At 46.3% G+C, this 52,965-nt stretch overlaps 2 protein-coding genes and 1 long non-coding RNA gene across 4 annotated transcripts; 1 reads left to right on the plus strand and 2 right to left on the minus strand.

The window, feature by feature from the left end:
* Window positions 1-756: 756 nt before the first annotated feature.
* Window positions 757-10,405, minus strand: Nefh (neurofilament heavy chain). The gene is made up of 4 exons (XM_046427296.2): window positions 9,517-10,405; window positions 7,461-7,660; window positions 6,259-6,383; window positions 757-3,227 (listed from the first exon to the last, which is right to left on the minus strand). Exons 1-4 carry the CDS (start codon window positions 10,388-10,390, stop codon window positions 1,364-1,366), a joined length of 3,063 nt encoding a protein of 1,020 aa, XP_046283252.1. The 5' UTR covers window positions 10,391-10,405; the 3' UTR covers window positions 757-1,363.
* On the plus strand, window positions 9,667-18,652 carry LOC131423513 (uncharacterized). Of its 2 annotated transcripts, XR_009225204.1 has the most exons (6): window positions 9,667-10,400; window positions 11,418-11,521; window positions 13,749-13,852; window positions 14,680-14,721; window positions 15,865-15,994; window positions 18,465-18,652. It is a non-coding gene; the product is annotated as an uncharacterized LOC131423513 (long non-coding RNA). The 2 variants fall into 2 exon arrangements; XR_009225203.1 differs by lacking the exons at window positions 9,667-10,400; window positions 11,418-11,521 and adding an exon at window positions 11,535-12,552.
* Window positions 18,653-33,617: 14,965 nt separating this feature from the next.
* LOC124081112 (trifunctional enzyme subunit beta, mitochondrial) lies at window positions 33,618-35,596 on the minus strand. The gene has a single exon (XM_046427268.2). The coding sequence runs from the start codon at window positions 35,561-35,563 to the stop codon at window positions 34,136-34,138; it is 1,428 nt and encodes a 475-aa protein (XP_046283224.1). The 5' UTR covers window positions 35,564-35,596; the 3' UTR covers window positions 33,618-34,135.
* Between the last annotated feature and the right edge of the window lie 17,369 nt (window positions 35,597-52,965).

The following is a 52,965-nucleotide window of genomic DNA, read 5'->3' on the forward strand; positions in this document are numbered from 1 at the left end:
GATAAATTATTCCTAAAGAAGTGGTCACTGTAGTTTGCACTACATACCTACATATAGCCCCGCATGGTAAGGTTCCTCCCACCTAGTATGCAGAGCCTATAAACAGTCCAGTCTTCCTAGACCCACATTGGTATGTACTGGAATCAACTGGGAGTTGGTAAATAGGCACTTTCCCAGGCTTTCCTCTCAAATTGTGATTCAACAGCCTAGGATGGAGTCAAAGCATCTCCAAGTTTACAGAGTTCCCAGGTGATGCTGCTAAAGATGGTCTATGGACTATGCTCAGAAACCATGTCCCAGGCCAGGTGTAGTGGCGCACACCTATAATCCCAGCGGCTCAGGAGGCTGAGGCAGGAGGATTGCGAATTCAAAGCCATCCTCAGCAAAAGCAAGGCACTAAGCAACTCAGTGAGACCCTGTCTCTAAATAAATACAAAATAGGGCTGAGGCTGTCGCTCAGTGGTAGAGTGCCCCTGAATTCAATCCCCAGTACCCACCCCCCACACACACAAAAAACATTCCCCAGGCTAGTCCACAAATCATAAAAATAAAGCACCCAGCATATATATGTGGTATGTGGTTTGTGCCTAGGAAATAGCCCCAGAGAGGGCAGTGCAAATCACCCCAGAGTCACAAGAGAATTCTGATGCTCATTCAGTCCCCATGCAGAGTTAAGTGTGCACCTGGACCTCCCATGTCCTGCCCTGAGCCTTCCCAGGTGAACAAAATAAATAACAACAATCACATTTTCATTTTAGAAGCACTTGGTTTTATTGCACAGAAGCAATTGAAAGTGGACTCCAGTGGAAAGTGCGCCCTGTTGTGATTCAGTGGCCAGTGCCCAGCCTCATGGGCTCCCGCTCTTGCAGAATAAGAGAATGCTGGGCAAGGGCTTGACCACTCCTTTGGAAAACAGAAGGCATTCGGGAATAGGTTAAGACATCTCAAGCATAATGTGTTTCTAACTGCTCATTCATTATTGCGGTCATCTGTCAGTACATACAGGAAGTAAATGCACTTATTTGGAGAGGAGGGGGGCAGTTTTTGTAGTCAAGTGTTTACGTGTAGCATTCGGCATATTATCACATTCGGCTACATAAGCTATCATAACATAGTTGTCCATCGCCTGGAGAGGGTTTGGGACATGGGGTAGGGAGGGGGTCAGGAACTGGGAGTGCCCTCTCTTGCTACCATATTGTTAACAGAAAATCCTGTTTGGTGAAGGAAGGCCCGACATCAAAGCATGTTTTTTTTCTTATAGAACAAAAAGGGAGGAAAAAAATGAAAATTCATTAGACTGACCCTTGAGTTCTGGGACCCTCCTGAGTTTCTTTGGCTGCTCTGGGGTTCCTTTCTTACTGCCTTACTTTTCCCCCTTGGTGGCCTTGTCCTCTGTGGCCTTCTCTGCAGGCTTGCTGTCTTTTTGGTCCGTGCTAGAGGATTTTTCAGCCTTTTCCATCTTGGGTTTGCTGGGTGTGGGGGCCTCCTTGCTGGGCTCCTTGGAGACACCCTTGTCGTCCTCCTTGGCCTTGGCCTCCGTTTTGGGTTTCTCCTCTGGCTTCTTGGCCTCTGCAGCCTTCTCCTCCTTGGTGTCTTTCTTTTCGGGTACTGCTGCTGCCTCTTCTTTCTTTGGCTTTTCTGGTTCCTTCTCTGCTGGTTTGCTGGGTTCGGCTTCCTTCTTGGGTACCTCAGTCTTGTCTTTGGGTTTAGCTTCTTCCTTCACCTCCGCCTTGGCAGGAGCCTCCTTCTCCGGGGTCGCTGCTTTCTTCTTATCCTCTGTCTCTTCCTTCTTGGCCTCAACTTTGGATTCTTTGGGCTTCTCGACAGCAGCTTCCTTCTTGGCCTCCACCTCGGGCTTTGGAGCCTCCTTCTTGAGAGCCTCGCCTTTCTTGCTGTCCTTCTCCTCAGTTTTGGGTGTGGCTGGAGCCTTCTCTTCTGCCTTCTTTGGGGACTCTTTGGGTTTCTCCTCCTCCTTCACGGGTGATTTCACCTCTTCTTTCTTTGGGACCTCCTTCTCAGGGGATTTGACCTTCTCTGGGGATTTGGCCTCCTCCTTGACAGGGCTTTTGGCCTTGTCAGGGGATCTGGTGTCTGGAGGGGACCGTGCTTCCTCCTTCACTGGAGTCTTGGCTTCTGGAGACTTTACATCTAGAGTCTTGGCCTTCTCTGGGGACTTTGCTTCTTCCTTCACTGGGGACTTGGCTTTCTCTGGGGACTTTGCTTCTTCCTTCACTGGGGACTTGGCTTTCTCTGGGGACTTTGCTTCTTCCTTCACTGGGGACTTGGCTTCTTCCTTCACTGGGGACTTGGCTTCTTCCTTTGCTGGGGACTTGGCTTTCTCTGGGGACTTCACCTCCTCCTTCACTGGTGACTTGGCTTTCTCTGGGGACTTTGCTTCTTCTTTCACTGGGGACTTGGCCTTTTCAGGGGATTTTACCTCAACTGGAGACTTGGCCTCTTCCTTCACTGGCGACTTGGCCTTCTCAGGGGACTTTGTTTCTTCCTTCACTGGGGACTTGGCTTTCTCTGGGGACTTCACTTCTTCCTTCACTGGGGACTTGGCCTTCTCAGGAGACTTGACCTCAGCTGGTGATTTTGCCTCTTCTTTTACTGGGGACTTGGCCTCAGCTGGTGACTTTGCTTCTTCCTTCACCGGGGACTTGGCCTTCTCAGGAGACTTGACCTCAGCTGGTGATTTTGCTTCACCTTTCACGGGGGACTTGGCCTTCTCTGGAGACTTGGCCTCGATTGGTGACTTAGCCTCTTCCTTGGCTGGGGACTTGGCCTCAGCTGGTGACTTGGCCTCGTCTTTCACTGGGGACTTTTCCTCAGCTGGTGACTTGGCTTCTTCCTTCACAGGGGACTTGGTTTCCTTTTCTGGGGATGCAGCCTCTTCTGCTGAGGGAGACTCTGCTTCTTCTTTTCCCTCTTCTGCTTCTTCTTTTCCCTCTTCTGCTTCTTCCTCTTCTCCCTCTTTTTCTTCCTTGCCTTCCTCCTCTTTGGCCTCTTTCTCCTCTTCTTCCGTCACTTCTTCAGTTACTTGGATCTCTTCTGTCTGTTCCTCCACAATCACAGTTTCCTTCTCTGACTTTTCTACCACCTTGATCTTCTCTTCACTTTTGACTTTTATGTGAGTGGATATGGAGGGAATTTTCGGGAGTGCCTCTGGAAGAGAGAAAGGACTTGGGCCAAAGCCAATCCGACACTCTTCACCTTCCAGAAGTTTTCTGCAAAATGGATAGTGGAACATATTACTCTATTAACTCAGAGCAGATTTGTTGGTTTGGGGTCTTCCTAGGGTATCCTGAAGCTCCATGGCATCCAATGACATGAACTTTGGTGAGGGAAGGAACATGAATGAATGATAGTTTTTTTGAGGGGGGTGGGGGCACGGTAATAAGGATTGAGTCTGTGGCTGCTTTACCACTCAGCTACATCTACATTTCAGCTTTATTTTGAGACAAGGTCTCACTAAGTTATCCACACTGACTTTGAATTTGAAATCCTCCTGCCTCAGCCTTCCAAGTTGCTGGGCTTATCAGTGTGTGCCACTGTGCTTGACATTTTTATTCCTTTTTATTAGTAGTTAGTTTATTTATTTAGGTGCTAGGGATCAAACCCAGAGCCTTGCACATACTTAGCATGCACTCTACCCCTGAGTGACACCTCCAGAAATAAACACTTTGGAGAATGGAGAAAGTCATTCAGCACATCATCCAAGTGACCTCTAGACCTATACTCCTATGGGGTTGTTCTTACTTAATGCAGTGGACACTGCAATTTGTGAAATTAAACAACTCCCCTTTCCACACCTGAAGAATGGTCCATAATAGAGAGCTCCTACATAAACAAAAGTGGTAAAACTGGTGGATCTCAGCAACAGAATACTTGCCTAGTCCTGGGTTTGATCACCAGTACTGCAAAAATAATGATGATAATAATAATAATAAATAAAGGACAGAGAGAGAAAGAGAGAGCAGGAAGCAAGCAATTCCACATTGATAAATTTAGTTTAAGAGGTCTTACAATATTGTCATTTGAATTTTTCCTGTCACTCTTTATCATTATCCTTTAGGTTTTAGAAAGAGGGTATTAGAAACAGTTCCTCCTGTTGGCTTTGCTACTAACTAGATAGTGACGTTGGCCAAGTCATTCAAGCTCTTAAGGGTTCAATTTCATTATTGATAAAAAGAAGATCATTTGGGCTGGGGCTGGGGCTGGGGCTCAGCAGTAGCGCACTTGCCTGGCATGAATGAGGCACTGGGTTCGATTCTCAGCACCATGTATAAATAAATAAAATAAAGGTCTATCAACAACTAAAAAATATATAATTAACCAAAAAAAAAAAAAAAGGATCATAAGAGTTCCTACTTCAGAGGGTTGTTTCAGTCAAACAGTGAATAAAAAGGATTTAGCAGAGTGCTTGCCTTACAGTGAATGTAGGGGTAACCCCTACAGACTGGTGCTTCCCAATTTTTAAAAAACATGTATTTATTTTAGTTGTAAATGGACCTTTATTTTATTTATTTATATGGTGCTGAGACTTGAACCCAGGGCCTTGCACATGCTAGGCAAGCGCTCTACCACTGAGTCACAACCCTAGCCCCTGGTACTTCCCAAAGTTAACAGCACACAAATCACCTAGGAGCCAAATGCAAATCCTGATCCAGTAGCCAAGGACAAGGCCTAAGTCTAACTAGGTACTAGACAACATTGATTCTGCTAATTCATGAACCACACTTTGAATAGCAAGATTAGAGATTAGAGCCAGGGGTTGTGGCACATGTCTGTAATCCCAGCTACTGGAGAGGCTGAAGCAGGAGGATCACAAGTTTGAGGCCAAACCTGGGCAACTTAGCAAGACCCTGTTTCAAAATAAAAAAGGGTTGGGGGTGTAGCTTAGTGGTAATGTAACTTTAGATTCAATCCCTAGCATGGAGGGCGAATTATAGACTAAATAAGGTCAACAGGTGGGGGTTGAGGGGATATAGCTCAGTCCGAAGAGTGCTTGCCTCACATGCACAAGGCCCTAGGTCAATCCCCAGCACCTCAGGGGAAAAAAAAGTAAAGTCAACAGATGGAAAATCAAAAGTCATCAGTCTGCAACTAGGAAAGGTCCTCATGGGGGTCAGCCCTGTTCCTCAGACCTGCTAAACCAGAAGGGCTCATCCAGGGGGATTGGCTTTCTCAGAGCCACCCTTACTAAGTAAGGGTGATTACCACGTACATGTATTACTTCGATTAGTTTAATAGGATTAGCTCACCCAACAACCCGTGATATGGATCCTGTTATTATCATCTCCATTTTACTTCCCCAAGAAATGAACGCTTAGAAACCAAAGGAACTCTAAAGGAACTAGGTGTAGTTGCATGTGCCTACAATCCCAGAGACTCAGGAGGCTGAGACAGGAGGGTTGTAAATTCAAAGCCAGACTTAGTATTAATGAGGCTCTAAGTAACTTAGTGAGACCCTGTCTCAAAATAAAAAATTTTAAAAGGCTGGGGGTGTGGTTCAGTGGTAAAGTACCCTGGATTCAATTTGTAGTACCAAAAAGAGAAAAAGAAAGAAAGAAATTCTAAAGGATAGAGTTGTAAAAGCCTCTGACAATTTAAGTATCTATTTCTCTCCAGAGCAGGCCTCTGGCTGACAGGATTTGAAGAAAAGAAGAGTTTTAACTCCTTAAGTCACTGTCGGGATTTCTGCCTTTGCCAGACATGGTGGCACACACCTGTAATCACAGCGGCGGGAGGCTGAGGCAGGAAAATCTCAAATTCATAGCCAACCACAGCAACTTAAAGAGGCCTTAAGCAACTCAGAGAGACCTTTAGATAAAATATATAAAAAAGGACTGGAGATGTGGCTCAGTAGTTAAGCGCCCCTGGACTCAATCCCCAGTACCACAAAAAAAAAAAAAAGATTTCTGCCTCTCAGAGGGGTAGACTGGTGGTACTAGGGGTTACTAGGGTTACTAGGGGCTAAGGAAAGGAGAGAACAGGGGATGAAGTTTGAGTTCAAGATGATAAAAAACAGTTTTGGAGATGGATAGTGATAGGGTTATACAACAGTGCAAATGTACTTAATACAACTGATATTTAAGATGGTTAATTGGCAAATATTATGTCATTCATATTATCAAAATTTTTAAAAAATGGCTTCTGTCTTTAAACAGCCATGTTGCCTAAATAGAACTTGAAACCCAAGGTTTCACCTAAAACACAAGGGCTCTCTGCCATTCAGCAGCTCCTGGCCCAACTCACCTATAAGCAGCAATCTCAATATCCAGAGCCATCTTGACATTCAGCAGGTCCTGGTATTCTCGGAGCTGGGCTGCCATCTCCCACTTGGTGTTCCTCAGCTCAGTGTCCAGCTGCTGAATGGCTTCCTGAGGATGACAGATCATATGTGTCACTCTCTAGTTAATGCCTATCCCTTATCACCAGGATATCTGGGGCTGGCTGTGTAAGCCCAAGCTGCCCTTCCCAGTAAGGCTCAAGTGGGACCAAACCCCATCCTATCAAAGCTTCAGGGTCCTCATTTGTGGACATGGAAAAATCTGAAGCAAAAATCTCAGCTTGAGGAAAGGTCTAGAATGAAATGTCTCAGATGCTAGCCTGGTCATGAGATGATGTGTGAATTTTCACAGATCTCTTAAAATTAGAAAATGCTCAGTGGGGGGGCTGGGGTCATGGCTCAGCAGTAGAGTGCTCGTCTCTCATGTGTGAGGCCCTGGGTTCGATCCTCAGTACCACAAAAAGATAAATAAAATAAAAATATTGTGTCCATCTACAACTAAAAATATATATATTTAAAAAAAAAAAAGCAAATGCTCAGTGGAACCAGAGCCTTATCTGCATTTTCTCCTTACTGCTTCCCCAGTGCCCCAAAGAGCCTGCCTGCCACATCATCAAGGCTTGAAAACATCTGTTCTTGATGATCTAATGACAGGGACAATACACAAAAGCATATTAAATACAAGATAAAACTTGTCATCTCACCCTAGGCCCACTGCAGCCACAGCTTAAAGAGAACTATTATCACTTTTTATTTTCTCTTATTTGTTTCTCTGCTTCCTAAAACTCTATGATCACTATATATTACTTATATGCTGTTTTTTGAAAGTTATCTTTAATTGGAGGAATCTGCCAAGGCCCTCCCCAGGCTACACACAGGTTACTATTAAATGGATGTCCTACTGAGCACTTCAAAGTCTGTCTCTCTTTTTAACCTTCAAAGTTCTGTAAAGCAAGTGTTAGTTTTTGTTTTTCTTTCTTTACCTTGTCACTGCGGAGAAGAAATTTAAGTTCAGACAGGCCGAAAACTCTCCTGGGTCACACAGCTACAAAGTCCTGGTATGTCTAACTCCAAGAACCATGGTCTTAACCACTGCATCCTGCTCAGGGAAGGGGAGTGACTTGTACAGGTCACTCAACCAGGAGAGGCAGTTTGTCCCTATGTCTACCTGGTAGGATGCAATGTCAGCCTGATGACGGTCCTCTAGCTCAGAGCGCTGCCTCTCCAGGGAATCCTTGGTGCTTTTCAGAGCCTCCAACTCTGTGGTCCTGGCCTGCAGCTGACGCCGGTACTCAGTTATCTCCTCCTGGGCTGAGCGCATGGCATCTGTATTCACTTTAGCTGCCTCTGACAGTCGGTCCAGCCTCACTAGGTAGAGAAGGAAGCAGGGCACAGGGTTAGACACACCTAGATTTGGGTTCCAATGCCTAGATCTGGAAGGTGACACACATGGGTTGGGGAGTCAGTGGGTGCCAGGCACCATGGTGGATGCTTACCTCACTCTATGCTATGAGAAAGGCAAGTGATCCAGCCTAAAGCCACCTAGCTAGTAAGTGGCAGAGTAGGATTCAAATCTAGTGATTATATCTGGTTCCAAAGACTAGACTCAGTCTCCCTCAACCTAGAAATTTATATCAACCTTCAGGGGACAGGAAGCTCTCATTTCTGGTCCCAGTACCAGGTCCAGCTCCCCAGCAAGGGGCTGGCACTGCTGGAGACTCAGATGTGAAATTTTGCCCATGAGGTTTAACTGAGCTGAATGCTGGAGGCTTGTGGCTGAACTTGTTAATGAGCCTGTGACCTTTGAAGGCATGAGAGTTCTGAGCAATCAAGTCATCATGCAGTCATGGTACCTTCCTTACAGACTTCTGCGCAGAGTCCAAGATCACTGCAAGTCCAAGGTCCTGGGTGTCAGCCCTTCTGTTCCGTCCTCAACTTGGCTGCGCATTGCATAGCACAGGAACCTCCCAGTTGATGGCAGCCACACCCTGGCCCCTGCCACCCACAGGCTCCTAGTTCTCAGAAGACCTTGAGGGGGCCAGTGGAGGCCTTTAGATTGGTTTACATCCCCTGAGAATGAACATCCTGAATCCCCACATAATAGCACTGAGAGCCTGAGTCTTGGTGGAGAGAAGCCAGCTGTCTGGACCACAAGCCCTGGGATGGTTTGCCTGAGTGAAGGGCAAATTCAAGAGAACAGAATTCCCCTCTGGGAGTGGCCTTGCTGCAGAGATGGGGGAGGGGTTCTGCCACTGCAGATGGGTAGAAAGGAATGGGATATTCCAAGCATCCAAATGAGCATTCCTGGCTTTCCCTGCCAGTACTGGCAAAGACTTAGAAATCTGTCCAGGTGGGTGAGAATTCTAACCTATTGTGGATTGCAAACTCATTTGAAAATCATTGAAGCCTCTGCACTCTCCCCAGAACAAAGCAGTTTTACAAACAGTTTCAGCTGGGATCATATAAGTCTCCAGACTGAGAAGGTCATTTGGTCCACCCAGCTCTTTCAATCAAAAAGAAATGAAAACCAGAGAGGGCTAATGTTGGTCAAGGTCACCCTGCAGCTGCTGGGCACAGCTTTAGGATAGCTGCAGTCCAGCTGACTCAGGACTACGTGGAGTTGGGTGGTGGTGGGGATTTGGGAAGGTTCCATGTTGCTTAAGAGAGGGGATTTAAAATAGTGAAGAGGCCAGCCTCAGCCATTCTTGGTCATTGGTTGTGGTGACCCACCTGGGGAGAGAGGATGTGAAAATGCCCCACCCATTTCAACCCGCACTGCAGATTAAGGTGGGGGCATTAGGCACGGAGCAGGTAGTGGGGCGGAGCCTACTAGGGTAGGGGCAGAAGAATGGAGACCCAGCAGAGTGCAGGAAAGGGAGATGGGCGGCACTTACAGGGTATGCACTAATGACCAGAAGCCAGCGCTACTTTGGAACTAGAGACAATTTGTTTTGTTCCTAATGGGCAAAAATCTCAGACCAGGGGGCCCCAGAGTGGACGCACAAAGAATCTGGAGGAGAGCAACCAAAAGAGAACCCAGAGTTGGTGGCGTCCTACAAGAAACCTGTGAAAGTTACTTAAGTAGGGGGCATGCACTTTGCGAGGGAAGCTGAGTTGTGAGCCCTCTGATTCTGCTACACGGAATCCAACAGCACGCCTAGGGTCAAGCCAGGGGGCAGCTAGCTGCAGGGGCACCCCTCCCCAACCCCCACGCGCCTGCGCACCTCGAAACCACTCCTCTGACTGCAGCGTGCTCTGCACAGCATGGCCTTCGAGTTGCGCGCGGATCTCACGCAGCGCCGACGTCACGTCGCACTTCAGGGCGTCGCGCGCCTCGGCCTGCGCCTGCGCCTGCGCAGCGCCGCAACCCTGGATCTGACCGAGCAGCTCGCCCACCTCCTCCTGGTGGTGGCGTCGCAGGTAGCCGCACTCCTCCTGCAGTGCCTGCGCCTTTTTCTGCAGCTCGACTCTCGCAGCTTCGGCCTCCTGGGCGAAGCGCGCTAGTGCGCGCGCCGCAGCCTCAGCCTCTTCGCGCTGCCGGGCCTCGTCGTCGAGGCGCTGGCGCACGTGTGCGATGTCCTCGAGTAGGTGCTCCTGCTCAAGGCGCAGCTGGCCCCGCGCCGCGCCCAGGCGCAGCACTGCGCCGCGCATCTCGCGCACCTCGCGCTCGTACAGCTCACCCATGGCTGCGCGGCCTGCCTGCTGCTGTCGCAGCGCGGCAGCCTCTCCCTCCAGGCTGCGGTTGTGCGCCTCAAGCTGCCGCACCTTGTCGATGTAGCCCGCGAAGCGGTCATTGAGGGCTTGCAGCTGCTCCTTTTCGCTACGCGCCGCAGCCGCCGCCACCATGCAGCCCTCTGGCCCGTTGCTCAGCGTATCTAGCGAGTCGGTGCTTGAGGCGGCGCCTGCGCCACGGAAGCGGCTGGGCGAGGCTGACACGGAGCTCACGGACGTCCGAGCCCACGAGTGAAATCCGCTGGAGGAGCCGGCCGCCGAACGCGAGCCGCCCTTCCGGGCCAGCGCATAATGCAGGCTGCCGCCTCCGTGCAGCGGCGCTAACGGGGCGCCCAGCAGCGCGTCCGCGCCGCCGAAGCTCATCATGGCCAGGCAGGTGCGGGCCGCCGGCAGAGCCGGAACGCGGGGCCGGGACGGGGTGGGCGGCACTGCGACAGCTCCGGGACGCCAGCTCTTTTATAGCCGCCTTGGCCGGGTCCAGCCCCTTGGCAGTGGGGGGCTGGGGAGTCGGGCCCCGCCCTCTCCACCTCCTCCCCCGCGGCCCGGGGCCGACCGGCTTAGCCGCAGTGAGAGGGGCGGGGCAGGGGGAGCAAGGAGTGAAGGGGAATCGTCGCAGCGACTGAGGAGTCTCCCGAGGTCAGGGCAAGAGGTGGAGGACTTCCGGAGAGTACTAATGGGGACCCTCAATGCGGGCGGGAAGACCCTGCTAGTGTGTTTAGAATAAAAGAGGGGACCTGATATAGGGGAGAACAATTAGACTTGGTAGGAATCGGGGGTGGGTGCCTTCGGGGTGGAGCGTTGAGATATGCTGTGATCATTAGGATGAGGGGACCCTTGCATGGGATGGAGCACAAGGTTTTCCTAATAGTTAGGCCTTGGGGATAGGAGATGCAGAGAATCTGTAGCGGGTCCGAAATAATGAGGGAGCCAGGCAGTTGAATGGGGGCACGGTGTACGCTGTAGAGAATAGATAGGGGACTCCTACCGTGTTCCCCTAATTGCTAGAGCAGCCACTGGGAGAGGACTTAAGAAACTCTGCAGCTGGCTCTGGAATAGGGAAGGAGGACCTGGAGTTGAAAAGGACAGTAAGGCTACCCTGAATTGGGGTATGGGAGACACTGCAGAAAATGGAGAGAGGGACCCCTGGGTGGTGGTGAGGAAAGAGTATTCTTTAAAAAGTCTGCAGTGGTGCCCAAGATTGGAAGTGGGAGGTAGCAGCTGACCTCAGCAATAGGGCCTCTAAATGAAGGGACAGAGGGGTCTCCTGAACCGCGGGGAGGTGGGCTGTGTTTGAGGGGCAGAGTTCTGTATGCTGGGGTCAGCTCTGTAGTTTGCTTGCAGAATGACCTTGGACAAGTTCTGTCGTCCAGTTCTAGCTTTTCCTTTTGTACAGTGAGGGGGTCTTGCCCTAGGGACCAGCTGCAACTCCAGAACCCAGGACCATTGTGGAGGAAGGTCTCCAGCTGAATTAGAGGGGAGCCCACATATTGCCTATAGGTATGACAACCGTTTTCCCACAACTAGAATATCTATCTTTCTCCTTCTCTTTTTCATCTCCTCAGTCTCAACTTTTCACAGCCCAACCCCCACAACAGACAAACTGACACCTCCACAGGCATCCCTTCTCACTCCCAAGGAAGTGGTGGGATGCTTTCTTACTACTCAAGTCCCTCATCCCCATGAGCCCTAGTGGGGAGTCAGGCAGAAAAAGGGGTTCCTTGGGTTTGGGGACTCTGCAACTGCTTTGTTATGGGGCTCTTTCTTGGCTTTGCTTCATGTCAGATGCATTGGGAGTGGGGGTGGCACTGCGGCTGGCATTTCATCAGTGACAGAGCCTGCTTCTTGTTGGGGACATAGGGGTTAATCTCTGCCTTTGCCTTTACCTTGGAGAGGGGAGGGGTGCAAGCTGTCTCTTGCCAGGGCCCTGTGCTATGCGGATAAGAACTGATGACAGGGTAGGTGAGTGGTCCAGAAAGTCACAGGGGGCCAGGGACCCACTCCTGGATGTTTCACTAGGGATCTATTTTCTGGGAAGTTCTCCATGCAAACCTGGCCTGTACTCCTTTTCCATTGGGAGCTGAAAGGACCCCCAGGGATACCCTGACATCCTCTGGAAATCAGAATAGACTCCCCTCCCAGATCTGAATCTCCCCAAGGCAGTTATTTCAACCCCCACCGCACCCCCAGCTTATCCTCTTTTTCCTTCTTTTAGGATCCCCAGGACAGAGACTGACAGACCCTCCAGAAAAAGATCCCTGCCAATCCCTTTCTCTTTGCCCTCTCTCATGCCCAGACAACTGGTGTTAGGCAGACCCTGAGAGCTGGGGAAGTGATGGTGCTGTTCCTTTAACCATGTTTTACTGGAAGGAGAGTGCGCTGGGGAGCAGGGAAGAGGGGGAAGGGAGTTTCTGGCTTTGCATGGAGAAGCAGAACATGATGAAGCATTTTTCCCCCACTTAAAGGTCCAGTCATGCTTTGGTTTGCAGGGGGCAGAGGGGCTGGTTTGCAGGTGATGCTGGGAGAATGAGGTGAGTGGCTGGTCTGAGGTACTGGAGAAAGGCATGGGGTAGAGGGGTGCTTGGGCAGGACCCTCTTGCTGTCACATGGCTCCCCAATTATTTTTCATTCTGCTTGGAATTTTGCCATTTGATCCTTCTTACTTTGAGTCTCATCAGTCCTCTGCACAATGCAGATACTTGCTCTGGGTGTGGGAAGGCTGATAGGAGGGATGGGAGTAAAATAGGAGGGGGCAAGATAGATTTGTTAGGGCCAGAGACCTCACCCATCAGATTACAGCTTGCTACAGATTCCAGAAATCCAAAGTATGATTTTTTTATAGCTGGAAAATTGGCACAAGATCTGGAACCCTGAGGTCATTCCCCCAAAAGACCCTTCAGGCTTACTAGAAAGCCAACCTTGGCCTCCTGCCCCTCCCCACATTTAGGTAATTGTCCCCTCCTGAATGTTCCATGGTCCCCAGTGTTAAGTCTTAGCAGTACATTCACTCTGTGTCATTGTGTGAATGAATGATGAGTGAATGAAAGAATGAATTCCATTAGTCCTCCAGACAAACTTTCGGTCTAGAAGGAACTAAGAATGATTCTGCCCTGAATCTGTGCCTCAGATCACTTTCACCTTCTTTCCTATGGTTCTTACCACTTGGAATTGAATGGAACAACTTATTATTTCATCCATCCTTCATCCTTCCATGCCTCCATCCATCCATCTCTCCCTCCCTCCCTCCCTCCATTGCTTATTGAGCACCTGTTATGCTATAGGTACACACTAAATGTTGAAATTATAATATCCCACAAGCTTCTAAAATTGTCTCTGGATTCTCAAGTTCTTCCCAAATCCCAACTCATCATTTCCTAAGGCACTTTCAAGATAAGTGCTATAGTCTGGATCTTGAATACCCCTGAAAGGCCCATGTGTTAAAGACTTGGTTTTCAGGGTGGTGCTGTTGGGAGGTGTGGCCTAATTGCAATGCCAGATAGTCCTGCTACTCTGGGCTACAAGTTCAAGACCAGCCTCAGCAACTTAGTGAGACCCTGCCTCAAAAAAATTTTAAGAAGTCGGGACCAGCTCAGGGGTCAAGTGCCCTTGGGTTCAATCCCCAATCTGGGGGAGGGGAGGTGGAGGGGGTAATGGAAGGCCTTTAGGAATGTTTCCTAAGGGAACTGTGGGACTCAGTCCCTTCCTCTTTCTTTCCTTTGCCTCCTAGCCATGAGGTGAATGGTTTTGCTCCATCATGTACTCCCACCATGATGTGCTACCTCACCACAGGCCCAAAGCAGCCAACTGATGTGAACTGGAACTTCCAGAACTGTGAGCCAAAATAAACCTTTTCTCTTTATCAATTGATTGTCTCAGATATTTATTAGAGTAACAGAAATGAGACTAATGCAATAGGTATACCTCCAAAAAGAACAAAAAAGCCATAAAGCTCTCTGTGAACATCTGCGAGGCATTGCTGCCACTCACTTCATTCATTCCACTAGATGGGATTAAACCCCACAGTGAACTTAGAAAACTGAGACTTCAGTGAGATGGAATCCTTTACCTCCCTTGTATACAACAGAGAAGACTCACCGTGTTTTCTTTGGTGCCTCTTCAAACCTCCTCACTTGTCAGGGATCACTGTTCCTGTTTTATGTACTACTTAAGTAAATTGAAGCCAGAGTAAGGAAGTGGGTTATCTGGGTTAGCGATAGCCCAGTGTCTCAGGTCATCCAGGTCTAAGCTAATGCTGGACACACAGTGTGGAAACCAATTTCTCTTGTACAGTAGAGGCCTTGGTAGTCTGAGGGTAGAGGAATGAGAAGTCCCCAGAAAGAGAATGAGCAACTTTCTGGGGGTGAGATTGGGGAAGGAGTCTGACCTCTGACAGATTGCTCAGCTGAGATTCTCTCTGACCCATGATCCAGTGTCAGCACATCCTGTATTTTCTTTTGTTTTGGTGCTAGAGGATTGAACCCAGTACCTTGTGCATACCAGGCATACATTCTACCACTGAGCTGCACCCCAGCTCCTCAACACATCCTATATGAGGGCCCACTCCCTGCACCACTATATCCTTTATAAGGAACAGCATTGACCATTGCTTGGGGTGCATTTGCTAAACCTCATTTTCTTTTCCTGCTTTTTCTCCATAGGACTTGACTTTATTTTCCCTCTTTGACTCCTCCCATTACAAGGTAAGTTTCACAAGGACAGGGATTTTTGTATGTTTTATCCACTGCTGCTTTCCTCAGTGCTTGGAATAGTGGCTGGCATACAGCAGGTGCTTAACAAGTACTTGTAGGATGACTGCAAGGTTCTGCCTGAGAGGCTGGTGATCACCTGGATATTTCAGCACCGGGCCATGGACAGTTCCCAGCCTGCTTGGCCCTGGGAGGGAGGCTCCCAGAGGAGTGATTGGGGAAGGGGGCCCTGAAAGTCCCCAGACTGAAGCCTCCTAGCCCCAGCTATGCAGTCACCTTTGCTGAGGCTCAAGCCCTGCCACTGCATTGCAACTCGCTCCACTCCTAGAATTGCCTGTTCGGGTTTAGCGATTCTTTCTACTTCTCCATGAAGTGCTGAGCGGGGTTTCACATCTCTCCCTCTAGTGGTCATGGTGCCTCATATTCTCTACCAGTCCTTCCTCTGCCTTTCTCCACTTCTTTCCCTTTCTCCTCTCCTTTCCCGCTGCGTCATGTGCCTTTCTCCCCGGTTTGTCTGTCTTCCTTATCCCTTCCCCCCCACCCTCCTCTCTGCCCCACCCCACTAGACTTGCCCTCTTTTTGCTTGGTTTGAGTCCGATGTGTGGTAAAGGAGAGACAGCCTCCCTACCCCTCCTCCCTTTAGGAAGCAAACATCAAAGATTGAACTAAGAGCTGTTTTTCATAAACCTTCCCCTCCTGGGTTCCACCCACGTACCTAACCACTGGGGACTGCCTGCAGCTCATGAAGCCTGCAGGAGGCCTGCCCAACCCCCCCCCATCTGCTGCTCTTGGACTATACAGTGTGGGAAGCTGAATCCTGCCCCAAAGGCCAGGAACTGGTGGGCGGATTCACAGCTCTGCTCCAGGATTTGTTGTGGGCAACTATGGTTGAATGACTTTTGGCCTGTGGTTCCCAAGAAGGGGAATGAGACAGTTCATTGGTCTTTCCTAGGGGACCCTTGTCTTGTAACCACATGGGACTTGCTGATCACACATGCTCTATGGCTGTCAATACTTTTTTGTTATCCAGACCAAGAGGCTAAGTAGCAATAGGAATGAAGGCGGTCATCTAAGAAAAAGACAAAGTGCCTCTGCTTTTATGCCTGGTCTCTCTTCCATTGCAACTCTATTTAATAGATATGACTACTAGTCCCGCTTCCTGGATTGGGAAATGAAGACTGAGAGACTGAGTAATTTGTCCCAGGTCACACAGCTAGCAAACAAAGCAGCTGGGATTTGAACCTAGTTCTGATGGGCTCCACAGCAGGTAAGCTCAAGTATAAGATTTTGCAGTCATGTGTCACATTCACTGGGGTCCAACACTTTCCCAATTCCATTACAATTGACTGGAAACCTTGCTCTAAGGGTTACTTCTCACACATTGGTGAAAGCATGCGGACTTGAGAACTAGCTCTGGGTTTTTATCTTTTCTCTGGGTGGTTCTGCTGGGGCAGAAAGGCAGGAGACTTTCCAGGCAATACAGTCAGGAAATTGAAGTGATGGTCAACTCAGCTTTCTGGACATCCATGGCTGAGGAGTCAGATAAATAGAAAGTAGTCACGGAATGATGATTGATGGTCACAATGTAAACCTGAGTCATCAAGAAAACAGTTTTGGCAGCCTCCATGTGGTGAGCACCTGCCCACTGCATTCTCTGCTTACATATGTGGTTTCTTAGTGGCTCTGCCAGGTGTGCAGGATCACCCTTTTCTATGGAGTAAGACATTTGAGATCAGAGAAAGTGACCTTCCAAGGTCACAGGGTAGGGTTCTGTGGCCAGGTTCTAGTGATGTTTCATCTCTATGCTAGAAGAGAAGAAAATCATAGTCCATTTTAGAAAGATTCTATGCCAAAGAATTTAGATTGAAATGTTGGGTCTTGAGATGAATAGCAAATGGATAAAAGTTCATTCCTCATGGTCATTGTTGGCAGGTCAACAAGGCATGACTGGGCTTTAAAAGAGGCTCTTACAAGTAAGTGGACCCAGCCAGGCATAGTGGCATACAACTATCATCCCAGCGACTCAGGAGGTTGAGGCAGGAGGATCACAAATTAAAGGCCAGTCTCAGCTATTTAACAAGGCCCTCAGCAATTTAGCAAGACCCTGTCTGAAAACAAAAAAATAAAAAGGACTGGGGGTACAGCTCAGTGATAAAGCACCCCTGGTTCAATCCCCAGAACAACAACAAAAAAAGTGGGCCCATTTCCAGGCTCAATGGACATGAGAAGGGCAAGCTACACTGTGGCGCATCCCTCTGTAGTTAGGCTGTGTGAGGACATATAGGGCCTGGCAGCGGCCTGCCATCACCCAAAGGTGGCAGATGCCATCATGGGAGAGATGTACCAAGAAAATTTCTGAAACCTCTCTCAACCCTAAGGCAGTCACTTGCTATGGTCAGAAGATTGCAGGAACTCAGAGTGGGCCTGGACCAGGGACCAGTCACACACACCAGAGCAGGCACTCTGCTCCTGCCTTCTAGCTTCTGGAGAGGTTAGTGGTGGAGGAAGAAGCTGATCTTAAGGCCTTACTGTCTGTGAGGGGGACTTAGTGGACAGACCCTGTCTTTAAATAAAATACAAAATAAGTCTGGGGATGTGGCTCTGTGGTTAAGTGCCCCTGCATTCAATATCCGGTACCAAAAAAAAAAAAAAAAAAGAAAATCACAGACTTGCTCTGAAATGCCACTGTGTCCCACTGGAGGACTGGCTGTCTCCTAGAATGCCTTCCTCATCCTCCATCACTCCTATTTGGTGCTGGGTGCCCTGCTCATTACCTAGGTGCACATCTAGTACCTAGCTCATGACTTGAGCTAATGGAGTTCCTGGTGCCTGTGCTTTCTGACCCCTGCTAGACAAAGAGCCCTCCATGAGAGCAAGAAGTAGTTCTTTTACCTGGGCAGTGGGTGATCAAATGGAAGGACTTGAGGACATAGATAGGACACAAGAATGTTCCCTGTTGGGGGCTGGGATGGATTGTGGTTCAGCGGTAGAGCACTCGCTAGCATACGCAGGGCCCTGGGTTCGATCTTCAGCACCACATAAAAATAAATGAATGGAATAAAGGTATTGTGTGTAACTACAACTAAAAAAATAAAAAATAAATCTTTAAAAATAAAAAAAAGAATGTTCCCTTTTGGTAGCTTTGGAGGAGGCAGGGGTGGATGGAGAGGACTGGTGGGCCCCCCCGTCCAAATCTCCAGTCCTGCCGCTATGAAAGTCTTGATTGTGCCACATCCACTTGCACCCTAGGCTTCCTGTCTGAAATCCTTTTCTTCATCTCAATATTCACAGAACCCCTTTTCATTCCTTAGATGTTCCACATTTCCTCCTCCTCCAGGGTGTTTTCACTGACTCCCAGGGATCTGACAGCTGCTTCCTTTGGGCTCTTCCAGCTCCCAGCTTTTCCTTCATTATAGCATGATGCTGTATTCATCTCCTAACTGGACTGTGAGCTCCACAAGGTCAAGAGTCCTGTTAGTCAACGTTGCATCCCTAGGGCTTAGATCCAGAGTGTTAGCACAGTGTGTTGAATGAGTAAATATCAGTCAGCAGTGACTTCCTCCCATAGACGGCACTCCGTGTCATAGATTAGATGTAAGTCATTCTCTGGGCTTAGAGGACCTGAGATCCCATCAGTGGTGTAGACAAAGAAACTGAGGCTGGAGAGGTCAGTGGCAGGTCTGAAGCAGCCTGGACTTTCAGTGTAGCTAACAGTTGCCTTGTTTCTGATTCTGCAGCTGGAGCTCCAAGAGGCAGGAGACAAGACCTGGATATGATGTTCTGAATCGGCAGGGCACTTTGTCTCCTATCACCACCTGCTGGTGCTTCCAAGGTACCAGACACTTTATTTTTTTCCACATGTTTGGATATCCACAGGGAGGAACCTATGGTTATCTCCCTTCATAGATGAATAAACTGAGATGTAGGGAGGTTAATTTGTGAATGTGTGTTTTGCTTTCTTTCACAAACTTCTCTGGGTCCCATTGAAGCCTCACAGATTTATTGTCAAAACCACTTTCTAAAGGACAAAAACGAGGTTCTGGAACTACAGAACCTGTTTCTCTGGCTCTGAAACTGGCTTGGCTTTCCACTTGACAGAATTGCCATGTCAACAGCGCCCCCTGCGGGCAATGGCGGGGAAGCTCCTCATGCCTAAAAGGACCTACCTCCCACCTGAACCAGGGCGCACTGGCCAGCCTGCTTCCTTAGGCACAGGTTGCTGAAGAAGGGGATCTTCCTGCAGAACTGTACCTTAAGCATGGACATGGGTGAATCAATCCTGGGCTTGTGTCTTGACATTTCTGTGTCTGTGGGCAGCAGGGGCTCTTCCAGGTCATTGCCATGCTTACAAAAATCATTTTCAGGATGGGCACGGTGGCACAAGCCTGTAATCCCAGCAGTTTAGGAGGCTGAGGCTGGAAGATCATGAGTTCAAAGCCAGCCTCGGCAACTTAACAAGGCCTTAAGAAACTCAGTGAGATGCTGCCTCTCGATAAAATATAAAAAAGGGCTGAGAGCTGGGCGTGATGACACATGCCTATAATCCCTGTGGTTTAGGAGGCTGAGGCAGCAGGATTGCAAGTTCAAGGCCAGCCTCAGCAAAAGTGAGGCGCTAAGCAAATCAGTGAGACCCTGTCTCTAAATAAAATACAAAATAGGCCTGGGGATGTGGCTCAGTTGTCAGGTGCCCCTGGATTCAATCCACAGTACAAAAAAAAAAAAAAAAATCATTTTCAGAATTCTTGACTTCAAGCAGGCACCTGAAAATCAGAGCTAGATCAGGTGAGCTGATGTCTTTCCTTGCTGCTTGGCTGCTGGTTGGGGACCAGCCTCTTCCTGATGGGTCAGGAGCTCTGCAGCCTGTGTTGGTGATAGATGAGGCATAGCTGTGGAAGTAACAGGTAACAGAAGTAGCTCACATTTACTGAGCACTTAACTGGTGAATTTTATGAAGTACATTCATGTTAGTTGTGTCCCCAGGACAGGGTGTGTCTCATGAATAGGGTTCTCAACTGTAGTACAGGGACATGAAATCCATCATGTGCATTATTTCCACCTCACTACTGTTTGGTAGATACTGGTAATACATTCCCAATTTACTGATGAAGCCCAGAATTTTTCAATAGTAACCGGTGCAAGATAACCCTGCTTAATAAATGCTGTTGAGGATATTGGGGAAAGGGTGCACTCATACATTGTTGGTGGAACTGCAAATTAGTGCAACCACTCTGGAAAGCAGTATGGAGATTGCTCAAAAAGCTAGGAATAGAACCACCATATGACCCAGCTAACCACTCCTTGGTATTTTTCCCAAAGAACCAAAATCAGCTTACTATAGTGACATAGGCACTTTAATGTTTACAGCAGAACAATTCACAATATCCAAGTTATGGAAGCAACCCAGATATCTGTCAATAGGTGAAGATGATCAAGAAAAGGTGTTATATATAGACAACAGAGTTGAACTCAGCCATAAAGAAGAATGAAATAATGGCATTTACCTGTAAATGGGGAAATGGAGAAAATCATGCCAAGTGAAATAAGCCAGAATCAGAAAAATCAAGGGTCAACTCTTTTCTTTCAAGTGTGACAACTGGAGCAAAATAAAGGAAGGGTGGTTGGGGAGGGGATTGGATATCGTGAAGATGCAGGAAGATCAGTGGAGTAGGAGACAAGAGGGAGGAAGGATGGAAAGGGGAGGAAACATGGAATGAGTTTAACAAAATCCTGCCATATGTAAATGTATGAAAGGGAACCTCACCTTTATGTATATACAAAAAGTACCAATGACAAATAAATAAAGGAGCGAAAGGAAAAAAAAAAAAAGATCACCCTGCTAACAAGTGGCTGAGGCTGAAGCAGTAGTCCCCAGTATTACCTAATGCACTGTACTGAGAAGTGCTTGACCTGGAAGGCAGAATGTTAGAGAGGAGAAATGGCAAGGAGAAATAAATGAATATTAGATACTGCAAACTGAACACCCACTAACTGCTGGGTGCTGATCTAAGGGCATTCCATGCGTCATTTACACTCCTGTTATTTGCATTTTGTTATTTCCATCATTTTCAAAGATGAGGCTGAGCAAGGTCTTCTGATATGCCTTAACATGCTGTTAGCTAAAAAACCTAGAACTCTTGGGGCTGGGGTGTGGCTCAGTGGTAGAGTGCTCACCTAGCATGCGCGAGGCACTGAGTTCGATCCTCAGTACCACATAAATGTAAAATAAAGCTATTGGGTCCACCTAAAAAAAAACAACTTAAGAATAAATATATTTTTTAAAAAACTAGAACTCTTAGGTTCAACAGTGGTGTGTTGTACTTGCCTATATGTCAATCTTAGTAGGACACCACGTTTCCCCACCCCCTTTTTTTTGTAACAGGGTTTAACCACTGAGGCACATCCCCAGACCTTTTTATATTTTGTTTTGAGACAGGGTCTCACTAAGTTACTTAGGGCCTCACTAAGTTGCTGAGGCTGGCTTTGAACTCATAATCCTCCTGCCTCAGCCTCTCCCAAGTCACTGGATTATAAGAGTGCACCACTGTGCCCAGTCAAATTGACCTTCTTGACACTCTTGACTTATGTTCGGAGAGCTGGGTTGGAGAGCTGATCCCATTTATCAGTGACTTGGACATGATTTGACCAAGTTTTCTAGGCCTCAGTTTCCCCACTAGTAAAGTATAGAAACTAGGCACCACCAAGGTGTCTTCAATCTTTTTTTTTTTCCTTTAGTACTAGGGATTGAACCCAGGGGTTCAACCAATGAACTACATTCCCAGTTCTTTTTATTTTGACACAGGATCTCATTACGTTTTTAAGATCTCGCTAAATTTTCCAGGCTGCCTTGAACTTGGACCCTTCTTTCGAGTGTCCCTAGATGCTGGCATTAAAGATGTGCATGGGGGCTGGAGTTGTGGCTAAGTGGTAGAGTGCTCGCCTAGCATCTGCAAAGCCCTGGGTTTGATCCTCAGCATCACATATAAATAAAGGTATTGTGTGCAACTACAACTAAAAAATAAACAAACATTAAAAAAAAAAAGATGTACATGGGGGCTGGGGTTGTGGCTCAGTGGTAGAGCAGTTGCCTGGCATGTGTGAGGCCCTGGGTTTGATCCTCAGCATCACATATAAATAAATAAATATATAGGTAGGTAAATAGATAGATAGATAAATAAAGGTCCATTGGCATCAAAAAACATTTTTTAAAAAATGTGCATCATTATGTCCAGCCCTCTGAGAATTTCCTTCCTTCCTTCCTTCCTTCCTTCCTTCCTTCCCTCCCTCCCTCCCTCCCTCCCTCCCTCCCTCCCTCCCCAAACTTATGCTACACAAGTATTCAACGGCTGAGCTACACCTCCAGCCCTGAGAATTTCTAATGAGTATAAATCTGCCTCCACTCAGAAGATCCTTGGCACCCCATGTGTGAAGAGGAACAGCCACCTCCAAACATCAGCAGTGACTTCTGGAGGGCATTGCTCACTCCCCTCGTGGTCTAGAGCCTCCCTCCGAGGCCAGACTAACCCAAAGCTGAATGCCAGCACTCCTGCCTCCCAGCTGGGCTCCTTAAGCAGGCGACCTCTCCTTTCTGTGTCTCAGTTTATTCTTCTGTAAAATGGAGTGCTAATTGTAGGGGCTTCATTTGGGAATCAGTGAGAAAACATGCAGAAAAAATTGGAGGTGTGGAAAATTCTCAGTAAACAAAGGTGACCCCTGTTGTGTCTACACTACCATTCTGGGCCCTGGGGAAGTTGCTGAACCTTGGACCCTGTCTCCTCTCCAGCCCCTGGGACCAAGATGGTGTTGGGGAGAGGGAGGAGAGTCAGGGTCCTGCTGAGACAGTGGAGGGTCCCGATTTGGGTCTCAAGTAGCCCCTACCCCTGAAACTTGAGGAGCTCCCCGCTCAGCCCAGGTGGCATTACCAGGCATTCTCACACATCCTTGTTCAGCAGCCGCCTGTGGGGAGAGGCAGTGGCCCTGTGAGGACAGGGGGAAGAATGGTGCCAGGACTGCCGCACTGCGAGCCAGGGGCTGCCACCTACTGTGGCCTCAGCTGAGAGGAGATGGCTGAAGTGCCCATGTGCTCCAGGCTTGTGAGGTGTGCTGTGTCACCAGGAGTGGCCTGGGACAGGGTCTTGACTGTAATTGGGGACCCAATTCCTAGGGACCTGTGGGTGAGCTACAAGGGACCAGGAGCCCCCCAAACTGCAGGATTGTGTGGGTGATCCTCCTTGGGCATAAGACCCCAAAACATCAAAAGAATTCTTGATTTATTAGGCAGAAGAACTGGCTTCCAGACCTTATTTATCCCTTCTTCCCTTCCTGTCATCGTGCAACGCACAGGATGGGACCTGCGTCCAGCCCTTCCCTGTATTGGGACTATAGCCTCTTGTCCAGAACCCCAATAAGTACGAGGCCAATTTTATAAGAGCCGATAGAGGGCAACTCCAGGGGCCACAAGAGCCTCAAACTGGAGCTCCTGACCCAGTAAATGGTGGGAGGCAAGTTGGAAGTCAGCAGATGAGTCTCCGCTCAGTGTCCATGACCTTGGGAAGAACTCCAGCCTTGCTGAGCCACAGTTCTTTTGTTTCCCATGAGCTGATGGCACTACTTCTCAGGAGGGGGCAAGAGTGGAAGAGATGAGCCGGGCGCAGTGGCACACACCTGTAACCCCAGCAGCTCAGGAGGCTGAGACAGGAGGATCATGAGTTCAAAGCCAGCCTCAGCACCTCAAAAAATACAAAGGGCTGGGGATGTGGCTCAGTCGTTAAATGCTGCTGAGTTCAATCCCCAGTACCAAAAAAAAAGTGGAAGAGATGAGGGTCTATCTTGGATCCTGGCCCAGGAACTGTGCTGGAACCCCTGGATATGGGACTCACCCAGGTCCCAGCTCAGCACAATGCTCGTTCCCCTTCCCTGGAGCCAGAAGGGCACTCATTTAAAATGCTCCAGGGAAAAGAGCGCTGGTGTGGAAATTGGGGATCTGGTCCTTGTCCCCACTCTACCTGGACTTACCAAGTGACCCTGACACTTCCCAAGGGCTTAAGTTTCCCACTACACAGAAAGGACCAGGCTGCCCATTCGGCCATGGGCAAATGCATTCAGGTGGGGGAAGTGCCAAGACAGGTGAGCAGTCAGGGGGCTTCCAGAGGAGATGGCATAGCTGAGGACTGAGCAGGGGTCACAAAAACTGAGTGGGCTCCCTGGACCTGGAGTCCTGGCAGAACCTCTGGATGTGACGGAGGAAGTTGGAAGTAGGGTCCTGGGAGGATGGCTCCATTACTCCACACTCACTAACTGGTGAGGTAATGACAGAGAACAGGGCCTCTGGGGTTAGATGGACCTGGGTTTGAATCCCTCTCATCTTTGCTTCATCAGGGACCCTGGGTAAGGATTTCACCTACTCACACCTCATTATTTCCATCTGGGAAATGGGCTTAGTAAACATACCTATTCAAAAGATTGTCAGATTATGACATGACTCCATTTATATGAACTCTCCAGAATAAGCAAATCTAGAGAGACAGGAAGTAGATTAGAGTGGTTATGCAGAGCTGTGGGGGTAGGGCGAGTGGGTTGTGGGATGATAGCTAAAGAATGAGCCTTTGAATGGTTTGAATGATTGATGTGTTCATTATATCTCAATAAATCTGTTTCCCTCCCCCTCACCCCCCAAAAAAACCCAAGTTGTTGGGAGGGTCAGATGAACGGCTACATGCCTAACACACTCTTAAGTGTCCTTAAATGTTAGCTGCCCCTGGTGTTATGTGTTCCCTGCAGCCAGTCCCACCCGCCCCCAGGGAAGGCTGATAGGGTTTGGGAGGAAGAGAAGGGGCCTGGCTGGCCAGGGGCTGGCTGGGGTCTCCAAGCAAGGTACATAAGGTGCATAACCTCCCTGAGGCTCACTTTTCTCATCTGCAACGTGGGGGTGACTTTCCAGGCATTGGCCACCTCTAGGGACATCAGGAAGCTCCCAGGAGACCATAGGTTTTGACAGATACAGAAACAAGGTTGAATGTGGAAGAGCAGGGAGTGGGGAAGGTGTAGTGCCCCTTTTATCTGTCCCTCAAGGGACTGGCCTCATGCAGCCACTCCTCATGTCCTAAGTGTGGCTTTCATTCAGGACACTGTATAGGGAATAGAGCAGGAACCAGTGTCCAAAGCCACCTGGAGCTTAGAGCCCCAGAGAAGGTTCTCCTGGTGCTGGAGTGGAGACCAGCATGTCACCACTCTGGGCCTCAGTTACCTCATCTGTAAAATGGGGCATAAAGAAATAGGGCCTTCCTAGGGCTGTGCTGAGGCTCACTGTGGCTGGCATGGCGTCTGCACTTAGTACATTGCTTTTTTTTTTTAACAATCTTTATTCTTGATTGCCGTCATCATCCAGCAGATGCCTTTTATCACCCCACCCCAGCTACCTTCTCACACAGGCTCCATCTCCCCAGTGCTACCCAGACTGTCAAGTTCCCCATGACAGGGCCGAGATGCTCCCTCCAAACCTAAGGGGGCTAAGAGAAGCTCAAGGAGACCCTGGCTTCCTTCTTTGTGCCCCTTTCTCCAAGTTCAGCCACCAAAGGCACAGCCCGTGGGTCCCACAAGGACTGAAGCCTCCTCTTTGTCTCCTTCCACCCAGCTACAGGGGAAGGTCACCAGGCCACCACTACCACCCCCGCCCGCCCAGCCGGCTTTGCTGGACTTCTGCTCTCACATCGATGGGAGCCCAGCTCAGCCTCTCCTGCTGCATCCCTCCCTCTGCAGAGCTGCGGCTGGCCCAGAACCCAGCCAGGGCCATCCCAGCTCTCCAGCATCTGTACTATGCCGTGGGGGCAGAGGATAGGGACCTGCTTCCCCAGCTCCAGCCCAGCAGCCGCAGTGCCTGATTTATGGCTCCCTCTGGGCTCTCTCCAGCAGAACTGCCTACAAACCACTTCTGGGCCCTTCCTGTCTGGGTCCCTGTTTGCAGGCAGTCAGGTTGTCTCAGGCCACAGCGGGTACTCGGGACATCGGGGCAGGTTGTGGAGTGAGAAGGACAGGCATCCATCTTAGCAGTGCGGTGTTGGGCTGGGCAGCCTGGAGTAGCTTGTGGGACCTCTCTGGGCCTCAGTTTCCCCATTTGTACAGTGTGAATGACCTTGAAACTGCCATCACTGATACCGTGCTTCTAATTGCCCTTCAGTTCCCTTCTCCCCCAAGTCTGTTGCGTTGGCACTGAGTACCAGGACCTTGGCAGCCAAGGCAAGCAAGACAGGAGTGGGCCATGGGGGTGGTAGAGAAGCCCAGCTTGGGAGTCCAGGCTCCTCCCTCCCCCTGGGGCCACTGCCTCCATCTCCGAAGCTCTGTGTCCTCATCCATAAGTTAGGGAGAGTCAGACCTGAGCTCTAACAGGTGACAGTTAAGTTACTTCCTTCCCTTTGAGGCCAGGCCCCACATCTCCCAGCCTGGTTCCCAGAGGCTGTCCAGTCCAGACAGGGAGGAATTGGCTGCTGGAGGGCAATTTGTAGTCAAGGTGGTGGTGGTGGTGCGGCACCTGGGATGGTGCCTCCAGGTGATCTGCAGGATCTCAGCTCAGGGGTGAGCAGGAGGAGGGGAGGCCAGAGCAGGCTCCCACACAGGATCTACAAGGAGGGTGTGGGACTATTAAAACCTTGATAATCTATTTGCTCATTTGTTCATCTTCCCAGCATATTTAGTCAGCATCTTCCTCTTAATGGCTCCCGTATACCTGGAAAAGACAATCCTAAGCACCTCCCACGTAATAACTTGCTTTTATGATCACAACACCACTGTTTTCCTCATTAGGCACAGAGAGGTTAAGTAACTTGCCCAAGGTCACACAACTGATAAGTAATCAGAACCAGGTCTGAAACCAGAAGTCCAAAGCCAAAACCTTTTTTTTTTTTTTTGCAGTGCAAAATAAATGGTGAGTACCCAAATCTTGATTGTTGATGACCTTGGGAATAGTGAGGAAATTCTAATATCTCTGTTTCACAGAGGAGGAGACCAAGGCATAGAGAGGTGATGTCATTTTTCTTTTCTTTTTTTTTTTTTTTTTGGTGGGGAAGGGTACCAAGGATTGAACTCAGGGGCTAAGGGGCACTTGACCTCTGAGCCACTTCCCTAGCCCTATTTTGTATTTTATTTAGAGACAGATCTCACTGAGTTTCTTAGGACCTCACTAAGTTGCTGAGGCTGGCTTTGAACTCACGATCCTCCTGCCTCAGCCTCCCCAGCTGCTGGGATTACAGGTGTGCACCACCATGCCCGGCAGTGATGTGATTTTTCTAACCAACATCTAGTGGTGACAGTGCTGGCATTTGTTGAAATGGCCTCCATGTTGAGAACAAGACCCTGGAGGGTGAGAGAAGACTAGTGGTAGCCTTTGCTTGGGGTCAGTCAGGCAAATGGCCAATAATAGTGATAATAATAATAGCAGTACTATTTTAGGAGCTATTATTGTGTGTTAGGCACCATGCTAAGCACGTTATACTCATACTTTCAGTTATACTTCACCACTATGCTATTAGGCAAGTGCTGTGTTTTATAACCTTGTTTTTTTAAATATATTTTTTTAATTGTAGATGGACACAATGCCTTTATTTATTTATTTTTATGTGGTGCTGAGCATCAAACCCAGTGCCTCACACATGTTAGGCAAGCGTTCTACCACTGAGCCACAAACCCAGCCCCTATAACCTTATTTTATAGCTGAGGGAATAAAAGCTCAGAGAGGTTGTGTGACTTGCTCAAGGTCACACCGCAATGATTTACCAAACCGGTTTAAAAATTCTTTTTTTTTTTTTTTTTGGTTGTGCTGGGAATGGAACCTAGGGCCTTACATATGTTTGGCAAGTGCTCTACCACTAAGCTAAATTCCTAGCTCTAGGGTTTAAATTTTTTAAATTATTTATAAATGGTCCAAAAAACTTTGGACGAAGAATAGACAGTTCCAAGTCTTTCTCCTCCCCTTCTATCCCCAGCTACCCAGGCCCTCCCCAAGAGGCAACTAGGATGATTTGAGTTTCCCAGATCTTTCCAGGCAGGTTTTTGCATTCTCAGACAAACCCAGTGGGCGCTGTTCATAGCCAGGTTTAAACACAGGCCTGTGAGGTGACTGCCACCCCTAGGGCTGATCAGCACTTGGGTCAGAGTGCCCACTGTGCCCTGGCAGAGATGTGGGACCACCAGAGGCCTGTGTCCCCACCTGGAGTCCTCCTCCCTCTCCTAGTCCTCTTCTCACTGTCGCTGTGTCCTCCACAAGTTGGCTCAGCAGGCTGCCTGGCTCTGCTCCGAGGCTGCAGCAGACGCAGGACTGGTCCGCGGAGCTGGCTAGCTGTGCTGGTGCAGGGCTGCGTCAGCTTAGGGAGGGCCTCCCAGGCTGAGGACCAACTTGGTTTAGTCCCCAAAAGCCATTAAAAGGATTTCATTTGGAAACAAGTAGTGATAGTCAAAGAACACTGTGAATGTACTTAAAACACTGAACTGTACATGTGAAAGTTAGGGCAGATGGTACATTTTAGGCAATATATATTTTGCACTTTTTTTCCCTTTTGAGAAAGGATCTTGCTATATATTGCCCAGGCTGCTCTTGAACTGGAGGGCACAAGTAATCCCCCTATCTCAGGCTCCCAAGTAGCTGGGACTTAACAGACAAATGCCGCCATGCTGGGCTTTTTCACACAATTTTTAAAAAATATTTAGTTTTTTAGGTGGATACAATATCTTTATTTTATTTTTATGTGGTGCTAAGAATCGAACCCAGGGCCCCACACATGCTAGGCAAGCGTGCCACCACTTGAGCCACATTCCCAGCCCTTTCCACAATTTTTAAAAATATTTTTATAATTCTATTTATTTTTTCAATGTGGTACTGAGGATCGAACCAAGTGCCTCACACACAACTAGTGCTCTACCACTGAACTAGAACCCCAGCTCCCCCAATTTTTTTAATATATATATTTTTAGTTGTTGATGGACCTTTATTTAATTTACTTATATGTGGTGCTGAGAATCAAATCCAGGGCCTCACATATTCTACGCAAGGGCTCTACCATTTAGCCACATCCCCAGCCCTATTTTGTATTTTATTTAGAGACAGTCTCACTGAGTTGCTTAGTGCCTTGCTTTTGCTAAGGCTGGCTTTGAATTCTCAATCTTCCTGCCTCAGCCTCCCAAGCCATTGGGATAATAGGTGTGCACCACTGTGCCTGGCCCCCAGCACAATTCTTTTTTTTTTTTTTTTTCTTTTTTTTTTGGTGGTGCTGGGGATTGAATGCATGGCCTTGTGCATTCGAGGCCAGCACTCTACCTATTGAGCTATATCCCCAGTCCCCCAACACAATTCTTTTTTTTTTTTTTTTAGTTGTAGTTGGACACAATATCTTTATTTTTTATTTTTATGTGGTGCTGAGGATCGAATCCAGAGCCTTGCACATGCTAGGCGAGTGCTCTACTGCTGAGCCACAATCCCAGCCCCTACAATTCTTTTTTTTTTTTTAATTTATTCTTCAGTTTTTGGCAGACACAACATCTTTATTTTATTTTTATGTGGTGCTGAGGATCGAACCCAGCACCCCGCGCTTGCCAGTCTAGCGTGTTACCTCTTGAGCCACATCCCCAGCGCCCCCTACAATTCTTTTTAGTGTGGGGGAGGGGGGAGAATATCTGAAGCAGTTGCCCTCTCAGAAAAACAGCTCACTTTTTTTTTTTTTTAATTAAACCAGGAATTGAACCCATGGGTACTTAACCACTGAGCCACATGCCTATAGCTTTTAATGTTTTATTTTAAGACAAGGTCTTGCTAAGTGGACCAGGCTGGCCTTGCACTTTCAATCCTCCTGCCTCAGCCTCCCAAGTTGCTGGGTCTATGGGGATGCACCACCACACCCAACTAACAGCTCATTTTAAGGAACTCAATAAGGGCAACCTGGAAAAACCTTTAAGAGGTGGGTGGGGTGTGAATATACCCCAATCCATGTGCTATCTAAAAGGAACTAGAACTTTGGAACTGACCCAGCCAACTGCAACCACAGGCCTCTTCCCTTCTTCCAGTGCTTCCCATTGGCTGGATCTAAAAAAGGCCATTGGCAAAGGAGCTTGGGAAATGTAGTTTGCAGAGATAAACCCTTCAGAGGCTGAGTAGGGCAGAAGGAGGACAGCAAATGGGTCTGTGATCACAAGGCGGATGATCAAATGACCAGAATAATTGTCAGTGTTAAACAACTGAGCAATTGAGCATTAAAATTGAAATTTCTAGCTCCTGAAACACCAAAGGCCCTTTTGGGTCCACCATCAATCAGTGGTAGACCTAAAGGTGGGGAAAGGAAAGGAAGATGGGATGGACGTGAATGTTTGTGAGGCCCATCTCTGCCTAGTCATGCTGTGGCCTTGGGGAGCCTTGCTAAGGAGTCCTGAGGAGCCTATACAGGGTCACAGGATTCTGTCCAGCACTGTACAAGGAAGGAGGAGCTCCATGCGCTTTAGGGAACAGATAAGGGGAGAAGAAGCCATGAGGACCCTGAGCTGGATAGACTGAGCAGGCAGGACCCGGGGAGCCAGTGGGGCTCAACTGATCCCCAGAGAACGCACTTGGAATCTGGGACTGTGGGAACCTTCCTACTGTAATTTTTGGGTAACTGTCTGGCTCCTTGGGAGTTTCATTTATTTTAGTTTTCTTTCTGACCTCATGTTCCAAGAAAGCCCCATGTGTAGTCTCACCTTGGCGGAATAGATGGGAGAACCTGGCAATTCCCTCCGAACATGCCTGAGAGGAATCTAGAAGTACTCAGGAAAGGTCTCAGACCTGCCCAGGGTGGCATGTTGAAAATTTTTTAGCTTCTTTTTCTTTTTTCTTTTGCTATCCTGGGGATTGAGCCCAGGGACACTCTACCACCCTTCCCAGTCCTTTTTATTTTTCTGAGACAGGGTCTTGCTATTGTAATGCCAGATTCGTGGGACCCCAATAGACCTCCAAGAGCCGAATCCGATGCAATCACACAAGAGTCTTTATTGCAACCTCCAGCCTGGACTCACAACCATTCCTGACGCAGCGGTCCCAGGGAGTGAGTCCTGGTCTTTTGTTCAGTGAGATTTTATAGGTTTTGGGGGATACTCTATGCATCACAACATCACACAGCAAATCATTCCATACCATGGGAAAGTCAAACAACAACTCAACATTGATTAGCACATTCAATGGCGGGAACAATTTGGGTAGGGGTGATTGGTTAATATAAGAGGGGGATTCATTTGAACTGATTGGTTTAGGCCGCGAGGGGTGTATGTGCTAAACTACATGGTTTCCCAACATGTTATCAACCACCATAAACTACTTGGGGGTCACCTGGCATTCCAGGTATTTTCTCTGTCTTATGCTGATTGGAGGTTGCTAGGGGGGTTGCTATGGGTTCTCACCTAGCCTAACTGAGTCAGGGACACCTGGCACCGTAGACCTCTCCTGTTATTTACAAACAACTCAGAAGGGTGGGTATGTGCTTAGGAGTGCTCTGTGGGTTTTTCCAAGGACAAGGGTCATGCCCCCTTCCTTAGAACAGGCCTTGAGGTAGAAGCTGCTGTTATTTAATAATTTTTAAAACCATGTAGTTTAGCACATACACCCCTCGTGGCCTAAACCAATCAGTTCAAAGGAATCCCCCTCTTATATTAACCAATCACCCCTACCCAAATTGTTCCCACCATTGAATGTGCTAATCAATGTTAAGAGTTGTTGTTTGACTTTCCCGCGGTATGGAATGATTTGCTGTGTGATGTTGTGACGCATAGAGTATTCCCCAAAACCTATAAAATCTCACTGAACAAAAGACCAGGACTCACTCCCTGGGACTGCTGAGTCGGAACGGTTTTGAGTCCAGGCTCGAGCTTGCAATAAAGACTCTTGTGTGATTGCATCAGATTTGGCTCCTGGAGGTCTATTGGGGTCCCAGGAATCTGGCATAACACTGTATTGCTGAGTCTGTTCTCAATGTTGCAATCCTCCCGCTTAGGCCTCCTGAGTAGCTGAGGTAACAGGCATGGCCACATGAGGAGTTCGAGGAGAGCTGTGCTTAGACCATAGTTCTCTTGGCTCCCAGGAAGCTCAGAGCACTGGCTGTAAGCTAGTGACACTGGGGGCAAGTCCTGACTACTGCTCAGCGAGCTCATACAAGCCTCCTATAACTTGAAGAGCAACTTCCTTCTATTAGAAGGGGATACAGTACCTCCCTTGCATGGTTGTGGGATGGAGTGGAGGGGGTTTCTGCTTGTCAGGTGCCCATATGGTACCTGGAAACTACACTCTGACCCCTAAGAAGAGAACTCCCCAGGGCTGGGGTTGTGGCTCAGCGATAGAGCACTCGCTTAACACATGCGAGGCTCTGGGTTCAATCCTCAGCACCACATATAAATAAATAAAATAAAGGTATTGTGTCTAACTACAACTAAAAAATAAATATTAAAAGAGAGCGAGAGAGAGAGAAAGAGAGAGAGAGAGAGAGAGAGAAAGAGAGATAGAGAGAGAGAGAGAGAGAGAGAGAACTCCCCAGATTCCCTACTCTGTTCTTTCTTTCCCCCACCAGGCAACACACTAGCAGGAATTTGTCCTCTAACAGGGATGTGCAGGAAGAAAGTCTCCTTTTTTTGATGAGACAGCGATGAGGTGATGTCTGGGTTTTTTATATCCCCATTGCTGAACTGGTGCCAGCTGCCAGAGTCCAGGCAGATCCCAGGAGCCACATTTGTCCTCTGGGTTCCCAATGCTTGGGGTACCTTCCGGGGCTCCACTTTGAGACCCACCATCTGGGAAGAAGTTGACCAGGGCAAATGACTCAGTTCTGAAACCTACCAACTTTATTGGGGACCCAGGCTGTATGCTTGAGAGATGACCTCACTCGAATCTTTTCTTTAAGAAATACTTAGATTTCTTTTTCTTAACAAAGTAAGAAAGCCTTTGAGGTATAGGCACTACTGCTAACCCCACTTTGAAGGGTAAACTGAGGCCTACAGAGGTTAACTATCTTGCCAAAGGGAGCCAATTTCATGTCAAATTATGGCTCTGATCCTGTGGATGGCCTGTGGATCAGACTTGGGAGCCTGAGTGCTCATTACCTTGCTGGGTCACTGGCTGATCTACTCACTTTCCACAGCAAAAGGACCAATGGTCTGGGGATTCTGAGATCAATGCTGATGATATTATAGGATCACATTTTAAATGGGAAAAGAATTTCTAAGCCAGTTGTGGTGGCCCATGCCTGTAATCCCAGCAATTTGGAAAGCTGAGGCAGGAGGGTCATGAGTTTGAAGCCAACCTCAGCAACTTAGCAAGACCCTGTCTCAAAATTAAAAAATGAAAAGAGCGGGGAAGGCTGGGGCTGGGGCTCAGTGGAGCACTCTTCTAGCAGGTGTGAGGCACTGGGTTTGATTCTTAGAACTACATATAAATGAATAAAATAAAGGTCCATCAACAGCTAATAAATAAATAAATAAATAGAGCTGGGGATGTGGCTCAGTGGTTAGGCACTCCAGGTTCAATCCCCATAACCCCCTTCCCCACAAAATAATATGCACCTGTTAAAAAAAGGAATACAGTTACAGAATGTTCCAGGTATGCAGTGAAAGCTTTTTAGATTCCAGTCTCTAGAGAGAAGCTCTGAAACCATTTATTATATAGATTTCTACAGTTTTTTCTTTGCATTTACAAGTACATGTTAATACTTTTTTGGAGGGGGTACTGGGGCAACCCAGGGGCACCCTACCACTGAGGCAAATACCCAGCTCTGTTTATTTAGCAGGGTCTTGCTAAGTTGCCCAGGCTGGCCTCAAACTTTCGTTCCTCCTGCCTCAGCCTCCTGAGTAACCTGGGATTATCTTTTTTAACATTTTTTAATATTTTTTTTTTCCAATACTTCTCTATTTTATTGAGGTTGACCAACATGGTATTTATATATCTCAACATTTACTTTCAAAGTTTTTCAGCGATATTTAGATAATGAACTATTTTCCATAATTAGTTAATTGAGGCACATTGGTTTGTATTTTAGAGAAAATACTTATCTTTAGGACACAGATAGGAAGAAGTATAATTTGCAAATGTTACACAGATGATTCCAAATCTCAGCTAACCTCTTTCACAAACTACAACCACTACTTTACTTTTAATGACAACAGAGATTCAAAAACAACTGTTTAAATGTATTTGTGTGATATTGGGGTAACTCAGAAATCCCTGAAAGAGCAGTAAGCTATGATTATTGAAAAACGTCAGAACGTTGGCAAGGCTTAATAGCAAAGTACTTAACAGAAGGCCACAGATGTTTTCCTAAGAGGAACTAGGAACTACAGGTGTCACTTAGTAATGCATTGAAATGGCATTGCCCAGTGCAAGTGCTGCACAGAAGTCAGGTCTCCTCCTCAGGATCCATCACTTTGGATAAGCTTCCACTATCATAGCATGGCCCTGCCCTCCAGCTGCACAGGCAGCCACTAAGCCATATTGGCCTCCATCCTTCCGTAATCTGTTGGCAGCTGCCATGACCAACCGACAGCCAGTGGCTCCAAATGGGTGTCCCAGGGACAGTGATCCACCCCAGATATTAAACTTCTCCAAAGGAAGCAATCCAACCTTGGTTTTCCTACCCATGTAGTTTTGTGCAAACCAGTCAGAATCCATGGCTTTAAAATTGGCCAAAATCTGACCTGAGAAAGCTTCATGAAATTCAAAAACATCAATGTCAGTCATGGTTAATCCTGCCTTTTCTAGAACTTTGGGTGTTGCATATGTTGGTCCCAGTAAAAGCTGATCTTTTGGATCCTGGGACACATACACAAAATCCCTTAAATATGCCTTTGGTTTATAACCCAAGGCCAGAGCTTTGTCCTCTGCCATAATCAGCATTGCGGAAGCGCCATCAGTCAGGAAAGAAGAATTTGCAGCTGTCACTGTGCCATAGGGCTTGATGAATGCAGGTTTCAGTTTGGCCAACTGCTCCAGTGAGGAAGGGCGGATGCCATTGTCTTTGGTAACTGTATCTTTTCCTGGTACTTTGAAGGGAACAACATCAGACAAGAGTCCTTCATCCTGTGCCTTCTTGGCAAGACTGTGAGAGCGCAGGGCATATTCATCTTGTTCCAGTCGAGAAACAGCAAAGGCGGCAGCCAGTCGGTCTGCAGAATGGCCCATGGTCTCACTGGTCGAGAATTCAGCCACTGCAGGCAGCTCAGGTGATAGGAAATTCAATCTGAATTTAGAGAGCAAAGACAGTCGCTGGCCCAGTGTCTTGGCCTTATTAAGATCAAGCATCATTTTCCTCATTTTCCTTGAATGACGAATAGGGACGTCGGACATTAACTCAACACCACCAGCCACGACCACATCAGACTGTCCGGAAGCAATCAGGCCAACAGCTGTGGTCATGGCTTGGTTTGAAGAGATGCAAGCCATGGTGACAGTGTGAGCAGGAGTCTTGTCAGAAAAGCCAGCTCCAAGGGCAGCCTCTCTAGCCACATTGCTTGTTTTCACCTCCTGAATAACTGTGCCAAAGATGATATAATCAACAACTTCTTTTGGGACATTGGTCCGTTGCAATAAACCCAAAAGTGCTGCTCTAGCCAAATCATGTGGCATCAGGTCTTTATATGAAGTGCCTGACAGCAAAAAAGGAATGCGAACACCATCCACCACCACGATATTCCTCATATTGGGTTTGGCTAAGGTCTTCTTTGATTTGGGCTGGGCAGCTGAGGCAGCTAATAGCTGGGAGGAACAGCTCAGAGGTCTTACAGAAAATCTGAGGGCCCATTTTGATGTATTGGGAAGGTTTTTTAAAGTGGAAGTCAAGATGGAAGTCATTTTGAAACCTGCGGTGATAAATTAAGACCGGTGACAGTGCCGCTCCGAGCTACTGCTATAACGCGATTCCCAGTCACTGCCTATGCGCTGCGCACTGTCGGCCCGGTCGGAAGACCTCTCTCCGGCTTGTCCATTTTCTACTCTTCCAGGGAGGAGAAGGGGCCGCGGACACTGGCGCAGCGAGTGTTCTCTGTTCCCGCAAGCAAAGAAGTGGGCTTAATATTTATTTTTTAGGTGTAGTTGGACACAATACCTTCACTTTATTTATTTATTTTTATGTGATGCTAAGGATCGAACCCAGAGCCTCACATGTGCTAGACGAGTGGTCTACCGCTGAGCCACAACCCAGCCCCCTTATTTTTTAAAAGGTCATGTTATACATTCTGTTTTGTAACTTATATTTTACAAATAACATTACCTGTTTGGGCCGGTGAAGATAGCTCAGTGGTAGAGTTTGCACTTGACCTGCACAAGACCCTGGGCTTCAATCCCCACACAAAAAACAAAACAAGACAAAAAAATACAGCAGCTCTTAAAATGCAGAAATGCTTGCCTGGCAGATTCATCAAGGATCTGGTAGGGGAAGTGGCTGGTAAGGTTTTGTGCAGAATCATGTGTCACGTGAGCATTTTTTAGAGAAAGTGACTGTGACTCTCATCAGAATCATAATAAATATCCAGATCCAAGACGCTTGTTTTTCATATGGGAAAAGCAAGGCCAAGAGAAGGGATCCAGGCGAGGTGAGTGGGGAGCCCAGCCCCTCGCAAGGGCCTTGGGATGAGGACAAGAATTCTGCAGTAGCCTGCTCCTGGGCATCCTGCCCTGGCCTCGGAAAGGAACTGCAGCCTGCAGAACCAGAAGGAGGGCAAGGGAGTCAGCCTGCCCAAGCTACTAAGCTGAGTCTCTGCAGTCCCTGCCAGGAGAAGATTCACAGCTGCCAGGAGCTTGGGAAGGTTCCAGAGAAAAAGCCCGGTGCAGTACCTGGGGAGGCTGCAGTGCCTGCAGTGGGTGGGCCTGGCTCCTCTAGGCTCTGGGAGTCCCCCTAAGGGGCAGGCCCTGCACATGAAGGTAAGTGAGGGCAGACCCGAAACCTGGTGCACAGACCCTGGGCAGAGTGCTGAGCGCCCGGCTCCTGTTACTTGGGTTGTGTTATTAATCAATATAGTCAGGCAGCCTTTATGGAGCTTGAATGCACAAGACTTTTCTAACAGCAGTGGGATGATCTCAGATCACCAAAAACAGGCACTATCCATTGAGCAGTTCTCTCCTGTGACCCCCGAGCCAAGCACTGCATGTGTGCACACTTCAGCCTCCAATCAGCCCCGCCTCCCCAAAGAAGAATACCAGGGCCCGGGAGAGGCCCTGATATTCTTCCCACTTCACAGTAGCTCAGGGAGACCAAATAAGCTGCACAAGAGACCTGGGGGTGTGAGAAAGTGGTAGGGCACTTGTTTCTAGCACTTGTTCAATCCCCAGAACTGTAAAAGAAAAACCAAGAAACAGCAAGAATAAAAATCTTGCTCAAGGCCAGCAGGGTCAGGTCAGCAGGTATGGATTTGAACCTGGTATTCCCCCATTCTGGAGTCCCAGGCTTCAACTTCAGGCTGTCTCCTGGGGCTTCCTGAGAGGTGCTGCCACCTGGTTCAGGGATGACCTCTGTAGGGTAGAAGTAGAGGAGTTTTTGCTCTGTTAAAAAAAAAAAATGTTTAACCATGAGCACATTGGGGCTGGGGATGTGGCTCAAGCGGTAGCGCGCTCACCTGGCATGCGTGCGGCCCAGGTTCGATCCTCAGCACCACATACAAACAGAGATGTTGTGTCCACCGAAAAACTAAGATATAAATATTCTCTCTCTCTCCTCTCTCTCTCTTAAAAAAAATGAGCACATGTCCCTTGTGTAGTTAAAGGGAAAAACAATTTTTAAAAAATCTGTATTTCTGAAATAATTAGTAAGGAGCCTGATCAGCTTGATGACTTACACACATAGGGCCCACTGACTTTGAGATGAGCAGGCCTCCTATTTACGGGTAAGCCTCACCATGTACCTCCTTCCTCAGACCCAGCCTTTGGGGCCTGGAGAGACTCCTTCCAAGGTGTTCTTTTTTGTTTGTGGGTGGGGCAGTACCAGGGATTGAACTCAGGGACATTCAACCACTAAGCCACATCCCCAGCCCTATTTTGTATTTTATTTAGAGACAGGGTCTCACCGAGTTGCTTAGTGCTTCGCTTCTACTGAGGCTGTCTTGAACTCATGATCCTCCTGCCTCAGCCTCCTGAGGAGCTGGGATTACAGTTGTGGGATTACAGTGTTTTTGGCCTTAAAGCAGGGCAGACTTTGCAGAGGAAGAGGCTTGTAGGCTAGGAGGAGGTTATGTGCATTTATACAGCCTAGAAAAAGGTTCAAAGATGTGCATGAGTGTGGGCTGTTCTCAGAATAAGAAGATTGGCCCCAGAGAGCCCAGTCTGCATGAGGGGCTCGTAGGAAAAACTACTTTGCATGCAGTTCTTGGGACTGAATACTCCTGACACCTGGCCTGGGGCCCAAGCCCAGCAGAGGTTGGGCACCATTGAAGAGTTAGGAGCAAGGGCTTTGGAACCAGAGGACTGGATTTAAATCCGTCTCCACCACTGACTTGCTCTGTGACCTGAGTCACTTTACCTGATGGAGCCTTAATTGTCTCACTTGAAAAACAGGGATGCTTACCTCTGTCCCACTGGCCTCCTTGGGGACTGAAGGTTTTCTGTGGCAGTCAAGGTGGTACCAATGTCAGAAAGTATTGCTTTTGTTCAGTGGATCCCAGCACACAGTAGTAGGTCTCTGTAAACCTTAGAAAATGATTTATGAGCCAGACAGAGTAGCAAATGCCTCTAAGGGATTTGCTACTCAGGAGGCAAGAGGATTGCAAGTTCCAGGCCAACCCTGGCAACTCAGCCAGACCCGATCTCAAAATAAGTAAATAAAATGAAATGAAATATGCTGGAGATGTGGCTCAAAGGTTGAGTGCTTGCCTAGAATGTGCAAGAGGCTGGGTTCAATCCCCAGTATGGGGGTGGGGAGGGGGTTTATGAAACATTTATATGAAAGTAATACATTTTCACTATGGAGAATTTGGGAAATGTATATAAGCAAAAAAGAATATAAATATCAAAGCTATCCATGATGTCACTCTCGCTAACATTTAAGTCTCTGTCGATGTCTTTGTGTTTGAGTATGCTTATGGGACTGGAATGACACTGCACATCCTGGGCTCTTATTCATTTATAAAAATCAATGTAAAATTCACATTATAAAATTATCCATTGTGAAGTGTCAGTGGTATTTAACATATTTACAATGTGTTATGCTTTGGATGTGAGGCGTCCCCCAAAAGCTTATGTGGAAGACAATGCAACAAGGTTCAGAGAAGAAATGATTGGATTGTCTGAGTCTTAACCCATTCAGTGAATTAGTCCCCTGATAGGGGTTAACTGAGTGGTAACTGAAGTGGTAGGGTGTGGCTGAGGAGGTGGGGATTGGGGCGAGGCTTGGGGGTGTATATTTGTATATAATCAGTGGTCTCTCTCTCTCTCTCTCTCTCTCTCTCTCTCTCTCTCTCTCTCTGCTTTCTGATCATCATGTGAGTTTCTTCCCTCTGCCATACTCTTCCGCCATAATGTTCTGCCTCACCTCTAACCCTGAGGAATGGAGCTGGACTTCTATGGACTGAGACCTCTGAAACTGTGAGCCCCTAAATAAACCTTTCCTCCTTTACAGTTATTCTGACTGGGTCCTTCAGTCATAGCAATGAAAAAGCTGACTAAAACAAATGTTTTGGAACGATCACCTTTATCTAGTTCCAAAACACTTTCATTAGCCCAAAGCGAACCCTGTACCCATGAGCTTTGCAGTATGCCAGCTCCCCATTCTCCCATTCTCTGCCAGTCTGCTCACTGTCCCTATAGATTGGCCTATTCTGGATATTTCATATGAATGGAATCAGTAATTTCTGTCCTTTTGTGGCTGCTTCCTTTGCTTAGCATGTTTCCAGGTTTCATCCATGCTGTAGCGTGTAACATTCCTTTTTAAGGCTGGACAATCCTGCATTTGTTTGGATATACCAAATTTTGTTAATCCATTCATCAGTTGATGGGTGTTGGGGTTTTCTATCTTTTGGATTTTACACATTCTTTTCAATTTTTTTTAAAGAAATCCTCTTTTTCAGGGGGAGGCGGGTACCAGGGATTGAGCTCAGGGACACTCGACCACTGAGCCATATCCCTAGCCTTATTTTGCATTTTATTTAGAGACAGGGTCTCACTGAGTTGCTTAGTGCCTCCCTTTTACTGAGGCTGGTTTTGAACTCGTGATCCTCTGCCTCAGCCTCTGAGGGATTACAGGCGTGCGCCACTGTGCCAGGCTAGAAATCCATTTCTTTTTAACAGGAAAAAGAGCACACAAAATGTATTGCATGCCTAAGGCAAGGGAGTATTAGACTTCAGGAATTATTTATTAAAATAGTTATACAGATAATTGCAACAATTAAACAAATCCATCAAGACACAGGAAAAAGAAATGCAGAGATTTAAAACAGCTTTCTTATCTTCAACTTTTCATTGCAGAAGAACTGTTCTCATAGTGCTTTGCTTCTCTGCAATAATTCTTCTGTCTGAAGTAATAGGATGCTGGAAGCGAGGGGACCTGATGCACAGGCCGTGAAGAATCTCTCCAGAGGTCTGATCTTCTCAACCTGGGCACAGTGTTCTTGGGCAGTTTTGAGGTATGAGTCAATCATGTCTGGCATTTGTTATATGAACAGAAAGCTGAGTAGCACATCACCCAACAGAAGTGGTCCAGTGGGTGTTCCCACGCTGGCCCAAGCTTGGCTCACTCTGTCACCCTGATGAAGCCTGGGAGGTGGACCCTGCTCTGCTGTCGGGGTCTCTGGAGCATTTACCGGGGTTCCTCTGTGCTCCAGCCCCAGTTGCAAGTCCCCCAGTTGGCCCCTATGACACCCTGGGTCCCAGCTTTACCTGTGGTAGGGAAGAGGGAGACTGATGGAGCAGGGGAGCGGGCTGGGGGTGCTGGACAAGCCCAGCTAGCCAGTGTGGCCGGTCGTTTCCCTCTTCAAAAAGAGGCTCAGGGAAGGTAAGTGACTTGCCCCACATCACCTAGGCAGACCAGATTCGATTTCTGATATCCTGTTGCATAATGGGAGGGGTCTTCCTTTGGTCCCCCCTCCCAGCCAGGGATTGGCTGAAACCAAGGTGGACATCATCCCAGTGCTTCACCAGTACCATAACAGCTAGGCACAGTGCCGTGTGCACTACATATTAAATCCTCACAGCAACTATTTTTTTTTGGTGGGGGGGACTATTGGGGATTGAACTCAGGAGCACTCAACCACTGAGCCACATCCCCATCCATATTTTGTATTTTATTTAGAAAGAGGGTCTCACTGAGTTGCTTAATGCCATTGCTGAGACTGGCTTTTAACTCGCAATCCTCCTGCTTAGCCTCCGGAGCTGCTTGGATTACAGGCATGCACCACCATGCCTGGCTCCCCCTAGCAACTTCTAAAGGGAGAGATTAGTATCTTCATTTTGTAGAGGAGGGAAGGAAGGCAAGTTAGGAAATTTGCCTGACCACTGGATGTGTGGTGTATCCCTCTAACCCCAGGCCCTGACCCAGGGCCTGGCACAAGGATTTATCAAAAAGAAAGAGCAGGGCTGGGGCTGAGGCTCAGTGGCAGAGCACTCGCCTGACATATGAGAGGCACTGGGTTCAATACTCAGCACCACATATAAACACATACATAAAATAAATGTTCATCAACAACTAAAAAAAGAAAAAAAAACTTGCAATCATTGTGCATTGCTGGTAAGAATAAAAATGATATTGTTTTTTAAAAAAGAATGAGCAAGGCTGGGTATGGTAGTGCATTCCTATAATTCCAGTGACTTGGGAGGCTGAGAAAGGAGGATCACATGTTCTAGGCCATCCTCAGCAACTTAGGAAGGCCCTAAGCAACTTAGCAAGACCCTGTCTCAAAATAAAAAATTAAAAAATGGTTAGGGATGTTGCTCAGTGGTAAAGCATTTCTGGATTTAATCCCTGGCACCAAAAAAAAAAAAAAAAAAAAGAGCAGGGCAAGATGATCACACCACTCAATCTTGGACTTCAGCTTTCACACTGTAAGCTCAATAAACTTTTTTTCTTTATAAGTTAATTGCCTCCAAATATTTCATTACAGTAATGGAAAGCTGACTAATGTACTCCCAATTCCCCCATCCTCCCAGCCCTAGGCAACCACTGATCTTTGTTCTGTCTCTATTGATTCTCTTACTCTGAACATTTCAATAAATGAGATTATACACTATTTTGCCTTTTTTGTCTGGCTTCTTTCACTGAGCACAATGTTTTCAAGCTCATTCATAGCATGAATAGTGCTTCATTCCTTTGTCTAAATATAGACATTCCTACATTCCATAAATACATAAATATTTTCTATTTTTTAAAATATATTTTTAGTTGTTGATAGACTTTTATTTTATTTATTCATATGTGGTGCTGAGAATCGAACCCAATACCTCACACATGCCAGGCAAGTGTGCTACTGCTGAGCCCCAGCCCCAGCCCCAAATATTTTCTTAATCACTTTGACCCCAAGCCCAGTGATTTTCAGGTGTCCTGAATGCCAGTTATGTGACCTCAAGGTTATAGGGGCTATAACCAGCATTGCTGGGATCTCACTGTTTCACCTTGCAAATGAAAATGTTGTCCAGGCCAGTTACTGCATGGCTGAAGAGCAGAGGAGCTACCAAACCAGCAAGGACTCAAGAGGAAGACTGGCCAAATGGTATGAACTTGGAAGGCTCCAGGAGTGGGCTCCAGGGGGCTCCTATCCTGTACCCAGGAGTTGTTGTTGGAGTTCAGACTTACTGTGAAGTTTCCTCGGAGATGAGCCCACTGACACACTACTTCATGTCAATGATGATAATAGCTTTAAAAGTAATAAGAGTTGGGCTGGGGATGTGGTTCAAGTGGTAGCACACTCGCCTAGCATGCGTGAGGCCCTGGGTTTGATTCTCAGCACCACATAAAAGTAAAATAAAGATATTGTGTCCACCAAAAACTAAAAAGTAAGAGCAGGGCTGGGCATGTAGCTCGGTGGGAGAACACTTGCCAAACCTGTGTGAGGCCCTGGGTTTGATCCCCACGTAAGAGTAGTAATACTATTAACTGTAAAAGCTCAAAACAGGACCAGCCACCTACCTGGTAGTTGGTTCACTTTCCTGAGCACCTACTATACACCCAATCTCCACTGGGACCTGTATGAATCATACCCCCTGGTTCACATTGATTATTTCATAGCATCCTCATAATAGCACCTTCTAGGTAACTTAGTTTCTACCCATGAGTAAGTGGAGGCCCAGAGAGGTGAAGTGACTTGCCCAAGGTCACAAAGCTATTAAATTGAAAACTTGGTCTGTATGATGCTCAAATGTGGGCATGATGGCAAGGGCCTGCTCAGATATGTCTCCTTCAAAGAGCCCTCATACCAACCCTGTGCTTGGATCTCAGAGAGTAGTTTTCTGTTGTCAGGGCATGATCCCAGGAGGCCAGGTCTGGCACCAAGGCCCAGTGTAGAATCCACAAATATTTATCAAAAAAGAGTGAATGTGGAATTGTGGCTCATTGGTAGAGCACTCGCCTGGCACGGGCGGGACCCGGGTTCGATCCTCAGCACCACATTAAAAATAAATAAATAAATAAATAAGGCATTGTGTTGTGTCCATCTACACCTAAAAAATAAATATTAAAAAAAAAAAGAGTGAATAGTGGGGCTGGAGGTGTGGCTCAGTGGTAGAACACTTGCCTAGCATGTGTGAGGCACTGGGTTCAATCCTCAGCACAGCATAAAAATAAATAAATAAAATAAAGGTATTGTGTCCATTTGCAACTAAAAAAAAAAAATTAACAAAAAAAGTGAGTGAATGGTGCTGGCCCCGGTGGCACATACCTGTAATCCCAGTGACTCAGGAGGCTGAGGCAAGAGTATCGCAAGTTCAAAACCAGCCTCAGCAACTTAGTGAGGCCCTAAGCAACTTGGTGAGACCCTGTCTGAAAAAAAAGAAGAAGAAGAAAAAGAATGAATGGGACTAGGAGTACTGCTCAGTGGTAAAGCCCATGCTGAGCACACACGAGACATTTGGATTCAATCTCCAGCACCAAAAGAACACATGAATGAAATTCCCCTGGTCTTATTTCAAGCAGAGGAGACTGAGGAGACTCCTTCCTCTCCCTGGATTGTCAGACCCTTCTACCCTTTAGACAAAGGCAACCAGCACATCCATATATTCATTCATTCATTGACCAACTGACAGGTGAGATGAGACAGATTGCTAAAGTGAACATGTTTCCAGTTCTGACTGAGAGAACAAAACAGTTGAGCAAGGGCTGGATCAGGCCCTTCCCCAGAGGAGAAGGTCAGAAACTCGGAGGTGTTCTCTGGGGGAGAGATCAGGGAGATACAGAAGCTGGATACCAGTGTGGATTTGGAACTAGACCCACCTTTTCTGAACCAACACATCCCGTCTTGTTCAAAGTTTGAAAAACAGAAACTCTAGAACATGTAGGTAAAGGGTTTTGTCCTAGGAGTTTGAATCTATATAATTAAGAAGTTTCTGGAAGGTTGTCATCCTTGAGTCTGATGTGGGAGCTTGAAGTCCACAGGAAGGGAAACGAAGAAGGATGCAAAGTGGGGAACAGGAAGAACATGCTAGAATCCACAGGCAGGAGCTGAAGACCAGGTGGAGGGGTGGAATGCAGTGTCTGTTTTCATTGCTGCTGACTTTGATGGTATGCATGGGTGTCTTGGGAGGTAGGGCCCCTTCTACACACAAACACCGCTGGCCTGAGAGTTGGAGAACACAAAGCTGATCCAGGGCAAAGTGGAGCAGTTACAGGATGGCTGCCCCCTCATACCAACAAAGAAAGCCAGTGACTCAGTGTTAATGTGTGTGAGCTACAGAGAAGGCAGTGATTTTACTTCTGCCCTCCAAATCTTGTACAAGACACTCTGCTCTGTCCCACCCAAGGAAGGGAATTCTGAAAAATGTGGTTCAGCCCAGCCAAAATGACACGTTACAAATCCACCCCAGCCTCTGAGGCATCTCTCTCAATCCTTCCAGCTGTGTATGTAGATTTGTTGGCTCTTCCTTTCTTGCCTCCTGAACTCCCACTATCCATTACAGAAAAAAAAAAAAAAGAAAAAGAAAAAGGGCTGGGGATGTGGCTCAAGTGGTAGCGCACACGCCTAACATGCATGAGGCACTGGGTTCGATTCTCAGCACCACATTAAAAAAAATAAAATAAAGATATTGTGTCCACCTAAAAAACAGACTTTGGTGGCCCACAGAGCTGGGCTCAAACTTGCACCTGCTACCTATTAGCTAATCTAAGCCTCAGTTTCTCCATCAATAAGACAGGGAAATACAGCCTGCAGAGGTAACATAAGAATATAGTCAGGGCTGGGGTTGTGGCTCAGCAGTAGAGCATTTGCCTTGTACTGGGTTCGATCCTCAGCACCACATAAAAATAAACAAATAAAATACAGGTATTGTGTCCATCTACAACTAAAAAAAAAAGAGTATAGTCATTTTCATTTGGCCTGATGCAGTGGTGCACACCTGTAATCCCAGAGGCTCAGGAGGCTAAGGCAGGAGGATCGCAAGTTCAAAGTCAGTCTCAGCAATTTAGTGAGGCCTTAGGCAACTTAGCAAGACCCTGTCTCAAAATAAAAAATAAAAAGGGGCTGGAGATGTGGTTCAGTGGTTAAATGCTCCTGTATTTAATCTCTGGTACAAAAAGAAAAGAATACAGTCACTTGTTGTTATCTGTGGTGAATTAGTTTCAGGATGCCCAGAAGATACCAAAATCCACAGATACTCAAGTTTCTTATATAGAATGGGGTAGTATTTGCCTATAACTTACCCACCTCCTACTGGATACTACATGTTAAGACAAGTGCTCTACCACTGAGCTACATCCCCAGCACTCCCCTGTATACTTAATTTTATTTTATTTTGTGGTGCTGGGGATTGAACCCAGGGCCTTGTGCATGCGAGGCAAGCATTCTACTAACTGAGCTGTATCCCTAGTGCCCCCCCCCACTCTGTATACTTTAAATCTAGATGGTATATAATAGCAAATACAATCTAAATTCTATGTAAGTAGTTGTTAGACCATATCATTTAGGGAAAACCAACAAGAAAAAAGTCTATATGTGTTCAGTACAGATGCAGTTTTTTTTTTCCCTGAATAGTTTCCATCCATGGTTGGTTAAACCCAATGCACACAATATACTCAGGATGATATGTTTGGTAACCTAGTTAATAGTAACCGAATTACACAATTAATCACAATTAATAAATTTAATCTGCACTTAACAAAATTATAATCCCAAGGCAATTTATATGCATATAGAAATTGATACATATAGGTAGATACATACAGGTAAATAAATACATGAAAAATATAGAAAAATAGCCAGAAGTGGTGGCATTCACCTGTAATCCCAGCAGCTCAGGAAGCTGAGGCAAGAGGATGTGAGCCAAAGCCAGCCTCAGCAAAGGCGAGGCACTAAGCAATTTAGCAAGATCCTGTCTCTAAATAGAATACAAAATAGGGCTGGGAATGTGGCTCAGCGGTCAAGTGCCCCTGAGTTTAATCCTCATGCTGCCCCAAAAAATATATAGAAAAATAAATACACATATACACGTACATAGTAAACCCAGTCTGCTAGAAAGCTGTGAAGTCATAGATGCTTTGATTAATAGTGTCAGTGAATGTTCTCATTGAATCTTAGAGCTCTGAAAGGATCTACAGAGATTTTCTAGGGTAAAAGTTCCTGACCTGATCTTCAAAGATATGTAAATGTCAAAGTTCTGATGTTTCATCTTTACAGATATGTAGATCTTTTTAGGGCTGGAGCGCTAACTCAGTGGTATAGTGATTGCCTAATGAGCATGAGGTCCTGGGTTTAATACCCAGAACCGTTAAAAAAAAAATTATCTGTAGATCTTTCCATTTTGTGGCAAGGAGAATTCTAATGTGATCCCCAAATGATCCTTGCCCTTGTTAAATCCCCTGCTCTTGAAGTGTGCGTGGAAGTTTGAATAGAATGAGAAGAAATTTCCATAAGTATGTTATATTACAAGGCACAGTTGACTTTAAAAAGATTATCCATTTGGGCCCAACCTAATTATATGAGCCTTTTAAAAACAGGATTTTCTCCAGCTGGTAGCAGCAGAAGAAGTAAAACAATTGAAAGCCTGAGATGGATTTGATGTGCGGCAAGGTCTTCCTTGCTGAGCTGGAGGTTCCGTAGGACAAGGACATAAGAGCAGCCTCAGATTCGTCCCTGACTGACACTCAACAGGAAAACAGGCTGGGTGTGGTGGTAGAGCACGCCTGCAATCCCAGTGGCTCTGGAGGCTGAGGCAGGAGAATCTCGAATTCAAAGCCACCCTTAGCAACTTAAAGAGGGCCTAACAATTTAGCAAGACCCTGTCTCTAAATAAAATATTAAAAGGGCTGGGGATGTGGTTCAGTGGTTGAGTGCCCCTGGGTTCAATCCCCAGTACCAAAAAAAAAAAAAGATAGAAAAGAAAACGAACCTCAGGCTTACAACACAAGGAAACTGATGATGCTACACCCAATAAGCCTGGAAGAGAACCCAGATGAGACCACAGCACTTGCTGCCACCTTGATTTCAGCCCAGCAAGACCTCCACAAAGAACTCAGTCAAGCCATGCTGAACTCGGGTCTACAGAATAGTGAATTAAGGAATAGATTTTGTTTGAAGCTGCTAAGTTGGTGGTCATTTGTTACACAGCAATAGAAAACAAATAGAGATTTGCTATGAGGTGGTTTATTCTTTTAGCTCCATAAGGAAGGTATTAGCATTTCTACTTTATTGATAAAGTGGCTTAGAGAAGTATAGCATTCTTCTCAAGATCAAACAGCTATTTAATTATGAGAGAGCCCCAGAAGCAAATCTGGGAGCTCCCAGGAAGGACCTCTCCCTGCTCCCAGTCTGACATTGTGATTTTTTTAAGGGTCTACACATTGGTTACAAAAGATACCTATCAGGAAATAAATGGGAATGTGACTTGACCATTCCCAGAGGGGCTGAGGCTGCGTGGGGACACAGCCAGGGAGATGCTGTAAATGGAAACCTACAACTTTTTTGTTAAGTTGTTTGATTTCCGTTCTCAGTTTATGTATTATAATAGATAATGTGGCCAAATGGCTTAACATTTTACAGATTCACCTATAACCACTGAGAAGTAGATATATTTATCGACTATATATTTATATAACATTTGTGTTATATATTTACATATTATAATACATATCAGTTTGTATATGATAATAGACAATGTAGTTACATGGTTTAACTTTTTTTTTTTAAATTTTTTTTAATATTTATTTTTCAGTTTTCGGCGGACACAACATCTTTGTTGGTATGTGGTGCTGAGGATCGAACCTGGGCCGCACGCATGCCAGGCGAGCGCGCTACCGCTTGAGCCACATCCCCAGCCCCATGGTTTAACATTTTATAGGTTCACCTTTGTCCACTGATAAGTGGATATATTTACAAATTATAATAGATATATATCATATATTTAATATTATAATATTCATATATTTTAATAACTATATATCATTTATATACACAATGGATAATGTGGTCAAATGGTTTAACATTCTACAGATTCATTTCTGTTCACTGAGGCAATCTAGAAGCAATGACACCCCAGAGCAATGAGCATACCTACCACTCAAATCTTTTTTTTTTTTTTTTTTTTGGTGTGTGTGTGTGTGGTACTGGGGACTGAACCAGGACCTTAAGCATGCTAGGTGAACATCCCCAGCCTGATCTTGGTTTCTACATACCACTCTCCAATAAAAGGAAGCAAGTAGTTCAGTGGCAAAGCCTAGCATGTGTGAGGCAATGGGTTTGATCCTCAGTATCACATAAAAATTAACAAATAAAATAAAGGCAGTCTGCCCATCCACAACTACAATTTTTTTTAAAGGAAGCAAGGCTATTTGGAAAAATGGTTCATTCCAATGCTGGGCCAAAAGAAATATGAGATAATGCTGGAATATCTTGAGGTAACAGAAAGTAAGGAAGTACTAAGAATTGTTGAAAGCTTATTGAAAGTTACCAACATGAAGGAATTTCCAATAGCCACTATGTCCCAAATAACTGGGTGTAATAATCAATAAAATAAATAATAGAATATATGCAGTGTTATATTATTCAGCCATGAAAAAGGAAGGCTGGGACTTAGGTCAGTGGTAGAACAGTTCCTAGCATGTGTGAGACCCTGAGTTCAATTGTTGGCACTATAAAAAGAAAGAAAGAAAGAAAGAAAGAATGGAATTCTGACATGTACTACAAGATGGATCAAACTTGATATTATTTATGGGAAGAGAAATCAGCCAAACATAAAAGGAAAGACACTGTATTATTCCTTTTGGATGAGGTCCTTAGAATTGTCAGACCCATAAAGACAAAAGTAGAATAGTGGTTACCAGTGACTGAGGAGAGGAGGAATAGGATATAAAGTATTTAATGGGTATAAAGTTTCAGTTTGGCCAGATGATAAAGTTCTGGAGATGAATAGTGGTGATGGCTGCACAATAATGTGAATATGCCCAATGCCACCAAACTATAGACTTACAAGTGGTTAAAACTGTCAATTTTAGCCAGGCCCGGTGGCACGTGCCTATAATCCCAGTGACTCAGGAGGCTGAGGCAGGAGGATTGTAATATGAGGCCAGTCTCAATAACATAGCAAAGCCCAAACAACTTAGCAAGACTGTCTCAAAATAAAAATAAAAAAGGGCTGGGAGTGTGGCTCAGTGGTTAAGTGCCCCTGGTACATAAATAAACAAATTAATTCATTTATTAATTAAATTTTAAAAAGGAACTGAGAATGTGGCTCAGGGACAAGGTGCCCTAGGTTCAACCCTTAATGCCAAAAAATTGTAAATTTTATATTATGTATATTTTACCATAAAAATTCCTGTACTGGGCTGGGTTGTAGCTCAGTGGTAGAGCACTTGCCTAGCATGTGTGAGGCATTGGGTTCTAGTCTCAGCACTGCATATAAATAAATAAAATAAAGGTCCATCAACAACTAAAAATTATTTTTAAAAAAGAAAGAAAGAAAAATTCCTTTACTGCTATTTTAGTGGGACTTCAGAAGGAATGGAGGTTATACACATGTTGAATTCACCACTTACCCAAAACTCTCAGGAATTACTTAAGAGAGTGTTTTATGGGCTGGGATTGTGGCTCAGCGGTAGAGCACTTACCTAGTATGTTCGAAGGCCCTGGGTTCAATCTTTAGCACCACATAAAATTAATAAATAAAATAAAGATATTGTGTCCAACTACAACTAAAAGATAAATGTTTTTAAAAAGAGTGTTTTATTTGCAAGGTATAAGGTTAGTTTTATGATTTTGTTATTGGTTTCTAGTTTTGGTGTTTTTTCGTTTATTTTATTTTTTGTTGTTTTGTTGCTCTTTTTTTTGTTTGTTTGTTTGTACGGGGAATTGAACCCAGGGGTTCTTACCACTGAGCAACATCCCCAGCCCTTTTTAATATTTTATTTAGAGACAGGGTCTCGCTGAGTTGCTTAGGGCCTCACTAAGTTGCTGAGGCTGGATTTTAACTTTCAATCCTCCTGCCTCAGCCTCCCGAAGAACTGGGATCACAGCTGTGTGCCACCTTGCCCAGCCTGATTTCTAATTATTTAGATTGTAGTCAAAGAATAATGTATAGGGCTGGGGAAGGTAGCTCAATGGTCAAATGTTTGCCTAGCGAGAGCAAGGTCCTGGGTTCAGTAGCCAATATGGGAAAAAAGAAAAGATCTACAAATGATCTCTACCATATTGGAGTTTATTGACATTTTCTTTGCACTGTAGTTTGTGACCTTTAATAATCACAATAACTACCACTTAGTATTTAGACTAGATATTACCCTAAAAACATTACCTACCTAGAAAATATCTAGTTTCTCTTGATAGCAATAGGATTTTGACCCATTTTCTGGATAGAGAAGATGAGGCTCAAAGAGGCTAAATCAAAAAATCTGCTCATGGACACATAACCAGGAAGTGGCTGAGCTGGAGCTAATATTAATGCAAACAGTATCCCTCAATTAAGGAGAACTTTGAGGTGTCAGGCATTATCCTTAACTTCTACAATTTAATCTCTGTTAACAATTTTGTAAGAAGGCACAATTGGCCCCATTTTCTAGGTTGGAAACTGAGGTCCCACAACTGGGGATTTCAAAGATTGGAATCCCAATGAGGTTCAGAGTCTGAGGTTTCTTTCTTTTTCTTTTTCTTTATTTTTGCAGTGCTGAGGTTTGAACCCAGGGAATCATACATGTTAGACAAATGCTCTACCACTGAGCTAGATTGCCAGCTTTTCTTACTTTCTTTTCTTTCTTGCTTTCCCTTTCTTTCTTTCTTTCTTTCTTTCTTTCTTTCTTTCTCTCTTTGAGACAGCATCTCACTAAATTACCCAGGTTGGCCTCAAACTTGCCATCAGCCTCCTGAGTACCTGGGATTACAGATGTGTACCACTGTGCCCAGCTAAACCTGGGCCTATGTGATTGCACCAGCTGAGGGTTGTTGAACCCAAGGCATCTGAGAGAGCAAAGCCCTTCCAGAGGCAGACTTCCACTGACAAGAGAGGCTGAGCAAAATTTTGCTCCTGAGAAAGCCAGGTTTGGTGTACTGAGATCACAGGCAGCAGGGAGGGAGGGATGGGGACAACCGAGGAGGTTCGAAACAGCCTCCAGGATTCTCTACTCTGGAGTTTATGCCCCTCTTGACTTGGGTGAGAAGGGAGTGCAGCTGTTAGCAGGCAGAGGGCTATCCTCAGTGAGGCTATGGACAAAGTCATTTCCTACCTCCTTCCAGAGAAGATCTGTGGCAAGTGCTAGAGATTTGAAGGATAAAAACAACAAAAGCAGCAAGTAAACATAGACTGGGGTAGAGGATGAGTAATCATGAAGGAAGAGAAATCTAGAAACTTGGGACATGGAAGGACTTGTTACAGGTCTTGTGCAATGATTACTTTTGAAGGAGAGGGTGGCCATTAATGGCACCTGTGATCCCTCTAGTGGTCACAGAGGGAAAGACTCCTGAGTTTAATTTGTCCAACAAGACAGGCATCTCTTTGTGTCTGCAGAGGATTGCTTCCAGGACTCCTGTGGATACCAAAAACCTATGGATGCTCAAGGCCCTTATATAAATTAGAGTGGTGTTTGCATAGAACCTACACACATCCTCCTGTTCTTTAAATCATCTCTAGATGACTTATTCCTAGTACAATGTAGTTGTTATACTGTATTGTTAAGGGAATAATAAAGAAAAAAGTCTGCGTGTGTTCAGTACAGATGCAATTCTTTTTTCTTTTTTCTTTTCTTTTCTTTCTTTCTTTTTTTCTTTTCTTTTCTTTTTCTTTTTTGGTACCAGGGATTGAACCCAGGGTGTTCAACTACTGAGTCACATTCCCAGCCTTTCATTTATTTATTTATTTATTTTTGGGACCAGGGATTAAACTCAGGGGCACTTAACCACTGAGACACATTTCCAGCCCTCTTATTTTTTAATTTTGAGACAGGGACTCGCTCATTTGCTGAGGGCCTCGCTAAGCTGCTGAGGCTGGCTTTGAACTTTCGATCCTCCTATTTCAGCCTCCCAAAAAGCTAGGATTACAGGCATGCACCACCTCACACGGCCTTTTTTCAATGTTTTAAGGATGGGCTATTGCTATATTCTCCAGGCTGGTCTCAAACGTGTGGGGTCAAGTGATTCTCTTAGCCTCCGAAGTAGCTGGGACTATAGAAGTATGCCATTATACTCTGCCTTTTTTTTTTCCTAATATTTGAACCATGTTGATTGAATCCACAGATGAGGGACCCATGGATTCAGTGTTGACTGTACACTTACGCACCCATTGTGGAGGGAGGATGGGAAAGACATGCTCTGAGATTCTGAGTGTCAGAAAGAAAAAACTTGATGTAGGTCACATAGCATCAGCCACAGTTATTGGTCATTCCACGTCCCAGCAAGAACTCCCAACCTTCTTCTGATTGGATGAAACCGCATGAGGCAGGTAAGGATGGAGAGAAGGGAAAAGCATGGGCCCTGCAGTTATCTGCCCTGATCTTGACTCCCAGCTAGGACCCCATTGCCATGATGTGGAGTTGGGAAAGTTCTGCAGCTTCTCAGGGCCTCAATGTCCTCATCTGTAAAACAGGCTTACTATAGCACCTTCCTCTTGAGAGTGGTGAGAATTAAATGAAGAAATGGATGTTGAGGGCATAT

Source organism: Marmota monax, unplaced genomic scaffold (genome assembly GCF_021218885.2).
Source record: "Marmota monax isolate L192 unplaced genomic scaffold, Marmota_monax_Labrador192_F-V1.1 WCK01_AAM20220418_F8-fsc00177, whole genome shotgun sequence".
NCBI classification, from domain to species: domain Eukaryota; kingdom Metazoa; phylum Chordata; class Mammalia; order Rodentia; family Sciuridae; genus Marmota; species Marmota monax.

Coding starts and splice junctions, on each gene's coding strand:
- Nefh (XM_046427296.2), bottom strand. CDS start 10,390: ATGATGAGCTTCGGCGGCGCGGACGCGCTGCTGGGCGCCCCGTTAGCG. Junction 7,661..9,516: donor GTCAGAGGAGTGGTTTCGAG/GTGCGCAGGCGC, acceptor TTCTCTACCTAG/TGAGGCTGGACCGACTGTCA. Junction 6,384..7,460: donor CTGACATTGCATCCTACCAG/GTAGACATAGGG, acceptor TGTCATCCTCAG/GAAGCCATTCAGCAGCTGGA.
- LOC124081112 (XM_046427268.2), bottom strand. CDS start 35,563: ATGACTTCCATCTTGACTTCCACTTTAAAAAACCTTCCCAATACATCA.